Raw genomic sequence first — 72,089 nt, forward strand, 5'->3', positions numbered from 1 at the left:
CACTGCGTTTTGTTGGTTTAGTTTGAGTCTTCTTGGAAGTCGACTCTTGCTCCTATTAAACCAGTGCTCAAAGCATATATTCTTAACAGCGCAAGAAATGCATTTTGTGAGTGTGCAACTAAAAATATGCAGTGTTAAATAGTGGATATTGGAATCATCACACGTGACGCATCATAACTTAAATGTCTTGACATTCCCTTTCCACTACAACACTGAAACGGAACCCCCCCCCCCCCCAAAAAAAAAAAAACAAACAAACAAAAAATGACCTAAAGTATTACTAGGATACCGTCTTAGGGTATACGCTACATTCTCCCTTTTGACTTCTTCAGTCCTCTCCTCTATAGTCTTCTCACTGCATTACGATTACGAACGGAAGAGACTGGCACGTGACGAGTTAATAATAGTTGTTCCCGTGATTTTTGTCTTTATAACTTCTGGCTTCACGTAGTACGTTGCTCTTAGCAACAGAATTAACAATGTTACTATATCATTCGTTTTGTGAAACGTGTTAATCAGTAATAACGGTATCAGTCGTATAGAACTACGCAACCGTTGTTAGTAAATGGGAAATCAATTCGAAATGTATAATCACAAAATGATGCAGAATATGTCCTGCAAAAACGATTGATATCTACTTTCCAAACAAGAGTCTATACGCGTTTCCTTCGGAGATGAATTTGATTATTAAACCCATCTACCCATTTTAATTAGACAATATTATTAAATTTGGTTTTCTACCTAGTACGAAACTAAAAAGAAACTGAAATCTGTTTCATCTTATTGCAGACTATTTTTTAAATTTTATAGGCATAAATCATGTTACATTAATTGGAGACGCATGACACTTCTGCTATTTCAAACAGGACTAACAACGTGTTATTACAATAAACTATCCTTCATGTTACCCTAGACTTTTTCATATAAAATCGTATAAAACACTCCAAAACAACTTCTCTCCTTGGTATGTTCCAATCTGCGGCTTATTCCACTCCCTGAATATTAAACTGTGAACGGGAGTACATAAAATAACATGAAGAAATACACTGCCTTCAGCTGCCAATGTGAATCCGTGCATTTATTTTCTTAATCGAATAGGATATGATGTTTATTATTATTAGACACCTGTTGTACGGCCAATTTATGGCTCCAGTTGCCAGGAACAATTTCAAAGCTGTTTGTATGCTTTTGTTTCAGTTCTCGAGTTTGATTTCAATTAACTGGAATTCAGGTTCTCTCTTAAAATTAACTGTTGTTCGTTTTAAGCTTGTGATCGCTATCGGCTAAATCGTCTGGATGAAACCATTTGACAAACACATTACTAATGCTAATACTACTGTTAATAGTAACAATAGGTATACATTAGGCTATATTTAGCGGCATTTTACCCCTTCCTAAAATTTGCTGAAAGTTGTATTTTGGTGAATTAGCAGCGATTCAACTTTCAGTTATTTTGCTCCGGAGACTTTAGTGATTGAAATATTACATATTAAAATGTACTGTAAATTAATTAAAATGTTAATACCCATGTAGTCTCACGGAGTGCAATGTTTTTGACTTCTTCAGTTTCATATATAAACAAATATAAAGTAATAGGACAAATGAACAACATAAATATTAACAGACCTAACTAAAGACCAAATCCACCCAACCACTATCACCAGCATAGATAATTATGAATATATTTACCAGAATTTGAATTTTATCCGCTAATTACATTATTGCATCTTCTCCCAGGTCAGTTAATATGTGTATTTATATCAGTTCATCAGCTGTATTTTTTTCTTTACAAAAAAGCGTTTTAAGCAATCAGCAACATATATCCAATGGAACACGGCATTGCATATTAGCCAACTGACAATATAAGGTCATTTAGTCTTTTAAAATATATATATCCCTAATGTTTAAATGGATTACTGAAAGTCAGACATAACCCCATATTTATCTATGACAAATTTCCATGGGTTGTCATTGAATGAATTACGATAAACTGTTATTCTGCCTGTCGTTTAGGTAATCCAAAGAGAGAAAACAACTGTTAAACAGGGAAATATAATGTAACAATTTTTATTTGTAAACACTAAATATTTCTTTCAAAAAGAGATGTCTTTTTTTCTGAATCGGCACGGAATGCATCGCAGTTCCATAGAAAAGGCAGTGAATTGCATTACATATCGCACACGTCTGTTTGAAATTTAAAGACTGTTACATTTGAAGACTTCTGTCATTTGAAAAACGTCACTCAAATAAAAAATAATATTATAGGCCTAACTGCTCATTCTCCGTGAAGAAATTAAACGAAGACAGAGAGCCAGAAAATTCTGAAATAATTAAGAAGCTCTTAAGGTTATTTAAACTGCAGCATGCAAAATGTAGCGTTTGACAACAGAATAATAAATATAGAAACTTTTATATTCAACAACAACAGAACAAACAACACATACAAACAAGAAATGTTGGACATTTTTACAAACACCATGAGTCCCTTTTCGCCTATACAGAGATATTTTGTTCACATTTGTGCCATACGTAAAATTGTCCCAGCACTACGAATCCTTATAAAATCTATCAGACTACATAGTGTCCGGAATGTAATGTATAGGATAGACATCTCCATACTGCCTATAGACATCCTAGAACATGCGTTCCCTTTTTTCAAATGCGTTCATCCTTCTGTTACCCAGACAGAAACACACTGTCACAAAATATAAAAGCAACTTTGAATTTTGTCATTTACGAGCTTCATACACCTGTTATAAACGGACGCATAGGACGCATCACATAAATTTATTTTATATTAATATATAAATTGAATATATTACATTATAGAACGTGTTTTCCATACAACATATATTGACAGTAAGAAATACAATTGCGCAGAAATGTTTGAACTTGTCAGGTACAGTCCCAGTATATGCTGAGTAAAGCCGTGGCGACAACTTTCTCCCACAAAAGGATCGATCAATTTCTGAATAATATAACAAGAGATCTTGAAACAAGTTAACAGCATTCAGTTTTTTGTTCCTTATATAGTATCTGCTTCAACCATCTCTTATTTAATCTAGGATCAAAAGGACGGTTTAGAGGGACCGCGCTTGAAAGTATTTCAGAAATACTGTGAAATTGCGCCAAACTGAAAGAAAAAATCATGTCCCGGCTGAGTCAGGTAGCGTCTGTGGAAGTTGTTTGAGGTTGCGTGGATATAGGCTATCACACCGTCAACTATTTAAAAAGGCAGTGTGTCTAGAAACAGTTTATCAATTATTGCTGGTGGGGGAACCAAGTCTTCAAGCTTTAAGTAAAAGATGCGCTGTAGACCTTGCGTACACAGCGTGCGAAGTTCAGGGAGCTTCCCCAGAAGTTTTGATAAGTAGTTCGGGCGATTTAAGCCGCCGCCATTAAATGTCACGTGGTCTTTCAGACAATTTACAATCTTGTTTTGAAGATCTTCTACTCTCTTGGGTTCCTTTAGTCCATGTCTCTCTGTAATGAAAACATTAATTAAAGTGTTATTAGAATCACGTTGCCTAATATCAAGGAAGAGAAGGACTTACGGGCGTGAAGACAGGAAGGGGGCAAAGAAAAAAAGGTTTAAATAATATTCTTCTTACCTGTAACCATGGCAAGGGCAGCTATGCACGAGAACGCCGATACTTCTATGTTCATACTCTGTAGGTTGGAGGAGAACTCTACTATGGCGTCGATCCATTCCCCGAACCCGCGGACACACTGAAGCCTGTGAAGAACTACCCCGTTGCAGAAGATCAGTTTACCTTCTGCTGGGTTGGACCTGCAATTAGCAAGAAAGTTCAATTAATTACAGCAAGAGAAATACGTGAGAATTTAAAAGGCGGTCAAGGACTGAGGAGATTAACTGAGCTTAATTTGGGTGGAATTTTTTTTGCTGCAATCTAAGCAGGCCTATTTTGATGACCGCGCAGGCTACCTGTATGCCAGTCGTAGAACAAAAAGTTCCAGGAACGCTGATTCGAAGAGGAGATCTTGATCGTGCTTGGGAAGATCGGCAAAGCCCGGCATCTTTTCCGCCCAGCCTCGAATGATCTCCATGGAGCCAGTGAGGAGATCATAGAACTGCTGGATGTGTTGTGTGTCATCTCCAGTCATTTGGTAGTCAGGGTTGGCCTGGAACTGGAATTTAATTTAAAAAGTGCTTAATGAGGTCCTCTAAAATATATAACCCGTGAAATTGCAAAGCCCACTTCAAGAAGGGGAGTCGGCTTTTTATATCAATTAAACCCTTCTCTGGGCATTATTAGACTATCTGTTTCAAAGTAATTTACTCAAGTAAGGTATGTTAAATTAAACACGCTGAAATGCCTCCTTGGGAACAAAGGTAGGTCCAACATAAAAGTCTGCTTGGTGTATATCATTTGCCATGACGTTTAACTGTTGCACTTGCCTAACTACGGATACACGGACCACATACTGGACTCGTAGATCAGTTTTAATGATTGGACGTCGTCTGTGTTTGTATATTTTCCCCTCACGTTGATATACTTCATGAAGTAAAAGATTTCTACCACTGCCATTGGTTTCTGCGTTTATTTTTGTAATCAATTAGCATAAGCAGACCTGCTCACAGTTTTTCCTCAGCGCATAGTGTCCCACTCTGAAAAGCAAACAAAAAAAAAGATGACAATCTCACTCACTCGGGAGTAGTCCAGGCCGGACATGGAGGGGTTCGAATCCACGTGCGCCCTCACTAGTGCGCTGATGAGACTGACTGGCGGAGACGGTGGCTGCGTCTCTGGGGGACTTTTAGGTTTGGAGGGGAGGCGACCTCTTCGACCCTTTAAACTGGCGGTTCGAACGACTGAAATAATAGAAAAATTAGCTATGTCATTGAAATGTAGGCCGACATTTTGTTTCTATAATGTTTACTGACAAAAGAAGCGACCATTATTATTTTGAAATTACCAAGTAAGAACATGCATTTTACCAATACCAATACATATCATAAATATATGTTAGGATATACATCTTACATAAGATTTAAAAATATTCATGGCACGGCAATGCATTCAAACAAAACACTAACAGAATGTTTGTCTAGGAAATTAGGTTATGCAGATATTTATCGTTCAGGGAAAAATACAGAAATAATAATAAGAAACAAACCTTACCTTCCTTGACCATCCCAACAACAAGGCACTTTTGGAAACGGCAATATTGGCATCTATTTCTGCGCCGTTTATCAACGGGACAGTTTTTGTTCGCCAAACACACATATTTGGCATTTTTCTGAACAGTGCGCTGCAAACGAAACAAGACAAAATAATTTATAAAAGACACACAGGTGTAATATATGTCTACAAATATGATACAGAAGTGGCACGAAACGGGCAGACTGTTGCGGTTTTGGAGGGTGTTAACAGAAGAAAATTGATGGCGCTAGCCACGAAGCCCTGCAGTTTATAGGTGTGTTTTATATGCAAGGAGCAGGAGGAGAAGACGTTCAGTAAATACAAATCCGTGTGCGTTCATAATTTACGTTCCACCGAGACCATTTCTATTTAAACCGATTGGATTATTCAATCGGGAAGACGAAATAAAGTGACCGCTTAATTTTACCGCTGGGAATTCCGTTCCACTTGGTTAGCCCAGACACGGTTCTCCGTCCAAACCAATTTATTTCTGAGGGAAAGGACTGTGTCAAAATGCACACAAGAGCCCTGCAATTACAAGTTGGTCTCAATTTTATAAGGTGTCATGGAAGCTTTCGCCTAACCACAACAGCTCAGATAATTACACCAAGATAAGTGTGAAAATTAAAAGCGGCCTTGCAGTGCGCGTGTACATCGGTTTCAGTGTAACTGACAATGTTTTCACCTATGCGATTCTGTGTCCTCGTTCTGTGCACGTTTCTGTAACTAAGCAGATATTGGCAGCGGACTTAGAATTTACACCCACGCGCCTACCTTGAAGAATCCTTTGCAGCCCTCGCAGGTGCGCACTCCGTAATGCTGGCACGCGGCGTTGTCCCCGCAAACAGCGCACAGGCCCTCGTTGGACGGAGATCCCCTGGACTGGGGTGATGGCACTTGGCTGTCCATCAGCTGGTGTCCGTGGCCGAGCTGAAGCGAGTGAGGGAAGCCTATGCCCGCCTGTTTCCTCACAGCACCGGGCACGGCGAAGCTCTGGCTGTCTAGGCCGCGATGAGCACCGGGACTGTCCGGGTTCATGGACACGTGAAGAGGGCCGTCGAATCTCATCTGGCAGCTGGACACGGGGGTGCCAGGCGGGGACTGTTTGAAGGAGAAAAACGACAGCCTGGACACCGGGTTCTTGCGCTGATCGATCATGTGTGTGGTCGCCACATAGTTCTGATGGAAACTGTGGAGGGAGCCCGGTTCGTCCCACATGTGACTGGCCTGGACCTGGAAGTTTGGCGTTGTTGGAGTGTGGGGCGAGGAGGGCTTGTAGTACATTGGCCCAGAATGGGGTATCATCTCTTCAGACTGAGGCGGCAGGTGGTTCTGCTGGTGGTAGCCGTGCACGTGCATATCCTCCACCTTGATAGAAGAGTGCTCTCCGGAGTGGGGCATTTGGTAGAGGCAAGGAGGTTTGACGTCGTAACTGTTGCTGTAGTTGTCCATGAAGGTGTTAAAGCTGGGGAGAGAGGTCGTGGCTGCGATCTCCGTGTTGGTCAGGTCCATACTAAACTTGACAAACTCAGGTGTTAGGAAGTCACAGCTGTACTCTCCAGCGGTGTGGTAGCTGTAGCTCTGGGAAGCGGGACTGGCTCCTTGTGGTGATGACCCATACTGAGCCTGAACGCAGGGCATGGCTGAAAACGAAAGTAGCACGAAATGTTCACATGTTCATATTACACAGAGCGGTCACCGTACAAACCACCCCGAACAAGCATAAATTAAACACACCATCACAACTGAACGACTGGATTAATGATCGGAAATTAACTCCCCCAGAACAGACAACTGACAATCCACACTTCAGATGCACGTGGACAAGTGGTAGATACGTTAATGAAAACACAAGCAAGACCATTCAGCCAAGCCCCCTGTAAAAGGAAACGGCTTGCTCTCGTTTGCTCTTCTGAATGTGCAACCTTTCCGAAATTATAGGAAAATGATTCCACCTAAGCAACATTTAATGTAACTAGAGTGTGACTAAATATGAAGCGGATTTCCATACCTTGAGACAAGCGACTGTATTTTTTGATGAGACGGGAAAATAACAGTGTTATCGGGTGTTGTCTGGGGACAGATTTTAAAGAGAGCCGCTCTCCTCAGGAATCGTCACCTAGAAAATAAAGTGGAAAAACACAAATTAAGGCGCAACTTTACTTGGATATTCAAAAAAACAACATGCCCAGAAAAATGCCCAGAAGTGCTGGGATAAACAGTTAACATGTTCAAATATTTTTGGAAATTTGTGTAACATTTTCACATATCTTGCACGCTTACAGTGTGACGAAAATGGTCCAAGAATCACACAGGTATTTCGCACATGATTTTGATTTATATGATAATTCGATAGCAATACAAAAGAAAGCACAATTTCGTGGTTTATATGAAAGCATGTTTTCAAGCAGACAGGTGCGCTGATTACATCCGTGAAATAGGACAGTAAAACTTTAAAAGCTGGAGCTTCTGTGTCGGTGCCATTGTTTTGCCATATACAGCATCATCCGCAAGTCCATAGGTATACGAATATTGATAAAACTACAACGGTTAAAGAGCATCGAGTCACTCAACATGTCATCGGTGGCTTTCCCTGATATGTCAACTGTCATAATCGCACTTGCAGTAAATTTATCCTAAGTACAGTCACTGAAATGAGCTATGTTGCCGTTCGTCACTTTAGACTAATCGTGTACATCGTATAACATTTTTCCAGTACATTAAAATCAAAGCGACAGCCTACCTCTTCATGAGTGCAGAGAAAACTGAATCAAAGCAATATTTCAGGTACACCACAAGCAAAAACGCAACCAAGCACAGAACGCCCAGCGATGAACTCTGCGTAAGGATATCGGCGATGCCGCGCTGTTTTCCGCTGGATATGTATTCAGACCAAAACCATTAAGAAAAGTGAATGAAATCAATACCTTGCACTGCCATCAAAAGCGCGATTAACAATCCATGCAGATGAAGTGAACAGTACAGTCTTCGATTTTTGTGTAGAAAAAGCCGCAAACCATAAGCCAGGGTTCAGCGGTGAAGTGCAGAAGGAGCGCGCCTTTAGCACCACACTGCATGCGCTATCAGCACAGACTGGCATTGTTTCTAATGTGCCTTTGTTTATGTGAGCTCCGAATACCACAGCCCACGTGTCTGAAATTGATACGTCATCAGGATCGTCAATGACCGGCACCAATCCGTGTCACTGGGGGACTAGCCTTCTCTCTTCCGCCCGGCCAGCTCTTTGACATACCGTATACAGCAACATTGAAAGGTATTTGGCTGCCGTAGATTTCATCTTCCAAACAACAACAAAAAGCCTAATAAAAACAGTGTCACTGATGTTTGTGAACAGACGGGGGAAGACCTGCATCCTTAGGCTACGCGCAAGTTCTGATGCGCTCTGAATTGTCTCAACATTTTGGTTTGTAGGCTCGTTTTGTCCTCCTGCAGCCAGGTGTGAAGAAGAAATGAAGTAAGTTTTTGACAAACTTCATCCAGTTTGATTCAGCCCATCGCGCTAATACATGGTGAATTTTCTCTTGTGCGTTGACAGGTTTGGTATTTTTATATGAGAAAAGGACTGCATTCTGCTTCATCTGAAGTCCTAAGTGTATCTGAGCGTTTTAATGGAAATGTGATAAGCTTTCACCTATTGCCGACCATCTGTGAGTGTGATGTTTGGTATGGTTTAGATAACAAACACAGCTGTATTACATTTATTCTGTGAAAACACTGCGTTCTTATCTTTACGTAACTGTTTTACAATCATGCTGCTGTGTATATTTTTAGAGGTTCATGCTCAAAGAGTGGGTGTGTACCTTGTCTTATGTCATTTTCAACTGCGTTCAGGTTTAACTGGGGGGGGGGGGGGGGGCTGTCACTAAATGTACCAGCGTCGGCTTGGCGAGTGAACCAATTTATTCTAACGAAAGGGAAAAAGCGATATGAGACGGAAGAATAGTGCGTGACGCAAAGAACGGTGCTTTGACGCAACCGACAGCCTGTGCTTAAAATAGCCGCGTAGTCCTTTCTCCTTCAGCCGCTGCTTCCTATTATTATTGTTACAGTACAACTGTATTAGCGACCTTAAAATGGTATCGCTTTATACCGGCTATAGGAAACAACGAATAAAGAGATATTAGTGTGCTTGTTTACTAAGAATAGCTTCTATACTTCTTTTATTACTCCTAAATTATTTTAAGGTTACACCCAACTCGATTACAATAGAACTATTATCCATTATACCTGCGGGTCACTAAGATCCAAAACAAACTAAAGCCCAACCCAGGTAAAAGTGCTGAGGGCCGTATTCATGACAAGAAACAACGACTTAAAACTGATACCCCGTATTCTGATTTGTTTCCAAAAGTTGCGACAAACAACACCAACACTACGTGCAACTTTAAGACAATTATTCATGGCAGACGGTGGCGCCCAAATACAGGCGCGTGTTAGGTCCTCTTGTAATGCCGGTAACTTTCACTTTTAACCCTCCAGCGCAGGAAATATGCCCATAGATTGCAGAACCAGGATTGACGCAATTCAAATGTGTTTCATGGAAACGTTAGTGACAATAATTTTCAAAATGTGAGCAGAAGTAGCACTATCTGCTGCACGTCAACATCTTACACAAATACAGGGAGCTCTTTTCCAAAAAAAAAAGACCTCATGAAGCATAACTCACATAGCAGGCTAGAGTATATACAGAGCTTGGTGTCACTCTCCTCTAGGGGATGGTGTTGTACCTTACCCAGAAAATCTATCTTGAAACAATTTTGTGTCTCTTTTGATTGTTTTAGAGTGTTGAACAATACATCTCTGAGTACAAAGCAGTAAGATGTTATGACCAGGAAATAGACTTTTGTCCTGCTGGATCACTGATCATTTTAGACAGCGAAAATGAGAAAAATGTAATTATTACTTCATGAACAGTTTAGTCTTATGGACATTTTGATGGAGAGTACTGCAGGAGCATTGAGTTCTGGTCAAACTAACAATGCATTTCTTGGAAGCAGAAACGGGTGAAATGATGAAATAAGGACATGACTGTGGTAATGCAGACAAAACCACTGAGACATGCTGAGGTATGACGGAGACAGGGCTAAGCAGTGGTGTATGACAAAGACAGGACAATAATGAACTGGGTTGATCCTTATTGGAAGACTGAAATCTCACAACTTGTGGAGTAAAAAGAGGGCTGGGCCATTGTGACCTTTCCTTCTCTGGCCCCTCACTCCTGTCTAATCCATCATCTGGGAAAAAAAACACAAAAATGGGGAAATGTAGACAGTGTAAAGCCGTACACAAGAGCTCTTTGTTCTCTCTTACACTAAGAAATTCCCCATTGACAGCTAGCCCTGACCATAAAATGCCCTAGTGTCCTGTGGCTTGTGGTCAATATGAGATGACAGTTCATAGCTATTTTGTACCACGTCACTACGTAGTACAAACTACGTTATTTTGAGAAGACTACGAAACCCTCTCACTCATAGCACTCTAGTAACAGGTCTGCAGCTGCTGGAATGGCTAATACAAGTCCAAACGCAGTGCATATCACACACGCTGCTATTGTATGGTTATGTTGATATTTTAAGGGACATCTGTTGGGACTGTGCTGTTGCCAAAAATCAAGACAGCATTTCAGGTGGGTTAAGAGTGTGTCATTATAGTGCCATTATGTTTATAGTTCAAGGTATTTATTATAATTATATGCTTTTTCTGAACCTGATGGTTTCACTTCTTCATGCAAACCGAACAATTCAATTAATAATCACTGATCTGGCTATGCCATATAATTTAATGGTTTTTAGACTATTGCATAAACATGCATTACAAAGGAATTGTTTTTGTTACATTTTACACTGGCTTCCTCCGTGATCAGCCAGTATTAATTGATTTATTCTGAACGTGAGATTTATTAAGGTATTTATGTATAATATGTTTAATCTACTGTTATTCATTTACCAATTACAATTAAGAGTTTATGATATAATTAAGCAATTTAATTGCCATTGCACAGATGAATTACTAAGAAGCTAATTTAAATGCATATTTTAATTGCCAGCCATTAGAGGGGTGGGAGCTAATCAAAGGCAATCAGATCAGAGCAGAGTTCTTTCCTTGGAATGAAATGTTAAACTTCTGGAGCAATATGTGCTTCAAAGCCATCATATCAGACAGATTTATTTATTTTTTACTGAGGTTGTCTGGCCTAAATGAAATTTGAAAAACAATAAATTACACTTATGAATATGTGGTGCTCCCTTGTCACAGTATTTATGAAATTTGGTGTGCATGCTATATGTATTATGGTATGTGACTAGCAGGACACTGCATTGATCATGCAATATTAAATGTTGTAAAGCTATGTCTCCCTAAACTGTAGTTGTTACAAGGTTTGGCAGCCTCTGGAAGGAACCCTGAAAACTGTTCCATAAAACATGACATGATGTCAAATGTGAATTTGTGACACAGTACACAGCTGTGAGAATTATTTGACAAAGTGTTTGAGAGAAAAAAGAAAGTCCAGTTCTTTGGTTCTATTAGCAAAGAGGCTAGTGAACAATATTTGACAGTTACAAATAGGGGAGACCCTGTTGAAGTTAAAATATAGGCTTCAGTACACAATAACTGAAGAGGCATTCACCCTGATGTCTACAAGCAGAAAACTGCATCATGCAAATATGTCATTTAGCTGCTTTAAAGCATTTTAACCAAAGGTAACCTACAAGACAAAACAAAACAAAGAATGGAAAAATGACTGAAAACTGAAGAGGTAATACAATTAGCAGAATGGTGTGAAGTCGTGCAGCTAATGCTGAAACCCACAGACTGTTCTGTATATGCATGGACTTGAAAATCTAAACCAAGCAGAGAAAATAGACAAGTTTGTTCTTTCCACTATGGAGGAACTCTCTGGAGAGAAAACATTTTCATTGCCAGACAGATCTAGTGGTTCTACCAGATACCCTTTACATAAAGTGAGCAGTAAGTTAACATCTTTATCAGTCTGTTTGGGAGATACTGTTTCAAATGGATACCTTTCAGCGTCACCTGTGGCACAGGGAAATACTACGGCGTACTTTCAGATTCCAGATTCAAGATTCCACAAAATGCCAACCAACAACCAACCAAACAAGTTAATCAAGTTGTTAAAAAAAAAAAAAAAAACTGAAAGCAGTGTTTTCTTGCTTTGACATACTGCACAAGATTATCAGTGAGAACTAATTGCAATTCGCCTGCTCTGAAAGATGACTTCAGTAGATTGTATGTCTACTTGGGGGGGGGGGGGGGGGGGTCAATCAGAACAGCAGTCCTTACAGAGGTCTTGGCGGGGGGGAGTCTTGACCATTCCTTGAGGCAGAACTGCTTTAGATTTAGATTTTGTTTTATTTTGTGTACTACCTTCTTGGGTTGAAATCACAAATATTCAATATAGAGGGCACTATCTACACATACAATACTTGATCAATCAGTCAACCAGCCACCCTACCAATAATATGCTGGAATCCTCTGGCTGGGGGTATGATTGACAGATCTTATGTGCATATAAGAAGTGGTCAAATAAAAACTCAAAAATAAAAGGTTGTTTGAATTCGTAAACATTTACATTACATTTACATTTATTTATTTCACAGACGCTTTTATCCAAAGCCACTGAAATGTACTGAATTTGTGTTATCCAGTGACTGTTGTGTGATCTTCGGCCAGGTCAGATATCTTTTCATAATCACGTGATATTTGGTCATACAAGTCCTATAGCATTCCTCTCTTTTTCTGATTTGAATGAAATAATATTAAACAATTCCTCAAATGGATAATAATATATTGACAGACAAAGTCTAAAGAGTTTCAGAGGAGTGCTTTGCAACAGAATTTCTAAGGTCTTAATAGCTGTTTATTTGTCTGTAGGATCATAAGAGCACTTTGGCGTTCAGCGAGATATGACCCCAAGCATCTTGTTGCAGCGTCTTGGACTGTGAAGTAGTCACGCCCAAATTCCTAAAATGTAACACTTCTTGATTTTCATTGGATAAAATATACGAGCTTGTGACGCGATTCGTTTTCCCGGACGTCAATCAAAACGAGCTCGCTTCCTGGTTCTTCTTTTCAGGAAGTAGTGCTGTCAACGAGCTAGATGGTATGTTGCTGTTCCAAATTAACAGGCGTAGATTGTGCTGGCATCAGTGTTTTCGTGCTCGCGGGTGAAGTTATCTGAGGAACATCAGAGATACCTGTAAGTTAATGATTGCAAAGTGTATTTCAACGCTTGTGATGTATGATGGCTAGATAATCAATGGTCTAATCTAGCCTATCTAGCGAGGTAATCATTAAACCAATTTACCGGGAGCCAGCTAGCAGGCAACCTCAACTCACATTGCTGTGTTGTGTATGGTTATCAATATATCTAACACATTTTGATAATGAGCGACACTTGATTCGTGATGGGGCTTAGATGTGGAAGTGGACATCACGCTTGATGCACGTGAAATATTACGTCGATAACACATTTCCTGTCATTCAACGTTAGCTGCTTCCACGGTGCCGACACATGCTGGGAGTGTCATAATTTAGCTGGCTAACTTTCACAGCCAACGTAGCTAGAGCAGCAATCCAGAACTCCTGATGAATTTTATGGATAGTCTGCTTAATCCGCTGTTTGCTATTTACATTATGATAGTCATTATAATTATAAGACATATAGACTTGTGCTAGTTAGATAATGGATCATGGGTTAGCTAGCTGGGAGTTAGCAATTATTTAATTTAACGTTACACAAAGCAGTTCCTTTGAATCGAGCAAAATGGGCATGGTTTGTTAGTTGATGACGTATATCTTCATCAGTTTTGTATCACTATAGCTACCCTGCTTGTAAAATCAGGGAGATGAACTTTGTCCTTATCCAGTGAAGCCCTGGGGAGTGGTGGTGATGTTAACGATGATGTATCTGGCAAGTGTATTAATATCCGGAATGAACGAAAAAATAATCAAGGCAGAATCAAGCATCCAAATATACAGAAACCAATGGTTATTAATTGTGTAAGAACGATTTTCTATAATATAAATCTTACTTAAATAGGTTTATCCTAACATACAATACAGTCATTACAATATTTAACCTTAGACTGATCTTTGATTTTGGGTTAAGATTTTTAGGCTTTTTGTAAGCCAGAACGTTTTAAAGCCTATTTGGTTTTCTCTTCTCTCTTTTTCTTCCTGTAACTTCTTGCACAATTTTGCTCAAATAGGAACAGTTAGTGGTCTAGAGAGTGTAGTTGTCCAAGCGACCAAACCCCACACCTAATATGGCTGCTAAACACATTTTTACATGACAGTAAATTTTCACAATGGTATTAATCTCACAGGTTCTTTCTAAAACAAAACAAAATAAAGGTATGGAGTTCCCAGTTTAAGCCACCAAGGGGCTTTGGCGAATTGTCTCTCTGTGTGTATTGGTAGGGGGGAGAGGTTTTTGCTTTCTTTTAGCCTCACCAGTGAGACAGTACAACAGTCTAGTGAACTGACGGGAGTTAAAGCTTGTCATTCCCGTAATAATTTACACATTTACTGCAGTTATAGATTTTTCCAGTTTGTGGATGTGCACTGAACGCCAGTCAGGCCTGGATACCTGTGCCGTCATGGCAGCGGCATGCCTGCTTGGTATGTGACGAGAGGAGTGGTAGTCCTGGGATGATCATAAACAGTCCTTATACTGATCTGAAAAACCTCATGCTTCGTATCGATTTCCTGTGGTGTCTGTGTTTCTTCTTTTCCCCCGCACCGTTTCAGTTACCTTTGAAACTGCCATTTCCCACTCTGCCATGTGTGAAAAATTGTCTGAGTTTAGAGGCAGAAGGAAGAGGTGGAAAACTCCGGCTTCAGAGAGTAAAAGTCCTGCCATGTATTTGTTCCACCCATGCACTACACCAGCTGAATTTATTTAGCACAACTCTTCAGCCAAGTAGAGAAGCTAATTACTGAAATCACCTTGTTTAGTGAACGGCTAGAACAAATACATGGTAGGACTTTTACTCTCTGAAGCCAGGGTTTTCCACCTCTGATCAGTGGCAAGCCAACTACTGTGTAGCCACCCCAGATTATAGTGGGGAGCTACCAACGCTCACTGACTGTTTTCGGTAGTGCGAATCATTGCCGGAGTAATTAAGGTTTAGACACATGGCTAACTAACCAGCTTTTCAAAGAGTTTTCCATTAGTCTGAAAACTTGCATTTACGGCCTCAAAGTTTGAACTGACTCCACCTCTCAGCATGTGAGGAAGAGGAAGAAAAGAAGAGATCCCGTGAGGGGTAGTCTTTTTTTTTTTTTTACTTTCTTCTTTTTTTGTTTCTCTTGACAGCAAATTCCACACTCTTACTGGTCATAGCCTATAAATGTTCATAAAATAACTGTTATTGTACAAGCATGGATTTGTGTGTCATGTGTGTGAAAGGACTCAGTGTCCCTATCCACACCCGGCCAATCCCTATAACATCAACATGTGCATGACATGACCTGAATTGTCACGTGCATTGCTTTTAATGTCTAGGTATGGGATAATATTTGTTGCTCTAGGCCATAAGTCCCGCCCAAGATGGTGGCCAAAGACATTTTTCACAGAAGTGCATAACCTCCCACAACATTCACTCACTCATGTGCTCTCTCTTTTGGCACAGGTAAAAGGGATTACATCTGGATGTGTATAAACTGGTTTTCTCAGGTATTGGCCCCTGGCCATGCAGAGCATCTAACAGCATAATAAATATATACCACTTTTTGCTGAAAGTTTTCAACACAATTTTGTTCACCTCATATTAAGCATATTTAGCTTCTCAGGCACAGACTCAAGATGTCCATTAGTCACCAGTCATAGTGTTTTGAAGTATGGCAGTTGTGGGTAACCTCAGTTATTTAAAGATATGTGATTCCTTGTAATTGAAGGTTTCATTCAGTCACTTAAAACTTTAATACTGGGAATCTGTTTTGAAGCTTCTCAGAGTAATCCCAAGTGTAGTTATGTCATATCGTTGTTGAGAAGCAAACTTTTCATGGTCTACTCACTGAACGACAGCCCCATAACATGACATAAACCATCATCACTTTTTCAGAATGGCTCAAATGTCTTGCACAGTGCAGTTGATGGCATTGCTACCATGCCTTCATGGTTTTTAAGTTGTTAACCCATTAATGTATTTGTGAAAACAAATAGCTGTACTTGGATCTTGACCATAAGGATAATGATAAAATTAAAGAAAATTTTATAAGATGAATTTATCAGGAGACAAGGATAGCAGGGTTGTAGCAATGTGTCAAACAAGTAAATATGTCAAAATGTCCTCAGCTTACCTTCCTTTTTAATTTTTCATATTATAAAATCTTAAAAAGAAAGCTACATTATAGCACATAAAATTGGATCATTTATATTCTTATTTTGGGGTGCCCGTGATAGGTTAGTTTTTGTGCTGAGGACACTGATTTAGGGATACATTTAGTAGGTTTTGGGAAAACATCACATCGGCACATGTGTATATCCATAACTCTGCCCCACCCCTGCTCCTGCTGTTGAATCAGTTGACACATCTACTTTGATTTTATGTACCCTGAAGGCATTTCCTCATATTCTCTTTTCATTGCCATACTCCTTCCTTACATACTTAAATGTCTACTCAATATGGTTTAATGCCTGCTCTTTGGATTCAGGGTCACTTTAATACACCTTCACATAACACATTGTTAACTAGGTGTGGTATATTGTACGGCTTGTCTGGAGCTGAACAGTCCTTCCTCGGTTTGTTGGAGGTACCTGTTCACAGTTCACAGCGAGGCGTTAAAATTGGGGCGGCAGGTTTTTGCAAAACAGAGCTGGTGTATCAGACATGGATGAATATTCATGAGTCCCTGTGTCAAGACATGCTTTGTAATTGGCACCAATATTAGTAATGACTCCGTTGGCATCTCAGATTGCCTGCATATTCATGTTTGGGGGGAAATATTTCCAGGTCCTTTTCTCTGGAAATGTATTCTGAAGCAGCGGGTGGCCTAGGTGCCACATAGATGCAATCAGTTGCCCATTAGATTTTTGTGCTACAATTTGGAAATCAGGCAAACCAGCAAACTTTCCCTGCCCTCCTCTGGAAGGATTATGCTGTTGTTGTTGGAAAGGGATGGATAGGCTTGGAAGAAAAAACTTTTTTTTTTCTGTCAAGTTAGCCGTTCACCTGTGAATTACTTGCAGAATGACTGGTTTCAGTTTACTCAGCAGTGACCTAACTGGTATTTGAACTGTTTGTGACATACATGATACATTTAAAAGCCGACCGAATGATGACTGCATCACAGACCACATTATCGTGACCAGATATTGAATTACTTCTGTCCTCCGTGTAGGAGGTTTTCGGTTAGTACCAGGAGATGCTGACGCTGTCTGCCTCCTGTCCCAATGATGAGTGTTTCATTTTAGAATATACCTCTTCAGGAATGGTCATAATGAGCCAGAAAAATGGAATACTTGTATTTTCAACAGTGCCACAGGCAGAATCTTCTGTCTGGAACACACCAAGATGACCATCTAGTCCACATATAAAAAAACAGTGACTGCTGTGTGTTTCAGAGCAACTTAATAAACCCAGAGGGAAAGGTCAACATGAGACGGATGCAAGAGAATTTGCTTGCTGTTTGAACGTTCTATTTTTGACAGGTACAGCACATGGACCTACTTTCTTTAACATGTAGAGCCCAACCCACCTTTAACCTCATTGGTCCTGCAGTCCAGCATGAGTGGGTCAACAGAGCACTCACTATGAACCTCTGCAAATTACCAGTAGGACTGCAAAATTGCTCTATTATATGACTGTATCACAAAGAGCACTGTTGTGAGATTAAAGTTAAAGAGACTATGCAAATTCTTAATAAATGTTGCATCACCCTTCAACTTCATCTTTTGGATCTTTTAACATTCATACCGATGAGCAAGACCAATTATGCTTAGATAAACAACACCTGTTAAGATACCTGTTTTTTTTCTATTTGTACATCACATTTTTTCCTCTGATATTATATCCTGTAAGTTTAGGCACTATCTCCTGATTCATTATGGGCAAGATCAGCAGTGAGATGTTGAGTAAACATGTGCTCCTTATCTCTCATGTTGTGGAAAACATTCCTTAAGTCTATTTACGGAAATTCCTGTTGAGGCTTTGTAACAGCTGCTAGACACCCACAGAGTTCAGGGCTCCTTCCTTTAGGACCGAGATGGGACAATTTCTTCTCGAAATATGAAGTCTCTGAAAGCACTGCTTCAGAAGAACTGGTCCTCTGTTGTGTTATATTTTGACTTTTCATGATCTTGAGGGGAAAAAATTCCCATTGGTTTCTTGCAGATGACCTCTGTTATTAAAGCACCCCTTCCTCTGTAGACTTAAGTTTTGGTTTCACTACTCCAATGTGCAGCGGTGATCATGTTTTGCATTTCAGCAAGCCTAGCCTGTTTAACGTAGGTGCTGTATACTCAGTATGGCCTAGAGCATTTTGAATAATAACGACCCTCACTGTTCGACTGTGGTGTGGTTCTGTTGCAGGGGCCATGGCGTTCCGGAAGGCAGCAAAGCGGACAGCTCTCATCGGGGGAGGGGTGCTGGCCACATTCTACGGCCTTTCAGAGCTTTCAGCATACAGGAAAAAACAGGTAAGATTCTAAAATGATGGTGGTCCTCAACATTCCTGTAATTTCATGGTAAATACTGAAGGTCACATTGGTCAGTGCAGTAATACAGGTTCATGAAAAGAAAGGGAAGGTCTTGGTAATTTGTTGGCCCAGAATGTCGCTATACTGGCCTCCCTAGGGGCTGTTCCACTATTGGAACCTGAGACAGGACTCTAGAACTGAAAGCCATGAACCATTATTGTTTCAGTTGCATCATTTTTCACCCAACTGCTTCCGCCCACCACCAGGAGCCAGCCAATCATCTGAGAGTGAAGTATCAAATCTCTTGGACAAGATGGTGGACTCTCTCCCAGTACAGGCAGCAGAACTGTAAATGGTGTTCAAAAACTGCATAAGCTTGTGTTGGTAACAGAATGAAGCATTTGTTTTTGATTTGTCCTAAGATTAGCAAAGATGCAGTCACAGTTTACTTGAATTGCAAGAGAAATCTAGAAGCTGACAAGAAGTTCTTACTCTCCAAATTTAAACTCTGCCTGCTCAACCTCGGTGTTGAGATGACATTTTTCCCTTTTATGCAAACCTAATGGAGGGCTGAGACTCGATGAATGTAATCATACTTTATTTAACCTAAGTATGCATATTTCGCAAAAACAAGATGTTTATTCCTCCGATGTCTAATGGCAGATTAACCACTGTCTTTATAAAGAACTTTGGTAACATTTTCTTGATTGGCTGTGCCTGATGACAAGTCAGTCAGGTGAAAATTAACAAAAAAAAAGTATTTCACAAAGTCTACCCAGTTTGTATTTTTTGGTACCATCTTCGTTTAGGGGCTGAAATAAAGATGCTAATTTCATCTGACAAGCAAGACAAGTAAAGCAGCAGAACCAGGATTTAACAGTTTTATTTCAGGTTATGTTAATGGGAAAAGTCCTCTCCGGGAGGGGAGGTCATCCTAGGCATTGCCTCAGTGGCAGTAATGCAGTTTGACTGGTATTTGAAGTCTCACTGCTGTCGATAATTAACCTGTGGGACAGTCATGGTCCCTTACATTCACTGAAAGTATCCCTCACGTTCTTACCAAAACCCTTCCACATCACTCTGAGTTAGGAGGTACACAGTCTTGCAGCGTCACACAGACGAATTGGCGTTGGCCAGCCAGTTGCAATGTTTACATGGCAGTTCTGGCTTTCCTGAAAGCTTCACCCTATCTTAGCTCGTCTGGTCTTGCCTGTGGAATGTTGGATTAGTTTTGTGGGCTTTACCTTTGTCTGGAGTGCCATATTTACATTCTGGAAAACATGAGTTCGTGTTTCACTTTCATTGGTAAAAAACATTTCTGCACACAGTACGAACAAGATAAACGTCTTTTTGGAATAGATGCATACAAGAAACATTAAATTGTCACTGTGTCTCACTGTACACAATCAGATTCAATACTGGAGTCATTTTTTTCAACGTTATCTACTTAATATTCAGTAGTTGATAAATAGTAAAGTTCTATTTATGCATGTACGGTACTTGTTCCTCTCTACTGTCACACAAGCTGATTGTTATTGTAGACATGTTTTTGGTGTCTTACTTTTAATTAATGTGTCATTAGATAAAGATGTCACCTTTCACATAGCTGTGCACTGATGCAATGGCCACTATTTATGTTTACTGCTTATAAAGTCACCATCCCAGTGCTCATGTCGAGAAGTACTTCTAATCACTATATAATATAGTAATTTCATAAATTCAACATGTTATCACTAATTCATCACTGTACATTTGGTAAGAAGAAAAAAAGTTGTGTAGTTTGCTTGCACATTTTAAGGTGAACTTTAAAAAAAAAAAAAAAAAAAAAAAAAACTTTGATGCTCCAAATGTTTCATCAAACCGCAATACACACTCCGTAGTACAGGATAATTCCATTTTCAGCTGAAAAAGTGCTGAATGAGGTAAAAAGTACCTAGGCTTTTTGGAACTCTCTCACAAAGCAGTAGGATCCTCAGCTGTTACACCCCTCCCCTTGGGGCACGCCACTGCAGCACTTGACCAAATTTAGCAAAAGGTCACCGTGCAGCTAGTAAAGCCTCATAGTGTCGTCAAACATGTAACACCTGTTGCGGGGGTCACGCGTGTTACAGGTTTCCCATTTTGTGCTCGGTGGTCAGTTGGTCAAGTGATGCAGTGGTATTTCATGTTTATTTCCAAGTTTCTAAATATACTCGCATGACTGTCAAACGCCAATCGTTTACATACAGTTTACAGTGTCACTCCTCACACACACATGGAAGGGAATCCATTTCATGTTGCTAGTTGTTTAACAAATAAGAGATAAGACGCTAAATCAGCTAAGGTGACATAGACTGTGATACTGAATGGACTCCTTAGCCTAAATGTAAAACCGCAAACAGAGCAAAAGGATTTGTTTTCTCTGCCTTTCATTGAAATCCAGTGAAATCCATTTTATCCCTTATGATGCGTCTCCAATATCAGTGTTTCAAAGAAGTCCCAGGGAATGGATAGAGGGCCACATATGGGGATGCCATTGCCATGGAGATGAATTACCCGATCACTTATTAATTAGGCACAAAGACGAGCTTAAGAGCAGCACGCATTAGGATTACGAGCGACAAAAAAGATCCGAACTGTGTAAATACAGTCGCTGTTGTTCCGGCAGTCATTACACAAAGCGTGTAATGTCTGTGTGTTTTTGTTTCATGTTCATGCATATCTGCTTAACCAAAAGAGCCTCCCGTCAGCTGCATTGTGAATACATGTGAATGCTCTTTTGAGGGGTCTGAAAAGAGGACACCATGTTATATCAGTGTGCCAGGATGTTGTGTTTTAGAGAGCCAGAGGGGTGAAACTCCTTCAGGACACTGAATTAAGAGGGCCTGTCAGCATTGCCTGATTGTGGAGAGAGTTGGATTGTCAGCATGAAGTGACCTCTCTCTTTTTAGACTGTAAATGAATGCAATGCATATTCTTTAGGTGACCGTTTGGACAGAAGGAAATTTTTTTGTGCTAATGATGAATTCTTTTTTATTCTGTGTTTGGTGTGTTGTGCGTCTACTCAATGAAGCCTAAATGGGTAAGCAAACATGTCTCTGTCTCTAAAAATGTAAAAAAAAACTATAATCAAGCATGCAGTCCAGAAACTAATCTTTAAAAATGACAATACTAATTTGTCTACACACACTTGTTTGTGTCTCCTCTTTGACGACACCATGGTGGTACTCTGGGTGAAAACTTTCACGCTAGTCATTTGCATGATATTCAGTGACGCTCTGGTGTACTTTACATGATTGCAGGACAACCTGGTTCTTAAATGTCTGTGGTGTTAAGATATGCACGTTCTTAGAAATAGACACTAATTATTAGATCTTGTTTGCTGTTACAGTCTAAATTGCAAATGTCTAGCTTCATTCATAGATTTGCAAGTCTAATGGAGCGGTAGCTTGGAGAAGATTGATGTAATCATTTAGAATGAATGCTTAATACGAAATGGAAAAAAAAATGTTTCATTATTATTGAAATTCTTGACAGTATTTTTTCCCTCCATCTTATGCAAAAAAGGTTTTATTCTTTATTGGGGTTGATTTTTGGGCGCCCTTATTTCTTGGTAAAACAGACACATCAAGTCTGTGTTTATTTACTTAGTATGATTGGAGAGTGTGGCCTTACAGTTGCCTGACACAACCCTTACTTTTCTCACTGAGAGTCATAATTTATCAGGATTTTGTAGAACTGAAAAGACACCCTTATCCAAAGCTTTTAAGATTGCATTGTACACATTCTGTAAAGCCTTCCTGTGCTGTCTGTTAAGCGGTGCTTAACAGTGTAGCTGCAGCTTACTGCTTGGGTTCCAAGCCCACAGTGGTAAGCTCTGTGCATTGTTCTATGTTCCAATCATATGCTTTGCCTGCCACAGGTGTATTAAAATGTCGCATAGCTCAAGACCACTCTTCTGGGCGATGCGCTTGCTAATGGCACTGATATGAACTGGCTTCCAGTCTAAGGAGCATTTTTGAGCTTTGTGGCGTAGAAGTCAGGATAAGCACTGAACCTTTGTCTTAATACTTAATTCAACCTAAGGCTTAAACATGACTTCCATTGTAGTCATTTTTTAAGATAATTTGACAAGACAGGTCCACAAAGACAGTTCTACAGAAATGTTAAATGTCACTGTGAGGTCACAGTTTTTTTTTTTTTAAATTTACCAAATACCTTGGGTATCACAGATGTATTGTTCTGTTCATATGCTTGTATATGCTTATCCATGGTTATATTATTCACCGTTATTTGTCACTCACATTATGTTCCTGGATAATCTTTGCAAAAAATGCTACAACTTGATGCCCAGCATATCAGTGCCAGCCCAGTAATTACAGTGGTGCGTAACGTTGCACATGTCTTTAGCATTTACACATATGCATGTGTCTAGCATGTTTTTGATAGATGTGGGTAACCAATATGGGGTTAAAATAAATTTGCATGACATTTTTTTTCCTCAGAAAATGCATGATTTCTGTTTCCCTAAATCAATCATAAAAAAAGTATAAAGACATATGCATAATGATATGCTTGCACATTTATTAACATGTACCATCCCCTGGAGTCGTATGATAATACAGGGGATGACTGAGTCGGTATGCTCTGACGGTCTAGGCCCGACTGGCGCATGTGGAAGCAGTCGAACAGGTGAAAATGCCCTACCGGGACGAGCTGCCATCCAGACAGGCCCAGCTCTCCGCCCTGCAGAACACAGAGGAGTTTGACGTCCTGATCGTCGGAGGAGGAGCCACGGGCTCAGGGTGTGCCTTAGACGCAGTCACACGGAGTAAGTTTGCAGGGTGTGCCTTAGACGCAGTATCACGGAGTAAGTTTGCAGGGTGTGCCTTAGACGCAGTCACAAGGAGTAAGTGTGCCGTTTTCAGAACTTTATTCTAAACAGAACACGTTTTAATGCACTGACCTGTGCTTGTGGAGCCTTGCTTTGCTTAGCAAAACTGATAGATCTCCAGAGCATCTCCTGTGCTTATAATCAGCATGCTTCTTCCTCTCTGGTGGCGTACTCCATGGCTCTCTGTCGGGCCCTTGTTTTTTTTTTTAATTCCCTCACCACTCTCTCACTCTTTTTTACATCATCACTGCATTTCCGTTTCATTTACATGTAAATGATTCAGTTATATACAAAGAGCTTTCTTTTGTATTGGTTTGTTTACTCAACTTAAATAAACGATTGAAGGAAATCTGGAAATTCTCCACTTTCCTCACACTTTCTACCAGATCGCAAGTATGTACCAACACCTTTACCCTGTTGTGCACATCAACACTGATGACCTCACATATAAACGATATTTGCCAATGAGGGGAGACTGCACTTCAATCAGCTGCCTGTTAGGCAGGTATATGGAAGCCTAGTGCTTCATGTGTAAGGGCACTCTGAAAACTGCGGGGTTCACAGAGGGAATTACAGAGGGATTATATGTTCATAATATTTGCATATCAGGTTGTTTTGGGAAGAGTTCACCAGTCTTACTGACAGGGATGAATCCTATTTATTTTGCTGGCAGGGCAGCCCTGTGGCTAGCCTGGGGTTTCCAGCGGCACACTTTTGTCTTGGTCTCCTTTCACAGCTTCCCACAGACACTCTCCATCTTGAAGTTGCGTAACCTCATACCCATTGTGCTCAAGCTGTTTTCAAGCCCCTTCCCGCGGGTTCAGCCAGTAAGCAGTGGCAGAAGGGGATTCTGGGAAGGGGGTGGAAACAGAAGCGTTGAACTTGGAGGATTTGACTTACGGAAAGAACAACAGGGCAAAACCCACAGTCACCGGATCTGAAAGACGACACTCTCGGTCCCCAATGAGTCCCCTCCCGCTGCACCTATTACTTCCTAAATCAATTATCTACGGTGCTGGTTAGAGGTTTCTTTAATCTGTTTTTTTTTTCCTCTTTTTCTTTTGTCCAGTCCAACTGTCTAATGGTTGAACGGTGGGGACTTGGAAACCCCCTTGTTCCCCCATTCCTAATCCACATTTATTTATTTTTCTTTATTCATTTTCAAAAATTTGGGATTTGCGGCTTCCGTTCCACAGGGGAAGCAGTGCAGCTTCTAATGGAGGGAGGATAAATGAGAGCGAGGGGACCCGTCTCAATGTTAAAGAACGTTAGGGGAATCGCGACTTCTTCCTCACTGCAAATTTCGTCTCCTGACTGAAAAATTGGGATTTACAAACAAAGCATTTTATGTGGTGCAACATCTCAGTAAATGTACTTCCATTTTAGTTTTCTTTTGCCACAATTTTTAACAGACTTAGCTAAAAATTTGTCTTAGTTTTTCAATAATAGTTTCTGATATGTTTCTAATGTTGTGTAGAGTGTATTTTTACCATTGCATTTACAACCAAATGTAGTAAAAAAATTAGCTACTAACAAGTCATTTTTACTTTACAAATTTTTTTAACATCTTTGGGTGTGTCATTGCTTGTTGTACACAGAATCGTTATTTTCTTACAGCCAGTGAATATTAATTGAGAGCTTCATTAGCTGAATAGGTGTGACCATATATATTCTGGCATGCATATTATTGTAGGAAAAGGATAGGCCTGTGAAACGTAAATATGACTCAGACCCATAAGGGCCCAAATTTTCAGGCGGTTGTTGAAACTGTTGCTTTGGTTCTCTCCTCCTGTCAGATCTCAAAACTGCCCTTGTGGAGAGAGACGATTTCTCATCCGGGACCAGCAGCCGAAGCACCAAGCTCATTCATGGGGGAGTCAGATATCTGCAGAAAGCCATCATGAAATTAGATTACGAACAGGTAAATGCTCCATTTTTCAGTGCGGCTGACACTTATCAGTGGAATTTCTGGTCTGTACGGTCATATTGCTTTATTTTCCCCAGTGCGTTCATTTTTCATTCTAAGGAGGTCTTGACATCCCGGGCTGGATGGAGTGCCTGGGCTGGATGCTCCTTCTTTTTTTTAAGTGATTTAAAAAAATTCCCACAAGTTAGCGCGGGAGAAGATCGTCAGGGTCATCATCAAGATGGAAATTAATACCGAAAATTATGTCAAAGCAATGTCAGGAATAAAGCATTCGGGTCCTCTTTTTGCCTGTGTGTTTTCAAGAGGCGGCGCACAGGTTCAAATTAAAATGTCATAATTTTCCAGTGCATTGCAAGGTTCTGGAGGAATCTCATTATTTTAGGCCTTTGTTTTGTTCTCCAGTCTTATTTTCCTACCTGCATGAACATACCCAGGTCTTAAAGGTGAGATGTAGCGAGGACCAATTAATGTGTTCTCAGGCAGTATGACTGGAGTCAGCAGCAGTAAGCTAAAGAACTGGTTCTCTACAGGCCTAAGAGTAGATCAAGAGAAAACGATACAGGCACCGCAAGGCACATGGAAGGTTATTTTGTTTACATTGGGTTATTTTGTTTACATTGAAATGAATACTTGTGTCAAATAATTGGTTATTATTATAAACTGTCTAACTGTTTTACTGCTGTCTTTGCCAGGAATCCCTTGTAAAATAGATTCTAAATCTCAATGGGATCATGTCCTGGCAAAATAAAGGTTAAATAGAATAAAATAATACCAAGTGAGCCATATGGCACGAGAGTTACCTTCCAAAGAGACATGACTGTGATGCCATGACATACATTGGCGATACACTGTTTGTCAGAACACAGGAGGGGATGTCTGTGACAGCAGGCTGAGCTGCAGTGAAGTTCATACTGTATACGCTCCATTGTTACAAAAATGATTGTATCATTTGCATTTGAAAAGCTGATGGGAAACCGCTCCTGATGGTTCTGAAAAAAGGAACAATACAACATTAGTGTGAAAAACAAATCAGAAGCATTATCCCAGCAGACTATAAGGTTTTTTGTGTGTGTTTGTGTGTGTGTGTGTGTGTGTGTGTGTGTGTTTAAAAATGTCTTTATATTCCGTTTCCCTAGTACATGATGGTGAAAGAAGCACTCCATGAGCGTTCAAACCTGCTGGCTATCGCCCCCCACCTGTCTGCACCTCTGCCTATCATGCTTCCTGTATACAAGTAAGTAACACCCATCATTTTAACATCACCAGCGTCCGGTGAAACGTGGAAGTTGGGAAACCTTTATCTGAATTAAGATTTTGAACTGTGGGCTTAGCCATGACGTGCTTAAAACCTTTTGAGGAAAAAAAAAAAAGAGAAGTTCAGCTAAATCTCATTAAACCTTTTGAATATCATGCCAAGCTGTGAAGCCCAGTGAAGGTGAGGGTAAAGTGTGGCGTGGTCCAACTTTCCTCTCTGCCAAATCACACCCCCACCCCCCTGTACTCCCTAAACCCTGTGCAAACTGCAGGGCTTCATTTGCGTGATGCCACCTTTTATCATGAGCTTTAATTATGCATGACATTTACGATCCTTTCTGGTATTTAAAACAGTGTACAGGTGTGTCTCATTATTGATGGCTGCAGAAAACCTTGAGTGGCTTACGGGGCGCTGTAACGGGAGTCTTTCTAACCCATCAGCCCGTATGCCGGTCTTTCACAGACGCACACTCACATGTGCTCACAGCTGTTAGTGAGTGATACGCTTATGAGAGAAGACAGTCGCCTTAATCATTAGCCTCAACTTTAAAACAGTTTTTTTTAAACTACTTAAAAAACTAGTTTTCTGTAAGGGAGGAATGACGGTACAGTGGGATCAGCACAGATCTTATCCAGTCTTCCAGCTAGAGGAATTGAGTATGAAATGACACAGTCAGCCATAGCTCATGTTACACCAAAATCACTAACTATCTGAATCGAATCACTTTAGTGAATATTACATTCAGCAGAATCTGTGAATGTTCTACAGTGTGCAAGGGAAGCGTTGATCTTTTAGTGTAATAATCTGTTAGCTACAGTGTAGCTAAAGAACGAGCTGTCACAGTCATCATCACAAAACCTGACCATAGGCTTGCATTCAGGACAAACGCCTTAACTACTGAGCCGCTCGGAAGCCCAACTTTTCTCTCCATGGATCCTTTGATTTTATAACCCTGTGGTGCAGGCAGCTATAGACAAAACAAAACTGTGTCATATCACTGTGCATTTTCCATCAAGGCAAACAATAATTCATACCTTTTTTACTAATTTGTTAGGTGGTGGCAGCTTCCTTACTACTGGGTTGGTATAAAGATGTACGACTTGGTGGCTGGGGGCCAGTGCCTAAAGAGCAGCTATGTCCTCAGCAAGACAAAGGCCCTGGAGCTTTTCCCCATGCTGAAGAAAGACAAACTGGTTGGGGCTATTGTCTACTATGATGGTAAGTCTACGTGTAGACAGATACATTGTGGTTAATGTATCATAAATAAATGTGCAAAATAACAAAAAGTTCAGTTTTAATATCACCAAAATTGCACTAAGCATGTGTTTTATAAATACCAGCATGTACAAGCAAATGAGTTCAAATGTATTCACACCTACTAATTAACTAAAAATTAATTTCAATGAATGCATTTTAATGTCAAGTTACTACTTTCTGAATGTTAAAGAAGTTCCTGCAACTTTACAGAGCCGTCATTTACTTGTGTATGCCTGTGTAATACTCAACTCCCTATAAACGCAGTACATTAGTAGAATCCATCATGATTATAGTCTGAGCTGTTAACACATTTCAGGCAAAGGTCAGTGGCATCTAAAAGTCAGATGACTGCCATATCAACATGCCAGTTTTGGCATTCATTGTCAGGAAGTTCAGGACCATTGTGAGGGGTCGTTTCCGTGCCACTCTGAGAAAGGAGGGTCAGCATGACAACCAAAACCCAAGGGCAGCAACAGGAGATTGTCTTTTTGGGAAAGTCTGTCATTTTCTGGGTACAGAGTCACTACAAGGGGCAAGTACCTGGTGTTCAGTGCCATTTTCAAGGACAAAGCCTTTCCAGAGCCACAACACAAAAAGAAATGGTACAGATTTGTCAGATTAAGTCAATGAATGCACCAGCAAACAAATGCCAATGAAATCAGCACATACACTTGCAAATCAATGGATACACATATTAAACCAATATGCATTACAATTGATTCACAAATTAATTGATCAGTGAAAATTACAGACTATTTTTGCGTTTAAATTTTCACAAAGTGTTGAAGTATTACCTTATCAGACGAAATGAAAAAAATCTGAAAACCCAGAGCCGATTGGGGGAAAGCTGGAAGATTTGTATGACCCCAGGAAAAGATAGTCAACAAAGCAGACAACAGAGTGAACCGGTCAAAACAGTCTACATATAACCAATCTAACAATCTACATATAACCACATGAAAACCAATGTGTTCTCTTTATTCAGTACCTACTCCATACTTTTGCCAACAAGCCAATAAATTACATTTTCCGAAGATGCATTCCACAGCAAACATATGCAAAACAGAAAGTAGCCAGCGGATATTAAATCCCAGCTGGTCCCGTGGTCATCATTTCTGCAGGCTACGTGTGCTCGGTGTTGGCATCACGAAAACACAGCATATGTTGCTGGTTAGCCTGGGTGTACGTAGAATGTCCTGTTTACTAACGGTCTTCTCCGCAGCCACAAACTCCCAGAGTTTTTTTTTTTTTTTTTCTCAAGGCCATCTGTCAGACTTCATTTAGCATTCGTTGATATGTGGATTCCCTTGTATGGCAAAAAGGCAACATATTTTTCAAGGGAATGCGCCTGCTATCTGAGCAGCGATCTGTCAGCTTAAATCATTTAGCATAAGTAAGTGGGAAAGGGGCGTTACACCGATGCCGTTGCTGTTTTTTTCCTTCCTTTTTTTCTTTGATGCTGAAATGCATGGTTTAAATAGCACTTCCTCCCAGGTCTCAATACTTTTAAAAAATGAAAACTGTGGATTGTAGTTTAGTTAAATGTAGTCAAATATTTTTTTCTGAAGCAATCTTTGCTTTCCTCCAATTAGTCAGTGGCAATGCAGTGACATTTTGGGGTCTGACCTCTCTGGGTTAACTTCATTTATGTTTGGAGTCATGCCAAATATGTAACTTGGTCACATACACATATTATACGTTGATGAAACAAAACTGTTTTTGTACAAAAAGTGTACATATTACAAATAACCGATAATCTTATTCACACCTAATAAAGGAGGTTACATGCTGAATGAAATAACTGGCAGCATATAACACATAGAAATATGAAGTGTAACTGCCAGTTTCCAATGTAGCCTTCATGACCAAGAAATTACATTACAAGGAAGAACATTATTACATTATTATTAGCCTTCATAAGTGAGAAGTTACATTACAAGGAGGAAGGTGCATGACCACTGTATTTCAGTGTATTGTGCAAGATGTGGCTTCGGAAGGAAAACCAAATCCATGGGCCATGATTGGTGATTGTTATTCTTCACAGAATTCTGGTATGCTCTGGATACAATGTTCGACATTACATTAATCTGCCTATGGCTGAGTTGTGAGAACCCATTGCTGAAGCCACAAAGCAAGCAGAATATATCTGAAATGACCTGCATTAACATGTTCATGACACAAAGGGCCTTGCTTTGTGGTCAGCTGAAACAAAAATCGAGCTTTGCATGTTCGTCAGAAACATGTTTGCTCTCAGAAGGGCGACTTCTTGATCTCATGACCTTTAAAATACGGAGGTGGATCTGTTTTGCTTTGGGGTTGTTTCCTTTCTCCTGGTTTGGCTGCTTTTGTGATATGAAGGGAAAGATGGATGTTCTTACTAAACAAACTTATAAAACCTGGTTCTCTCAGCTGAGAGGCTCAAGCTAGGTAAAAAACGGACATTGTAGCATGATAATAACAAAGCACACATCCAAGTCTATAAGGAAATACCTAAGTGAAAACAAAACTAGTGCTCTGGACTGGCCATCACAATATGCAGACTGCAGTTCCATACTGTCATTGTATATTCATGGTTCAAATTCAAGGGACTAGTTGACGAAAAAAAATGGTGGTACAAAGCCGCTTCTGCTAAGAGTCAAGTTATTTTTGAGGTGTCTGAGCCTCATAACAAATTACGAGAATTTTCCTCCTAGTGGAATCTCTGCAAGAGGGGTTACACAGAGTACTCTGCAAATGTGTAAATAAATGTAATCAAAACAGGCAATTATCCGAAGTCATGTGCTTTTGTTCTGTGCAGGGTCCATGGCATCAACATTTGACACAATTTCATTTATTTGTGAGAAAAAAGATATTATGAGCGCACTTGCATTTATTTTATTATCTATTTGTTACTTTATTAAGGGTGTGAAAAATGTATAATATCCTTAAATAATGGAACAAATCCTATTCTTGTAGGAAACGGGACCCCCTTCGTTTTTTTTTTTTTTTTTTGTGTATGTGCGCGTTGCTCCTCCTTTAGCCAGGGGAGCTATTCCCAGAAGCGTCAGGGATAATGACCGCGTCTCCCGCTGTACCTGCAACGATTTAATTGGACAAGTCTGCCCAGCCAAGCATCTCCGGCGCGCGGCCGGGAGACATGAAATTCATTGTCATTACTGTCCCTGTCATTTTCCGGCGTTTTGTCCCGCCGCCGCCACGGAGCCCCTCTCACTCCACTGAGCTTCTCTACCTCCAGGAGGCGTGGGGTGGGAGTGGAGGTAGGGGAGGGGGGCGTCGCCAAACTGCACCCTCCTCCAGGGACTTCCGATATTAAATTGTTCACTGGAGCTGCTAATTCACATAATAATAATGATAGTAATAATAATAATAAATAATAATAATAATAATGTTAGTGATTCTTATCTTAATTATGCCTATTAAAATAATTATAACAACCACCACAATAATTATGGAATAAAATATTAAATTGCCATAGCTTGCTGAGGCTGGTAATAATAAAGTAATGATAAAAACAAGAATACTGATTATTGTAATAATGATTATTCAGTGTTATTTCTTTGATTGTTGTTTTTCTTGATTGTACATACAAGCTGAGGATGAGATTGAGTAATCCATACATACATCTGAAACACAATGTTGCAATCAATGTTCATTAAATAATTGATAGTTAACCTTTTAATGGCATTTCGGCTGGCCTGGGTTAAGCTAAGCACATATTACAGGAGTCGGCATGTGACTTTTGCGTTTCGAGGGTGTGCGTTTTCTCTTTGTTTGAGGAATCGTTGAATTGATGTCTTAGTTTGGGTTAAGAGCAGGCATGAAAGCACAGCTCTTATAAACCCTTCTGGGGGGGGGTAATATGTCAGGAGTCAGGGGAAGCCCCTTGGTGCCATGATCAGACAGGGTCTAATGTCCAGTATAAATCTCCACAGAATAACAGCCATCTGTTCCTTGGGAGACTTTGTCAGAATGTCTCCGCTTTAATGCAGTGAATCAGCAGAGCACGGGTCGGAGGTGTTGTGGGCAAGCACCCGTCACCAAACCCACCGTCACGACACAGACCCAGGGTGTCCTCTGACCTTACAAAAAGGAAAAAAAAAAAAAAAATCACGAACCTAATATTCAAAGAACAGGAATAAACTAAACTGAGATTATGTACTCTAACACAGCTCGGCACTGTTTGTGCCCCGGCACATAATTCATTCCTGAATGTGGCCTTTAAATCTTTTTTTCTTTTTCTGGGTTGCGTGTAGAATAGCTTCAAGCATGTCATAGCATTAACTAGACCGTGCCAGTTTGCTAGCCCCTGGTTTCAGTGCAAATTCAAGGCAGGCTGAGCATTTTTTTCCCGCAGTGCAGGGACGCTATGCAAGCCAAGAGCGGAGACTTGAATTTTCCCTGGTAATAATAAACAGAAAGTCTCATGTCGGCAGCATTAGCAATGATTAATCATCTCCTCCCTTTTCTTTTACCTGGGATTCTCCTGCAGTAAATCTTTAATAAGAATCACTTTCTAATGAAACTTTGCTTTGTTCATTTGTCACCTTTTAAAACCTTTAATTTAAATCACAAAATGTATTGCCTTGTGTCTCCGAATATAGATTTCTTGTATTTTAAGACAAAAGAATTAATGCTTAAACCGCCGTACAATATATTTCCCTTTCATTAAAACAATTCAGTATGAGTATGTTAAGCTGTAACACCTACACTCACTGACACATGGTTTGGGTAAACCCATTTTTCTTTTTTGCACATTTTTGGTTTCAAAATTAAGAATAATTAGAGAAGTCATCTGTCCTCTGGTTTGCTTTTATCTCCCTTTCTGGATGACAGAATTGAAATATTCCTAATTACCCTTGTCCTAAAGGCATTAAAATTTGGCTTGGTTTGTCTGTCAAATAGGTGCAGTAGCTACAATTTTTCAGTAGAATTAACGGTTGAGTTAAACCAGTGAGGGTCTGCAGTGGCATCACCTTCACCCCGAAGATACTGTATGTAGCTCAGTATTTATGTACATATATACATCTGTCTGTCTCCCTATTAAACTTGATTTTACCAGGCTATTTTATTTTAGGGGCTGGGGTTACATGAAAAGCGTGAGGGTCTACAATCACTGTGTCACACTCCTATTTTGAGCTCTGTGGTGAGAATCTTATCAGTAAGGGGTGAAACATAGTCCTGTCACTCTCAATACTTCACTGTGGAGGAAAGATTAAGTAACCTTTGTGTGTGTGTGTGTGCGTGTATGCATGTGCATGTGAGTAAGTGGCAGGGATACTGAAGAAGAGGTTAACTAAATTTTTACCCTCCGCTGTAATGAATATAGCACTTTGACCCCCCTCTCTTTGTACTACAGAGGGCCCCTCGGTCGGGAGCCCCCCCGGCTCGGACGAGGGGGGGGTCGCCCCGGCTCCCCCGTGTGTAGCCAGCGCGGCCGTACCCCGCTGATGCGAAGTGACAGGGACAGATGTGACATATCGGTTCCGACACACTTCCGTACCACCAGTCACTGGCTGGGGGTGACTCACGCCCTCTCCCCCGGTCCTGCCCCCCCCCCAACCCCCCCCCCCCCCCCCCAACCCCCCCTTCCCCGCTGCAGGACAGCACAACGACGCTCGAATGAACCTCGCCATCGCCCTCTCGGCTGCCAGGTACGGGGCTGCCATAGCCAATTACACTGAAGTGGTGCACCTCCTGAAGAGTACCGACCCCCAGACCGGGAAGGAAAGAGTCTGTGGAGCTCGCTGCAGGGATGTAATAACAGGTAATGGAACGAGAGAGGCTACCTCTTCAATTCTTTCCTCACTTTATCTCCCTCTCTCTATCTATCTCTGTCACTTCCTCTCTCTCTCTCCCTCAGTGGGGGGGCGTGCTTTTTTATAGTGCTCTGGTATTTCTGCTAATCAGCACCGCTCTCCACGCAGCTACAGACCATCCGGAGCTCCACTTTAATATTTTATAAGCCTTTTATGGTGTTTCAGAGTCTTTAAGATCTGGTGGCAATGTAATGCAGAATTAGTGGCCTTACTTACCTTTTTAAATGTCATGGGCAGGAACGGCTGTGGAGAAAGGGGAAAAAAAAAAGAATAGATACGGTTCTCAAACATTTCCTGAATAACCATGACTCCATGATCTCTGTACTTGACTGCCCCCTGATGTTTTTTAAGGACAGAACAGTGCCTTCTGAAGAGAGATTCTTTTTTTTACATCAATATCAATTATAAAGGTAGTCCGTGATCACAATAATCTCGGAAATTCTTGAAAGTGCTTGATTTCTATGCACATTAAGCTTTTTGTCATTACGATGTATATCGATTCAACCTGTTTTCAAAAATACAAAATATTCAGGCAGCGCAAAGTAAAGGACACTTAAGTGCAAAATGTGTACAAGTAAAAATACAATATATAATTTAAAAACTATATGAAATTACAAAATACAATCAGGCAAATAAATGTCTGAATAATCCACTGACTGGATGTCAGAAAGGTCTGGCCCAATCAAACGTTTTCATAAAAGACAGACATTTGCTACAGAAATCTAGAGGTATTCCCCTAAAATGATGGACAGGCATGAGTAAGCTGTCAGACTCAGAACATGGTGGCCAGCTTTGTGTGTCCCCAGTCACTCCCTATGGATTTTTATTTATTAAAATATCACAAGTTATTTCCATCCTGTGAATGTATGTAGTTAACCTGTATGTTTCAGTGTACCATTTTTTTGCAGTGTCATATAATAAAGCATAAACATTAATGTTTCTTTCACCCATTTGTAAATGAGGTGGCTTCAGCCTTATCTTTAAATGTAATGGCTGGCTAGCAAGGTACATTATGCAACTGTAATTCAAGAACATGACATCCTTTAAAAGGAAACTGGAGACAATCCCATTACTATCACATTTCAGCATGTAAAGGAGTATGTATGATATATAGGACACACGCAGAAATAAAATTTGCTTTAAGTGCCAAACCAAAGGAAGATGCCTGTTCTTATTGAGAGGTCACATGGACATCAGTTACCATTTAATGATGGCTCTTTGGCAGCACAGTGCCATAGATACATGGGTTTGGCCCCACACATTGCACCTGTCTTTACTCATGAATGCCCTAAAATTTAGCGGCCTACACCTGCCCTCTATTTATTCACTGCAAATGGAAGGACAGTGTTTGCATATTGTAAGTTATTTATCAAAGTACAAATATGTGTGTAAACATAGGGATCGTCATTGATCATAAGTACTAATGCCGGTATAGATAACACATGTGAACACCCAGAACATGTGGTTCCAGGTAACCATTGCTGAGTACCCTTTTAGATAGTTGTGACATCATCTTCCCTGAAAAGACACAGGAAGTGAATCTCAGGCAGCACGTTAACGGCAGCCGTTCCTCTTGCCATTAAAAACCATCAGCACATCAGTCCACATTCTGACACAGTGAGGAAAGTTAGGCGTGTTTCCTGTCGGTTACCACGCTGGGAGGTCTCCCGTGGGTTAGGGGAGAGTTGCTGACCAATAAACTGATAATACAGGCTGCCAGTGGGCACGAAACGGAGCAGACGGTCAGTGTGGCTCTCTTTCACAGGGAATGAATTTGACGTCAGAGCCAAATGTGTCATCAATGCCACGGGACCCTTCACCGACTCGCTGAGGAAGATGGACAGTGAGAAGAACCCCAACATCTGTCAGCCCAGTGCAGGGGTACACATCGTAATTCCGGGCTATTACAGGTAACAAAGCCCCCCCCCCCCTTTTCTGCTTTGTCTTGCCTCTGACATCATAAGTATAGCTTATAAATTCATTAATTGATTCATATGAATACATTGCAGTGTGTTTGGCTGAATTGGAACCTTAAAAAAAGGACACCTAAACAGCACTTTTGCTCAGATGGATGAAAAGAGCCACAGATGGAGGTTGAATCTGCTGAGGTTGAGTTGATCTGTGGGTCTCTGTTTTATCCATAGCCTCCAAAGAGCCAGGGATGGGTTAAATCAGTTCAATTAAGTAAGTCACAAAATCAGTGAGGTAATTAGGGCCTTGAGTGAAGGGCTGAAGAGCGGACAGCCTCGTGCACCGATTGGTCTGGATAAATTCTGATTGAGCTACTCAGTTGAATATTCCCTGCCTGCTAGTGTAAACGCCGTCCCCCAGTGCTGCTCCACACAGCCATCTTCTGTTACCTTTGTCCACATCTCGCTTTGATATATGTGTTCACACGTGCGGGGGGGGGGGGGGGGGTACCCATAGTCCGCCGCGGTCCCCTCTCTCAGTGTTAAACTGAGTCAGCGCCAGGTGCATGCGTTTGAGACCGGCGTGCGTCTGTTAGCAACACTGTGGGCTGCGGGGCTAACGCAGGAATCGAAATTAGCGGAATTAATCTCCCGGACGTGGCGCTGACAGGAGTCTGATTATGGGCAGCTGCTTGGTCACCCTGCTCAAGCCTTCTCTGAAGAGCGAAACGCTAACGCAGGAGCTCTGGGTAACACGCCCCTCTCGCCCCCCCCCTCACCCAGCCCTGATAACATGGGGCTCCTGGACCCGGCCACCAGTGACGGACGGGTCATCTTCTTCCTGCCCTGGGAGAAGATGACCATTGCCGGAACGACAGACACGCCCACCAATGTCACCGCCCACCCCATCCCCATGGAGGACGACATCAACTTCATCCTTACAGAGGTCCGCAACTATCTGAGCCCTGACGTGGAAGGTGAGTGCCTGACAGGAGTCTACTGTAGGAATGCCAATTCAGAGAAAAAAAGAATATACACTGGTGTGTGTGTGTGTGTGTGAGGGAGAGAGAGAGAGAAATGTATACATTTATTTGCTTGTTTGTGGCTAATATTGTATAAATGAGAGAGGCAGAGAATTTACCTTCAGACTAATAAAAAAAAAAAGTGCAGGGCTGTTAATTAATTAACAAGCTGGTGATCAGTTATGCAAAGGACCACCCAACAGCAGCCGATATCCACTTACTTAACTGTGTCTGATGTGGGTTTGTTTACAGCTCATAAAAACAGAGTTTAATTGAACCTGATTGAAGGAATACCTGCAATATCGGAGATGCAGTCAAATGAATATGTTCCACAGCGGACAAAATGAATGAACCCTGTCTGCTCGCAGCACTGAAGGCAGTGAGGTTGGAACCCCACCTAATTTATTATACCTATTTATAATAATAAATAACAGAAGCACAGTTGCACATTTTTCCCTCTCTGATGTACAAATAGCTGATAAGGCATGCAGCTGACACAAATAAATGAGCTAATCAGATTTTGGTGTAGGATTTACTCCAGATATTAATTCATCTGGAGACCAGGGAACAGAGACAGATACAAATTTCAGCTATAGTAACGTACGGGAGCTTGAGCAAGAAGGAGAACAGCATAACTTCCCGCCCAACAAAGCAACTTTATGAAGCCTTTTGAGTCAACAGCAGTGCTGCTTTTCTCCTTGGGTATTATTCAAAGCCTGTTGTTTCCTCCACATTTATTTAAAAATGGATTTTTTTTTTTGTCGAGGGTTTCCTTATGGGAATGTTTGTTAGTAAATAAGTAAAAAAGGTTGCGTCTCATGGTATTTTTTCGATCTGCGCAGTTTGTGATGCCTCCTTGGTGGCTGCATTTCTTTAATTTCAGCCGTGGGCTCAGATGTACTCACAGACAGAAGAGCAAACTTGTCAAAGCCGGGGAGACTTTATTAAAGGAAATGGGGGGGAGGGGGGGTGTCTACTCAGACTCAGAGTACAGTCCTCTGGATCTGAGATATGGGAGCAGCAATTTAACCGTTTTAGCATGTGGAGACACAAACTCGATTAGCTGATCGATTAGCTTGATATCTTTACACTTTCTCTTCCTCCCTGTTTTAATCCTTCCAAGCCTCAAGCTTTTATGAAAGAAATACATTGTGTAGAGATACAAAAGAGGTTTCCTCTCCTCATGATTCCCTGATCACTGTCGCTGGGTGACTATCATGCTCAAATGGTCATCTGGCTGTAGGCTGGTGTTTCTGGGTAGCTGTGGGCCGGGGGGTGTGTGTGTGTGTGAATTAGGGGTGGGGAAACTTTGCCCAGGGGTGTGCCAAAAGCAGAGACAGGGACTGGTGTGTGCACCGGAGTGAGGTTTGTTCTGGCTGATACGCCCTGCATTTACACCCAAAGGCACAGAGGCAGCACCGCACTACACGCTGCAGGAGGTGCGGGAAATCAGTAGCCATTGTTTGGAGGGAAAAAGAAGCATGTTTTGCCACCTCTGTGCTTCTCTCCCAGCTCAGATACTGCTGAGTAGAGCAAGCACCGGGGCCACTTCCTGCATGGAAGATGGCGGCAGTACAGTGTAGTGGTTTGGAGCAGAGCTTGCAGCTGCAATGGTTGCCGTTTCAGCTCCCCAGTGGGGCGTTGCCATTATACCCTTGGGCTAGATACTTAACCCAGATTGCCTCAGTAAATATCCAGCTGTATAAATGGATAACGTGTTTAAATGTAAGCTACAAAAATCACTCTAGATAAGAGCGTCTGTTGAGCAAATTTAATCGGCATGGTAAAATGGAACACAGACCAGAGCCACTCTGACCCTGTCAGAATACAGTAGGAGCCCTTCTCTTGGTGCTGCTTAGACAATCGGACATAAACACAGAGCGTACGTAAGCATACAGGAGTATTACATAGCCTCATGGACAGCTATGATCTACTTTTTATAGCTGACTCAAGGTGCGAGGAGCCCATGAATTGTGCTGTCAATTGGTCACTTGAATTACAAATGGAAATGCACTTCTGCCAGTCTCAGATCCTTTGCAATTTGCTGATGTTCTGTATATGTAATATGTAGGGAATTTACCCAGGTTGGTCAGGATGGCCAGGAAGCCATAGTCGTTTAACTGTTGCTTTGTGAGAAATGACAGAAGTGAGACAGGGATTTTTTTTTTTAGGAGCAACTCATAAGCCTCTTAAAGATAATGTAAAGAAACAATATTCACTTAATGTTAAAAGGCAACTGCATTTTCACAGATTAAATTATGTGCCATGATTTCTAGATTTTTTTAAGCATTAAAAATCTGTATAAAGTTTTAAATAAGCTATGTTTTCAGAAAATTAACCTCCAAGGTGAACCTAAGTAAGGCTTCCCTCTATTGTCGTGCAGTAATAATGACCTAACAGTTTAGTTGGCAGTTCTGCGCTGGTTGATGTGGATTTTGTGGGCTCGTGTACTGTGTACAATGCATACCCTCCCCTATTTCTGCCGCGAATGCATGCTGTCCTCTAACTGCACCTCTTCCCTGTGTGAGAAGAGAGTGCCTGAGCTGCTCACCTTTTCATAAATGTTTAAAAAATGCCCTTTGATAATGACTTTGTCATCGTTTTATTCAGAAATATCACCCAGCCCACTACACAGTGGTATGCATTTCTTTTTTTCCAATCAATGCACACCACTGTATTAATAATTAATACTTTATATGTCACCTCAATATAAAAAGAGTCACCAATCAAAGTGGTGGGGCAGCGCTGAAGGCTCATTTATTTTCGGGTAGTGGAGTGAGTGCTGTGAAAGGTTTGGCATGCGGGTTTGATGTGGAAGGGAGACAGCGGCCTGTCAGAGAGAGCGGCATCCGTTTGGAGAGGTTCCCATAGCTGTCCGTCACCTTTCCACACGGCCGTGATGACAGGAGATTGAGTCTGTGAACACAGCCGAGTAATGACACGAGCACATCTCTTCCCCCAACCCCCCCACCCCCCTCACCCTGGTGCTTTCAGTCAGGAGGGGGGACGTCCTGGCTGCCTGGAGTGGAATCCGCCCCCTGGTCACCGACCCAAACTCCAAGGACACCCAGTCCATCTGTCGAAATCACATCGTCAACATCAGCGACAGCGGACTGGTCACTATCGCCGGTAAGCGCTCTTTTGTTTTTTTTTAATTCTTTCCTGGGCAAATTAACCAAAATCTTAAGTGGTTTACTTTTTTTTTCTTTGTGTGTTAGAACAGCAGGTTTTCTTTCAAGTTTTCATTTTCTTTTTAAAGTTAAAATGTGATTTCAACACAATTCTGCTATCCAGGTCACCCATGTTTTACTTTACGTTTGTATGTATGAAAAGTGTTCTTGGTTTGACGGACACCGATAAGCCAGCATTAGGTGACAGCTTGAGTAATGAGTGGCTGTGATTTCAGGTGGGAAGTGGACAACCTACCGCTCCATGGCTGAGGAGACGCTAGATAAAGCGGTCCAGGTCCACAACCTGAAGGCGGGTCCCAGCAGGACCGTAGGGCTGATGCTGGAGGGGGCCAAAGACTGGACCCCCACCATGTATATCCGTCTGGTCCAGGACTACGGACTGGAGATTGAGGTGGGCTCAGCGTAGAGGCCACCAGAGAGGTTATGTGAAAAAAAACGAACCCCACAGACTGTTTCTGTTTGTACATTCCCAGAATGCACTTTGGTCTTGTAAGAGCTGTAGTGTTGCTTTGTTAAGGGTGCATCTATCCCCCACTGTCTGTGGGGTTTATTTTCAAATATTTTTTGAATATGTCAAAAAGAGAAAAAACTAAAAATCATGATGCTCTTCACAGATAAAAAATTGCAAGGTTAAACCACTGATAATATTTCATATATTCATATTGTGTTATGCACAATGACCTTATCACAATAAAATGTTAAAATGTTGAGGAGGTCTGTATTAAAATGTTAGCCCATCTACTAATCAGAAAATGCCATCCAAATCCATTAATACCAGCAATATGAACCTTAAATCAAGCATTTATTTAAGTTCAGACTATCAAACGTCCATTACAGTAGTCTATACGTTGCTTGATATCTTTCTCCAAACAAAAAACAGGATATAGGGGACAGAATGTCCAGATGTTGAAGTGCGCACTCTGTCCCTCATCCTCCCCTCAGCCTTATTTTTCAGAGAGGACACTCTGAGATGAGGGGGTGTTAGCAGAGCCTGTGTCCTCCTGCTGAAGACTACACTTCTGAAAACACGTTCCAATCGGCAGCACAGCCAGTGTGCCTCAAACGAATACAATACACAATAACAGAGTCTCGTCCCGCCCACAGCTTTTTGTGCACAAGACTTTAACCCATCCCTAGCAGGTGGGGCTGTGGGCCAGCGTGTGAAGAAAGCATAACCTACAAACCCAATGTTTTCAGAATGTTTAAAAAGGTCAATATGGAGATACTTTTGACAGAAGTTGACCTTTAGTGAAGAAAGTAATATAACCAGTCGGAAGTGAAATGACTTCCTCTTTGTTGAGTTTTTGGCTGGGAATGTGGTTGGCTCCCTTTCTCTCCAGGAGTGCCTGGACTATTAAAACATTCTTTCTGCCCCAGTATCAGAAAGTTCTGCTGTAATGCTGTGTGTTTTATAAAGCTGTCTGTCCCAGGACTGTGGTCTTCTGCCCACTAACCGGCTCTTTTAATCTCCAGGTTGCCCAGCACCTGGCTTCCACGTATGGAGGGCGGGCTTTCGAGGTGGCCAAGATGGCGCACGTTACCGGGAAGAGGTGGCCTATCGTTGGGAAACGGCTTGTATCCGAATTTCCCTACATTGAGAGTGAGGTATGTATGTTTTATTTATATGGCAGATGAAAGCATGTATATATTAGAAGTATTTCGGCAGATGTGGTTTTGTAAAGGCCAACGACACTAACATCCTTGACATGCGAGTGGTTTGCTACGGTTTGAGGCATTTTCTCTTTCTCCAATTCTTTTCTGCTTAAATCAGTTGGTCAAATTTCATTTGTTAAAGTGCATTTATTATAATCAAGATTCATAAAGCACTGTACATGTAGCATAGTGCATTTTCCAGAGGGAGTCAAAAACCCAGAAAACCCACTGGAAACTGACAAATTATTCCCTGACCCCAGGGAAAGGCGGTCGAGAGACTCCTGGAAAATAGTAATAGAAAAGATAACGTTGGCAAAATGCACAAGGCATGAGTTCATGCTTCAATGCAATGTTCTTGAGACCCATTTGCCTGGAAAGTGCCGCACGCTGTCACCTGTTGGCTCAGATTCTGTCATCGGGTATCACCCAGCTGGGGAGCGCACTGCAATTAGCCATATCTGCTTCCCCCAGCGCGGGAGGCTAGACCAGCGTCACATACCTGCAAACAAGGCAGTTTTCTAAGCTATGAAAGCGGCCCGTTTCTCATTCCCTGCGCCCGGTTTGCAGGTGCTGTACGCCATAAAGGAGTACGCGTGCACGGCCATCGACGTGATCGCCCGGCGAACGCGGCTGGGCTTCCTGAACGTGCAGGCGGCGGACGAGGCGCTGCCCAGGATCGTGGAGCTCATGGGGAGGCAGCTGGGCTGGAGCGAGCAAAAGCAGAAGGTAACGGCTCCCTCTACCCCGCCACCTCCATCCGCATCAGCAGGGCACTGGCAACGGTATTCATCTGCATATGGGGGGGGGCGTGTGGGTGCGTAGTCACGGTGACAGGAAATGGCCCATCCCACAGAGAACAGCAGCACAAGGGGAACCTCAGTCCTTCAGCCAAATATTCACGTTGGGCAGCATTCCCAGAGCATCGTGCCAACACCTGCGCCCCCTTACCTTTCAGTATGCACTTTGTTCACTGCCTTATTTCATTAAAAAACAAATTCTGTTTATTACATTATTAATTTACGTTAAATATTGTTTTGTGTGGATAAAATGCTCCTTTGCTATTATGTGTACAGCATAATGAGGATTATGAGGATACCAATCACAGTCATATGCAGGTTACAATAACAGTTAGGATTAGCCTTATGCACGTGAGCCTTAGAGCAAGGCACTCAGCCTGAATTGCTTAAGTATATCCTAAGCATAAATAAATAATGCTTATATTATCTACACGTTAGCTACACTGTATAAAACGTGAGTTTTAGTGAGTAAATAAGTGTAATGTGATGAAGGTGCAAGCCCTCAGACCCATTACAGAAACCCATTACAGCTGTTACAGTGTGCTGTCAGTCAGTGAAACCCATTACAGCTGTTACAGTGTGCTGTCAGTCAGTGAAACCCATTACAGCTGTTACAGTGTGCTGTCAGTAGTGACGTCATACATGCATCTGGTTGACCTCCAATTCACCAGCATAAGTGTGATGTTTAAGAGGCAGAAACATGTACTTCTATACTTCAGTTTACTGTAAAAGAAAAAAAATCCTATGCCATTGTTCATTACACACAAAATATAGACTGCACGTTTGATAAGTACGCTGGCAGTAACAAAAGACTTCATTGCTTAGATATCCACTTGATGGGGAGGGCGTTTTAGTCTTTCATTTTATATATAGTCCACGATTTCCTGTCTGATAAATATTCCTCTTTAAATAGCATAATAGCGCCCGGTGTGGCTTTGATTCTGCTCGGTTCTCATGAACTCCAGTCCTTTAAAGTGATTAGAATACAATACCGCTGCCCCCACCCTTCTCATATTTCTCCCCTGAGACTTCAGTCACTTTCACCCGCTCACGGATTACGAGTGTGGGCCGCCTATCCTGAGAGCACAGAGCCACGATATCAGCGCTCAGGCAGAATATCTGAGTATTACACTGCTGTATTGTGGTGTACCAGGGGGAGGCAGAAAGCCATCTAAATGGCCAACAGCTGTCTGTTCACAGGTTACTTGATTACAATCCTCAACTGGACAGGGAGAAAAATCACACTGAAGATGTGTATCAGCTGTTCATTTAAGGGGACATGATTCAACCTCTCCCATTTATGGTGTGACTGAATAACATCATTGATAAGAGAGCCCATCGTTATTACTGATGTGCCCAGTTAACAACTCTATCCAGGGCAACTTGTATAGGTTACATATAACATACTATTCGTGGGACATGGATTCAGACCGGCTCCCCTTTGACTGTGTCCAGTTCCCCACTAAGCCCCAACCTCGCCTTTCTTGCAGGAAGAACTGGACGGCGCTAAAAAGTTCCTGTATTATGAAATGGGCTACAAGTCGCGGTCCGAGCAGCTGACCCACACGTCAGAGATCACCCTGCCTCCCCCAGAGGTCGAGAGGTAAGGAGACTGAGCTCTGTCCTCATGGTCGTGCCAGAGGTCGAGAGGTAAGGAGACTCGGCTCTGTCCTCACGGTCGTGCCAGAGGTCGAGAGGTAAGGAGACTGAGCTCTGTCCTCACGGTCGTGGACTTCTTTGCATCATTGCACCCTTGTCTCAGCCTCATGGGGGTAGGTAAAGGTTAAAGTTAAAACAAAATGGCTTTACAACTTACAACAGTATACACTATGCAACAATATGCAACACTTACAACAATATATACTGTGCCTTTGTTCCTCGGCATGCTTTACTGAACTGGTCATTTAAAAGCCACTGCATAATGCATAAAATACACTTTTATAGAATTCATAATGTTATACAAGATGTGTAAAAGCTGTAGAAGATGTTTAAAATGGCCATGCTATTGTGTCATTTTATTAACCTTGTGCAATTTAAAGTATAAAGGGAAGCATTATTTCTGTTGCTACTGGTGTTATGCATCCACTGCTATACTGTAACATTACTGCTATATTGTAACATTACTGCTATACTGTAACTTTACTGCTATATTGTAACATTACTGCTATACTGTAACTTTACTGCTATACTGTAATGTTACTGCTATACTGTAACTTTACTGCTATATTGTAACTTTACTGCTATACTGTAACGTTACTGCTATACTGTAACGTTACTTGCATCATTGCCCCCTTATCCACACTCTCATGGGGGGCAGCACTGAGGCACTGACAGCACTTAATTCCTCCGTCAACAGGTACAAGAAGAGGTTCCACAAATTTGACAAAGAAAATAAGGGCTTTATCACCACTGTGGATGTTCAGCAGGTATTAGAGGTAAGGATTTCCCATCCCTGTTTTTCTTTGTTCTCCTCCCTGTAGAGCATGTCATTAGCTTGTGGGCGTTCTCCTACAGACCTGTGCAAGGCCCGGAGAGACTTTGAGTTCCTCTGTTGCTCCTTTAATATAAACGCGCTGTTCAGGGATCTTCTTTTAGCTCAGTAACCATGGCACTGAGTCTCAGATACCGGGAGCTCTTAATCATAAACACAAACTTATGAGTTTACACAGTGCTAAACCGCCACATCAGTCTGAATGTTGAGAAGCTCCGTCTCGGGTCCTCTGTGTCTCTGTATAAAGTGACAGAGATCTGCTGGCAGGGAATTCACGGCGTCATGTCGTATTATTGCGCCCTCGAGCTTAAGATGCTTAATTGTATTGAAAGAACATGGATTACCTGTACATTATGAGCCTGCCGTCTTTATTCCAGTGTAGAGGGGACCTCATCTGGGGCTAATTGCACTGAGGCATGGGGGACTGTGTGAGTGTGTTTACAAAATCTCAGCCAAACAACTGCCTCTAATGCACCATGGTACATGACTCAGACATGGTACATACAGACCTCCCTGATGTGAACTGTCTGTGGCAAATGCCTGTACAGAAATGCCTGTAGTGATAACTTTATTCTGTCCGTTACAGAGTATTGGTGTCCAGATTGATGAAAACACACTCCACGAAATTCTTAATGAAGTCGACCTGAACAAAAACGGACAGGTTGAACTCGACGAATTCTTGCAGGTAGGTTATTCCCGGCAGGGGAAAAACAGAGACCCAGCGAGCAGTTCTCTGTTGTCTGTGAGCTTTGGTTTTTTTTTCTCTCCCTTTTTTTTTTTTCTTATTGCTGTGTTACAAAAGTAAGCATGCCTGAGATGTTCTTTCGGGAGATTGCAGCGATTGTGACTGTAGTGTATTTAGTCTTCTTGCTTTTCAGTACGGATTTGGTGTATTTTCTGGTTAAAACAAGGGAATTTCAAGGAAAACCGCTGATGAATATTGAAAGTTACATGAAAGCAATGAGAGCTGAAAACACGAGACATTCATTTGGGGGAATTTGGACAATAGCCGAAACGATTTTGTGTCTTGTTAAACAACTTAAACCAACAAGATGAAGGCAAAGAAAAAGATGGTTGTGCCTATGAGAATTAGGTCCATATAACCTAAGGCTGCATGCCAATATTGTTTCCATGATCCCCATCACCATACTGACGTGCTTGGCTGATACAGTTCTTGTCCTGCATTCATTCTGACCGCAACCGCATCTTTGATTCTGTGGTTAAAAAAAGACAGTAACATCTTCAGAAACTCAAAACTGCAGATGATTTCTGATGGTGTTACTGTAGACCATCTCTGCCTATAAGAGGAGTGTATTATTCTCATGCTTTTCAAAAAAAATGAGACTAGAAGATCTAATTTTTCAGCAGATGTAAAAAGCATGAATTTTTCTCATTTTTCAGGGCCAGGATATATTTTTAAGTAACAAAATGGCAAGGCTGGGCAGATTCACCAGAGCTGTCATAAGTGTGAACCCTAATGGTGAGAGTGCACCATATCGCAAGATCAAATAAGACTCCTGCGCGACCTAATTAGAAACTAATTAGAGGTTTGAGAGAGAAATCTTCCCAATGAGTTTTGATTGTGGGTAAGAAAGTCGCCTAGGTTCCGAACAGTCTCTCCCTTGGCAAATTAGCAAGTGTCGTGCGGTGTGCTTGGAAAAAGACCTGGAGAACGGCATTCCAAGAAACCCTCTCCCTCCAGATACAGCGGGGATTAAAGTATCGGTAACCTGCGGTGGGCCGAAGTGGCTCATTTCTTAATAATCTTTATTAGTGTACGCTTTAAGACGACGGCTAATTAATTCCGGCTTGGGTGTAGGACCTCCGTTGGAGCGGCTGGATCATGTGATAGTATTATGGGCTAGCGTGGTCGTCTTCACTGAGGGTATGAGCTGAACCAGAGCGGCAAGGAATCCAGGCATGCTCTGGCATGATAATCATCCTTCCCTCAGTTACTCGTTCAGTCACACATAGACTGACACACACGTACACGCGCACACGCACACACACACACACACACACTCACACACACACACACGCACACACACGCGCACATGCACACACACGCACACACGTGCGCACACGCACACGCACACAAATACACACAAGCACACACGCACACGCACGCACACACACACACGTGCGCACACACACGTGCGCACACACACGCGCACATGCACACACACGCACACACGTGCGCACACACACATGCACGCACGCACACACACACGCACACATGCACACACACACACACGTGCGCACACACACATACACACGCACACACATGCGCACATGCACACACGCAGGCACACACACACACTGAAGCTTGTGGGAGAAAACAAAAGGCAAAAACAAAGGAAACTGAAACCAACTGGGAACAATCTTGGACTCGTGATAAGCATGTGCTCAGAACAGACATGGAAAGAGCTGTAGAAGAGGTTTAAGGGATGCTAATGCATGACGGACACAGCCTTACTGGCAAACTGCTCATGTCTCGCTCTGAATTATTTGTCAGTATTGCTGTACATAAATGCAGTAAATATAGAGCAGCCTATTGACTGTTTATCCTAGTTCTGCGAGAGGGAGGATCGTGCGGTTTTCCGACCTTCGCTGCCGTTTGATTTGGGTCGCTGCTCGCTGTGGTTTTGCAGCTCATGAGCGCCGTGAGGAAGGGCCACGTGTCGGACAGCAGGCTGGCCATGCTGATGAAGACGGTGGAGGAGAGCCTGGAGCAGAGGGAGCCGGTGTCTGTGGACCGCAGCGGCGGTGGAGTGTGAGCCGTGCCTTTGCCGAAGCCTGCCCTACCTGCCGCTGTTCTACAAAGGAGAGACGCACCAAACTGATCTGTCCTGCCATACCTACCGCTGTTCTACATAGGAGACATGCACCACACTCGATCTGTCCTGCCATAATCCCTGCTGCACAAAATTCCGATCTGTTCTGCCCCCACCCCCACCAAACTCCGATATGTCTGACTACAATGTTCCTGTTCCTTCTCTAAACGCACACATCTTGACTCTCCCTCCCCTGATACGCACAATTTTACACTGCGCAGTGGCTGCCCTGAGACAGAGCCCTCAGTTTGTTTTTCAGTTATCCTGTCACTCCCTTTATTTGGCACATTTTTCTTAATTATTTTCTTAAGTTAATCTTAAAGCCATTTAGTAAATGTCATATATTTCTATATTTTAAATATTTAAGATGTTTTACATATTTATCCAGTATGCACGTTATATATATATTGTGTTATATGTATGGGTGGTTGTTCTTGGGGACTTTTAAGCAAATGCATTTGAATGTCATGTATGCAATGCACATTACAACAAAAAACTTAACAACTTTATGTCTTTCTTCCTCAACTTGCTTTACTGAACTGGCTGTTTAAAAGCCACTGTGTACCGTACTACTGTGCCATTTTTTACATCTTGTGATATTTAAAGGGAAGCAATCTTACTGTCGCTACTGTTTTTATACATGCGTGTACCTGGAAGCACTTTCAGGAGGTGGCTCTTACATGCTGTAACGTTACTGCTCTGATTCAGTGTGAGGCTTAGTTGAACAATCGTTCCAGTTTTCATTATTTACATGTATTTGCTTGTATTTGACCGTTTTTGAACGTCAAGGCACCATTTTTAAATGCAGAGTATTTTTTTATGAATAGACCAAGTCAGTTATTAATCAAGCATAAGTGAGCTGAAATACGCAGAAAGCTTAGACAGTGACTGCATGTGATTGATTGATTGTTATTTAATTGTGCTAAATCGAGTACATCATTGTATTTGATGCCGGCTTTTCATTTCTCTGTCTGCAAACTTGGTGTTTTTATTATTATTTATGTCTTTGTGTGCTGGGTGAGTCGGGTGTGTTTACTGTATGGAGCAGTGAGGAACTGTATGTGCCTTGCTTTAAATCCTTTATGAACTGAAAGCATGAATCTACATGACTGATTAAACTACACACTCAGTGGCTTTGAAGCATGCTGAATTATATAACGTCTGTATGTAAAACCAGCGTTGTCTCATGCCGACTCTAAGCAAAGATTTCATATGTTCACTTCTGGATGACAGATAGGCAGCTTTGTATTTTCTATTTTTTCAAAATGTAATGTCTTGTGGGTTGAATACATTTTCGTTCAGATGCAGTTCACTTAACAACGTACATCTACATAATGCAAAGATATACTAATATGCATATTTTTTGCAGCTTTGATTGTCAGTACCTACACACTACTAACACATTGGTCCAACTTCCAAAGCAGGTTGTGCTCATGAAAAGCATGTTATAAGTGGGTTCAGTATCAGAACGATTTACCATCTATGAACTGAAGTAGGTGTTGAGCTGTTGTGCTTTCAGAAAATGTAAAGCTTTAAATAAAGGCTAACACTGAACTACCAGCTACCAGCAGTTTGCCTTTTCATGGAATAGCCCCTCAAAAAAGGGAATATAGACTAGCAACTAGCACAGTTACACTGGTCTCTGGGGTCACTAGGCATGAAAGGAGTGGGAATTTCTGCTTATTGCTGTTGAGCCTTCAAAATCATCGGAACTGTACTAAGCTTCAGATCGATATTTCGACAAAAATATGGAAAGAGATTACACAAAATGTTACGGAGACATCTGTTCAGGTCTGTCTTACCAGGTGAGTTACTGCAGTGAAGAAATGGAAAGTGTCACAGTCAGACTGATAAAGAACAGGGGTGGAAGGGATCTTTTCCACCAAGACATCCCAAATGACAGGAGAGCAACTTCAGGACAGTTTAAAACAGGACTTTTCTTCAGCTGTGAGAGCTGACTGACAGGTCAGTGCCACATCTCTCTCAGAAACAGCTTAACCCGTACGGAAAACAGGGAACCACCAAGGAGCCCCTTTCACTTCATTGTGACACAAACTTGGAAGATAAGAAATGGAATTACCCAAAACGCATTTGCTGCAAGTGATGAAAATACTGCAACCTCTGTTACTTCAAACTTTGAATGATCACCATTATCAGGTTCCATCACACCCCATATTTTTAGGCTACTGCCATTATTTGTTGAAGAAAGGTATAACGGTAACAAGAAGGATGCTAAGGGGGACATAAGAACAGTTACAAACATTACCGTCTATATTTATGCCATCATATTCCTGCAGTGTGGCAGGAAACGTTGACTCGTTATGGTTTTTTTGCTTGTGTTGTACTCTGCCTCACTTGTAAATTGCTTTGGATAAACGATTCTGCCAAACGAATAAACATAAATGTAATGTAAATAGGAACGCAGCACAAACGCTGATCACTGTGGCTACGGCTCTTCATTCAGCATCAGCAGTAACTTTCAGCACAGTAGTTTTCAGTAGTATTGGGTTAATGCAGGTGACGTGATTAGAGAAATCACTATTTTATTATACCTGAGACAGACTAAATATGGAGGATTGCAGTAGCCCACGGCCAGAGTTTCCTACTGGGCCATTCTGTTGATTGCTCATACTGTACAAACATTGTGCATGATCCCACCAATCATCCTGTAGTATCTAAATGTGTCATAATGATGAGCCAATAGGATTTTACACACGGATGAGTGCTCGCTACTTCATATTTTTGCCTCTCTTAACAACTGGGCTCAAGTGAAAATTAACCTGGACTGGATTGTAAGACCCCAACATAAAAGTTGATGTTGCCGCTTGGGAAAACGAGGCCTTGCGAAGCCCACTGTAATGACCGCGGCTGCACTGCTACGCTCCGTTAGCGCTTAACGACTCATCTTCTCCAAGGCGATCGTTTCCTAATGGTGCTTTCCAGGCTAATCAATGCTTTAAGCTGCAGCGAACCATTAAATAAAGAATTTGGAACAAGGAGCTCCTGATTGGGGTTAATTGGCTGTAATTGGGCTTTATTCTTTACAGTGAAAGACATTAAGAACACATTGAAATCTAAGTGTAGCTTGGTTGAAGTCATTTAACCATATAACCATTGCGTAATATGCATAATTTGTCAGAATAAATGAAAATACTGATTACAACTCAAAGAAACAAGCGGACCAGCTGCTAATAAAGCTGACTAAATTCAATTAACGTGAATATTAATCTGGTGAATATGAAATATGTCATATTACTGTATAGACTCTAAGCGGGTTGTCTTATATTTCCTGTACTTGTACTGATATAACAGGTTTGAGGTTTTATTTTTAATTGCTCCAGTGACATAGAATTAATGATTTAATGGGCAAGGAAAGTGTTTGGGGGAGGGAGGATGCCGGGTGGCTCCTGAGTGGCTCAGACAGTCAAGGCGTTTGTTTCAAAATGCAGGCTGTTTAAACAAGCAAACGATGAGGGGCCAACAGCGGTGGCACAAATCGACTTTGGCCTACCCGGAGTGAGTGTGGGTAGGCTGATCTCCTCCTCTATATAGCAAACTAGTTGTGCTTCTTTCTGTGTTTTTCCATTTGATGTTCCTTATGTCATTCTGTTCCTTTCATCTGTAAAGCTCCATCTGAACACTGAAGACATGGTATCAGTCATTCAACTCGGACACAATGCACACTGTACTTCCACAAACTGGAATGGCCTGGTAAATGTTGTCTAGGTGTGCCTGTTCTCATCCTCTTGGTGTGCCACTTCTTAAAAACGGCTCTGTGAGATACCATGTGGGAAAACACATTCACTTTCCATTTATTGTGTTCATCATACATATTTACTTACAATATCTATGTAGTGGCATTTTATAATATATAGTAAAATAAAAATGGCCAAAAATGTGCAATGTAGAATGCACTGCGATTTACAATATACACCATATATGCATAACAGTAGCAACTGATATATTTTACACATATCACATGGTCATATCATATACACATTTCACTCAATTTTGTATAGTTGAGCATCTATCAATATATACTGTGCCTAATTTTTTGCATCTCAGGGGGTCATTTAAAATACTTCCAACACCTGTATGAGTGAGAACAGACCCCTTCCCTAACCATTAAACCAAACACTATATAAATCATTCATCCCAAGACAGAGCATTCTCTGGAGATTTACATTTACATTTACATTTATTCATTTAGCAGACGCTTTTATCCAAAGCGACTTACATAGGTTACAGTTCTTTACAATGTTATCCATTTATACAGCTGGATATTTACTGAGGCAATTGTGGGTTAAGTACCTTGCCCAAGGGTACAGCAGCAGTGTCCCAGCGGGGATCGAACCGGCAACCTTTCGGTTACGAGTCCTGCTCCTTAACCACTATGCTACACTGCGGTCCAGGCACGACCGCTGCCTTTACCAGCGGGTGTTACACTGTCTGTTTTAACTGCATTGATAATATTCACCCATTGTTAGCAAAGTAGCAACAAAGTAGTAACAATAACAGAGTAGCAGTAGCTTGAATTTTACAAATTACGGAAAAAACAAGTGAATTTTTCTCCGTAACATAGTGAGGTGAGGTACACCTGATGTGATAGTCTTCTATGGTTTTGACTAACCCAGCAGTCATCAGCATGTTAGCGAGTGACAAATGAAAAAATAAATGAATCAGTTAATATATAAAATATATGAAACATATATTATTCCATCTTTGCATTATTTATTCCTTTATTTTTGTATTTACTTTGTTTATTCATCCAGATTCGGGCCTCCAAATGTTTTGTAACACTAGCGCCCTCTAAGGGACAATACTCTGACACTAGGCCAGTAAGTCGGCTTTGCGAGTTCAACTGGGGCAAAACATGTGCTTCAGCACAGAAATCCAAGCACTGAAAAGCAGGAAAAAGCAGTAAGTTTTGACTCAGCTGTGCATTCAAGCTGCATGTGCGTGATAAATAGTGATATCATATAACAGAGACCAGCTGAGTGTAGGAGAGCACCGCAAAGACGGGAAAAGAGGGTTTCTGGGTGAGGACAGAGAGAAGAGTGAGGAGACAGAGGAATGTGCCGTTTGAATGGAGGGCATTTTATCAATCCCTGGCACCGTTTAGCTGACAAAATTTAGCAGCGGCGTTGGGGGAATAAGGCCTTGGCATGGGGCGCTCGCTAAATCCTTGCAAGAAGAATATCAGTATTTCTCAGATCCCTCTTCCTGTCACCCACTGCTGTAGCTGAAAACTCTCTCTATTGTCCAGTGTGATTGCCTGAATCAAACTGATTTACTGCAAATCCATCTGAGCTTTGATAAATCTATTACAGTTTCATTTCGCTGATTTCATTAACGCGAATAAAACCGGCCATGCTTTCTGCATAACTGCCTTTTAATGGCTTGGCCCTGTCACCTGTCTCTGCATTAATCCCTCTGACTTATTGCTCCACAGAGGGAATGAGTAATGGGTATTTGAATGTGATCAGCGCAGTACAATGCAATTAAGGAACCAGTACTGTTCTGTGCCTTTAATCCTGAACTAATTTGAATTGCGGTTTGATAGCACTGTGAATCCTGCATAATTATGTAGGGAACATATTAAACTCAGTGACATACAGGAGAGGCCTTTAACTGTGGCCTGCAATTGAGAGTGAGCCTGGAGACCAGGAAGAGACCAGGAGTCAGGTAGCCCAGACTGCAGGATGCTAGAAGACTCAATTACCCATAGCCGTGCTGACGGGCGCGAGCTAGGAAAATGCCTCCGCTCTAAAATGGTTGAAACGAATGTCTCTTTTCTGCATCCCCTCTCCTTCAAATGTTGTGTACGTGTCACTTTGTCCTCAAACTACAGATGTATGCATAACGGGAGCCTTGGTATTGTGGAGCATTGGGGGTGTTGTTTTACATATATTTCTCTTAAGTTGCACATTTTGCATGCCACCATCCTAATTAAAAGTCACAAAAAATGACTTTAGATTTAATCTCCATAGTTTAACTTCAGTGATTCTTCCCTGACAATGCTGTCTCTCATCTTGCTGGAAATGACACGGTGCATCTGCTGTTCAGTTAGAGTAGTTAAGGATGTTCTTTGGTTCTGTGTTAATCTATTATAGTACATTGTTTTCCTTTCCTGGCAGACTACTTAGCAAGCAATTAAGAGCCTGTGATGATACCAATTACTTCAAGTGTAGGAGGGTTTTAAGTTAAGCAAGTCACCCCTAAAGCAATAGGATATTCATCAACTTTAAATCAGTTCTTTATACAGATAAAACAGACAAAAGACAGCATCATTTGCCACAAGTTTGAGAAATCATATTGCTGAGTGATTTGTTTGGACTCTGTATAGTTCAACAGTTCAATGGGTCTGGATATATATATGCATTACTTCACAAAAATCCTCTATTTTGGCTGTGGGGTACACAGAAAAACATTGCACAAGAGAATAAAAATGTAATTAATACTTGAGATCACAATGAAGCCTGGCAAACAGGATAGTATATGTGAAGTACTCACATTTGATCTCACAAAGAAGAAATGGATTCGTGTTTTTGTCCTACATGTAGACATGTAGTATTTTCTGTAATGTGTGAATGGATCTCAACCACAAGAGACAGTGATACTTGAGTATTCCAAACAAATGTTGTCCGAAGCTAAGATACAGAATAAACCCATAACGACAACTGTAGCTCCCCTCTGAGTTTTGAAGCATGAAGGTAAGGTGGGCGAAAAAGGAACTCCTCAAACCCGTGTCTTCCTGACAATCCAGCAAGGGCAAGGCTCCCACTGACAGGGTGAGAGAGGAAGCTGCTGGTTAAATTAAGCCATTGTGACTCAAAATCCTCATTTAACAATGTTCACGCTGTCTACAACTTCATCATTTTTCCGCCGAATAATAATTACTTTATTCAATCGTGTTCGGAGGTTTTAGCGAAAGCTAGCACTGATTGATTAACTTCAATTACCGCGCCTACATTTGCATAGATAAAAACTGCTTTTCAATTTGTGAGTGGCACGCGGGTGGAAACCCTGCCTTGAATATTTGCATTTCAATGTGAACGGCGGAGAATGAAAGGTGGATGAGAGGTCTGATCAGCGCTAAGCCCTTTCGCTCGGCTGCTTTAGAATTTTCCTCTCTTCCCCCGGTAAACACTTTTTTGTTGTGGCGCTGGTCTTCTCCCGCCGCTGCAGAGGAAGCCGACAGCGAGCGCTGTTTACAGGTTGACTCTGCGCCGTCGGGGGCGGGGGGATCAGGAGGGTTTGCGGTGCAAAGCCGCCGAGCGCAAACGTGTTTATCGTCCGTGCGGAGACACTCCGCCTGCTGCGTGCTCCTTTTCTTCTGGGGCCAGAACTCGCTGTGACGACCGACGGCCGTGCTCACCACCCACAGAAGCTTGCCCCCCTCCCCCCTTTTTTTTTTGAAAAAAGAAAAAAAAAAAAAAAAACATGCAAAAGGAATTTGTATTGTCATGATTATTTATCTGAATATCTAATGAATTTCTACCTTAGAAAATTTGGAGCATATTACCACCAATTAAAACTAAAATTCCAACATTTTATACACATCTATTTGGGATTTATTGTTATCTGGGGAGGCTGGAGACTACTGCCTTACAATGTTTAGCTTGTTACAACTTCTACACAATATACACATTTCTGTTTTTTAAGGACACCATGTATGTCTTCTGTTGCTTCATATATTTATATAATATATAGAATATTTATATACTCCATTCAACTTGTATGCATAGAACTGTATGTCTCTGTCAACAGGCTATAAACTTCTCCCTGCAACCCTAAAGCCTGCTAGATTTTCAGCTCAGATGCGCTTCAAAATTTCAGTGTTTCAGATAACCATGCCACCACATGGGTTAAGAAAGACCATTTTAACCATGTTTTTTGTGTCTTTTACAGTTAAAATTTGAAAAACAAACTCAATTGCATTAGGTACTTGTCTCAGTTCCATTCTGTAGAACTGTAGGTTGTCTATTACAAGGTAATATGCTGCTTATGAAAGTTTTTTTTTTAATATTCATAGAGGGGGCTGGACCACAATGTCATCATCAATTAACAACATACAGCATAGCAGTATACATCAGCCACTATATAGCATTTCTGGAAATTACACAAATTGGATGAACTTGTCTCAGTGCTGCAAGTTAGAGGATCAAATCATCAGACTGCATGTACAATGCTGCTGTATGACCATAGCAAGTTTACTAAGAAACAGACCACTGCCCTTGAAAGCAGCACAATTTGGCTGTCCTGTTTGTAGTGTAAGGCAAAATAACAATTCTAACATGCCAAATAATTACCTTTTTTGTAGCTGGTTCAAACATTTGAATGTTTTAAAGATGACTGACACATATTTATAGGCACACAAATATGCATCCAAATATGCTCTTCCATTTTGCTGAGCAGAATTTGGGATGCTGCAGCTTTTAATATCAGATGGGAACTAAATCAGTTTCCACATTGACTCCCAAGTCCTGACCCTTGGACCACTGAAACCATAGCGAGACATAACCAGACATGCAGTTAGTAGAAGAGTACTACCCTTAGCAAACTAGTACCATTACCATATATTTCTCTTAAGCACTCAACAACTGTTCCTACTTGGGATTTATTGACAATCCAACCAAGAGTATGGCACACACACAAACTTATGATCATGGGTTCATTAATCACTGTAGTACCCTGCCTCCATTTCATTGATATTTTGTGGTAATAAAAATAAATAAATAAAACTACTTTTCAGATTAAGTGCTTTTAAATGAACACAATCCAAAATAGTTTATTGAAACTGTTTTCAGTTTGACTTTTTGAGGTATCTGCAGGATGCAGTACACATAGGATAGATGCATCCCCACTAACATCCCTGAAGGACAGGTGCCTCACTGGGGCACAAGCCACTCGGGTTGCCACAGTGGAGTAATGAGGGACCAGTGGCGGTACCTACCCCTGTGCCCCAGTGGAACAAAGCCAACCTGTTCCACTGATATGGGCTCCCTGTCACAGTCAGCCAACGACACGGCCAGTTTTGAACCCAGGCCATTGGGCTCAGCCTGAGCTTGAAACAAGTGCCCTGGCTGTCCAAGCCACTCGGGAGCCGCAGTTTGACTCTTTAAATATGTTTTAGTCATATGTACTAATGATGCAGTGCCTTGCAACCGCAGCTGTGCCATTTAGGGAAGAGTTTTGGGATGATTGTCAACTTTGTCTGCATATTTTGCCTTGATTAGTGTCAACTAAACTCTGTGTCTTTCAATAGAGAACCCAGTTCATTTGCATGATTTTATACTTAGTGCAACGTTTTTTTTTTGGTTGGATAAATTAGCCAGGCTTCCTTCTTTGTTGGTGTTGCTACGAATGAATTACTCTGGAGGAACAAGTGTCAGTGTGCAAAAAAAGCCTGCAGAATTACACCTGTGAAATATGCAAATATATTACAAACGGTAATGATCTTATTTATTTATTTTAATTTACAAAGTTGGAATTTGCATTAGGGAGACTAAATGAACTGGAAGTTAATAATCAGTCTGGAAAGCTTAACAAGCTTACCCTTTCATTTGTTAGGCTGAAAGGTTCCTTTAACTTGGTGAGCTGTATCATCAAATGCGTCCTTTAAAACACCTAATGACATAATCACATACTGCTGCCTTGGAGGGGAATTCCCAGATGGTGCAGTATGATTAGGTAGTTCACTTTGCTATTTAGAGATGAGCATCTGGAAACACAGGTTCCATTAATACCACCCAGTCTCTGCATTTCTTATAAATTAATATCACCCAGTTAATTTAATTATTAGTGGGTGCAAAAACTGACCGGTTTACAGATGGTCCCTATTATTGTGTAACCACCCTACTGTTATGAAAGCTTACATATCATTTCTGATCCTGGATTTTAATGTCGTTTAATGGGTTTACTGTGTGATTTGGCTATATTTGTTCAATTACCAATGCCTTATTAACTTCAGATTCTATTCTAGTGTATTTATATGTATCTTAAAACTCATAGTTGATCATTTGTAATGAATGAAGTGGCTTGTGCTGGCCTTTCTCCTGTGCAGGAACATTCATAATTGTCCAGAACTCATTCTCTTGCATCCTTTTCGCAGTCCAGTCAAACGAATCCACACCTTTACTTACTGTACATCTTACAATTATCATCAACTTTATTTCAATTTATTTCACTTTCATTTCCATTGGCAGAGAATTTCTGTAGTATTGAATTCTCATTTGCAAATTAAACCTGCTCCATCTGACTTATTGAATATTGAAAACGACAGGAAGATAGTAAATGGAAAAGGTAAATGCAGACCAGTCAATTCACAGAACGGCTGAACTGAGAACGGACACATTCCTCAAAGTCCCCCGTGGCTGCTTCTGCTACATTTGATGCAAACAAAAAAAGCAGGCTCATCTCCTACATTCGGAAAACTGTGTTTTTATCTCCATCACTGCACACACTGTCTGAGATCATGGACAAGCTGAGATGCTGGTGTCACACACTCATCACAGATGTCTTTTCATTTGTCTAATTTGACTGGGGGAGCCGTGAGGAGACCTGAAGGGGCCCGCTTCTCTCCGCTCGTCTCCTGCGTCTCCCACTGTCCGGACGGATCATGTCTCCACACCGGATTGCCCCTGCTGGGCCCTGTAGATGATGGAAGTGTGGACCACTTCACTCCTCCACTCCCCCTCTCACTCAGCTCCTCTTTTCAAACTTCCCTTCATCCATCCATAATCCATTTGTACATGTAACACCAAGCACCTCCTTTATGCATGTGAACTAATTTTTAAAATGACTGAATATTGAGTCTATTTCAGCATGGACTATGAATGTTATTGAAAATTTTTTTTTTATTTTATGCCCGTGATTGTGTCCAATAACTGATAACAGCATGACCAAGGGAGGTTACGTGACCACCCTAACCGTTTTTCCCTTGTTCTTTCTCACAAGAATTCATGTACAAACCGGAGCATGCATTTTGCCTTTTCTGCCATGCTTTTCCAATGCACCTCACATATGATTGGCTCTTCTTATCCCAAAGTGCCCCTTGGCTCCAGCACTTCAGCTGCGATATAACATCAACAGCATGTGAACCTCAGTCAGAGAGCAGTGATAACAATCCCCTTTCAGAGAGAATAGACTGAGGCTGTCAAACAAAGTAAATAGATGCATGAAGAAAAGAATCAGGCAGCAGAACGTTAAGCCTTCAGTTTTGGTCCTTCTCTTAGAAATAAATAGAATTTAGCCTTAATTTATTCCTCTATGAAAAACGCATTCATTGTGCTATTGTGCCAGCCTGTTTACCTTGCAAATCTACATATGGCTATCTGATACCTCTGAGCCATTGAGCAGATATGAGCCGTAGGTCCCTGGAGTTTCGGGGCTGGGATTATGCATGACGGGGGTTGAACTATTGCCCCCTCTGTAATTGAAAGACCTGCACCAGCTTAGGCCTAGCTCATTATAATTTTCCAACACTTGGTTCTGTGTGACTTCAGAGGACTGTCATTGGCTAGCCAGCTCACCGCTGGCTCTCCGAATCTTGCCTCACTCTGGACACAGCTTTGTCCACAGGCCGGAGCAACAGAGCTCAGCTCACGGAAGATCATTTAGCACGATTGATCCACATCTGCTCAGATCAATATAAATCTCATAATTATTAAAAAGGGGAACAAACAAAGCGCCCCTTTAGCAGAATGTGCGCCTGTGCGTTGATTTGAGGGTTTAGGGGCCCAGATTCAAGCATGCCAGAATTCTGGTCAGCTTCAGTCATAAAATCTAAAATAAAATCATCAAGTATCCTATGATTTTGGCCATATCCATTTACGTCCCAGCTCTGATCTTTTAGCTACTATAAGTTAACAACATCTGTACTGAAGCCCCAGAATGGCCGAATGTGTAATTTTACTCTTCCTGGTGAGGAATTGACCTTTAGGAATTTAACCATTTAAATGCAAGTCAAACAAGGACCCAAGGGGCCTCATAAGCATGTATTAATGTTTAAGAGATCATTAACAAAAAAAAAGCTATCTGTATACCAAATTACTGTTTCAGTGAAGCAGAGGACAGCATCATAATGTCTAACAAAGCAACCGTAAGCTTGCTAATAGCCATACTCTGCACAGAGCAACAGCAAATAATTATTAAGTACCAATAACAGTAAGCACATTTGTTATATTGACATTTTCTATCTATTCCGATTTTGGAGGAATTGATGACACAATTTATTCCTCCAGTGAAACGTTCCCACAAATTTTCAGTGTTGAAGTTGTACATTTTATATGGTGTTAACTCTGAATAAACAAATTGTGTGTTTTAATATGCTCACCCATGCCTCATGACTAAGCATTACTTTGCAGTTTTATGACTGACAGAAAATTTGCCGCAGTTCAAGGCCCACCCAGAGGAGGAATGACATTTCAGTTCATTTTTTGACCACACAGGATGATTTTGTAGAGTATTCACATGTACACATGTAGTGCACATAAACCTTTTCTCTGAGACCCTAGAGAAATCCCCAAAAGGCTTCATCCTTCTCTTTTATTTGCTTAATGGTATTCCATCATGCAGGTCACACCTTCTGACCAAAAACATGAAATGACACCAAAAATATGCAGTTTTTGGAAACATCCTGACCATATACTCCATAAAACATCTGCCTGACATCAAGAGCAGATATTTAGTGATTCCCCGGTCTTATCCTACATCTGGGTTCCCATGTCCCACTCCTGGAGGGCCCATTGTACAGGAAGGTTTTTTCCCTCCTTAGAACTTAATCACATGATTCAACTGATAACTGTCTTCACTCAAATAGCATTACCAGTTTGCTCATTTGTAGTCATTAGTCATTTGTGGACACACAGATAACCTTCTGGGCTCATTACAGCCTGGGATTGGACATTCCTGACCTCTGCAGCTGCCAGACAGAAGTAAATGGCTCACTGTAAACTGTAAATATGATAATGAACGCCATGTTTTGGTGTTTATTCGGTAGGAAATGACAGAATACATGTAATAATGCATGTCTTAATATAGGAGGTAAAACTTCAGCAGGTTCACTCAAATCAACAATTCAACCTCCACTTTGAACAACTGGAGAGAAAAAAGTAGATTCATATGCAAATGTTTCTCTTGCCATTCCAAATAACTCTTGCATCTACTTAGGTATGCATGCCTAATATTACATGTGCATCACACAATTATACAGTACATGCTATGCGTATGCACTTGGAAATGACACGTGTACAAGCAGCATCAAACAGGGATGTAACAATGGAAATTCTGCTTTTTGTTCCAAGGTTCAGATGCAGGTTAGCAAGCCCTGCCCCCACACCAATGGAACACACACAGCGGGGCGACTTTCAGGAGATATGGTGCGAAAACAAAAGAACAATATATTGTAGGAAGTGGAAGAATGCTGAGGCCTTTCACTCTGTTTATTTTTTTCCCCTGCAGCTTTAAATATCATTGTGTCCCTCCAATGTAAATCTAAGTCTCAGAGGCCATAAAAGCAGCGAAATGAAGGATAGCATTAACATGCATCCCACTTGCAATTAATGGGACAGACCGACATTGTAGCCTACTTCCCGGCCACACTGCGGTCTTTGTGGTGCCGGGCGTCAGGACGGGGAGAAAATAGAAAGGAATGCCTTTTCAGCTGAGTCAGACGGTGCAGGCGTTGTCTTCTGGTCGTCTTTTGCGCGTGCAAGAGGACGCGAACCGAAGAAGTGACCGGGTGCCGGAAAATTCTGGTTGGCCGTTTTGCGAGATGGTAAACAAACAACTAAAAAAAAAAAATGATATTACACCAGCTCCTTCGTCGCCTCCTTGTTTACGACACCACAGTATACTTTATGTAATTCTGCTTATCACGCTATTCGGCAGCTGTAACTGTAATCGTGTATTTCGTCCTGTTGAGAATATGGACATTTTAAACTTCTCAGTGCAGATACGATGCAAGGCAGACGGGGGTGCACAGCTGGGAGCCTGAGCCAGAAATCTCATTAAATGCGAAGAGCGTACTGGGTTTGCATTTACAGCCATTGTTCATGGCTTCACTTCATGCGCGCAGTCCTTCCACAGCAGTGTTTTCAACCACAGAACCTCCTTCAAAGGCTTGCTTAAAGCTCAGGCTCTAGATCTTTCACAAAGCTGCTGTCAAAAGCCACACAAACAAAACTTCCTGTCAGATTTATCGCGCTGACCAAGACCCTGTGTTGCCACGCACCGCGCATTACTTGTGTTTGATGGTGACATGGCATAGCTGCAGCTCTGCTTGTCTAGGATAACTGATGCAGGGGCTGTTATTTGGATGCATTGGGTGCCCTGTGAATATGCACTCTGCTTAGCCTTGATTTGCACTGCTACAGATGTGAGTAGTAGTGGTAGCATGGGGCTAGGTGCTCCTGGGAATCAGCAGTGACAAGCTAATTCCTGTAACAGTTGGGCTGCTGTAGGATATTAGTATTAGTCACACCTGTCCCAGCTCTCCTGTACAAGCTGATTGCTTAGCTGCCCCTTGCTTTTCTGAGCAGCTGGAGAGGAAAACGGGGTTCCTTCAAGGATGAATGAAACACACAGCATGGCGTATCCTACCTGTCTGTGAGGTACAGAGAACAGGCATGACGTCAGACAGCTCCGCATGGAGGAACTGATGCTCTATGATGGGGGCACCGGAGCATGGTGATGCTGAGAATCTAGAATCATTGGTCATCACTAGTCATGCTCCGTGATTGGTCATCTGTCACAGATGCCAGTGGACACCCAATGGATGTTGGTCGGTGGGGAGATGTAGCCCACGGGGGGCATCACGGTTACATTATTACATTATTGTCATTTAGCAGACATTCTTATCAACCTAGCAGACCTGGATATTTACTGAGGGAGTTGTTAGTTAAGTATCTTGCCCAAGTGGGCAACAACAGTGCCCCAGCAGGGAATCGAACCAGCAACTTTTCAGTTACAAGCCCTGCTCCTCACCACTGCAACACAATGCAGCCCACCCAGCCCAATATTGACACCTTTACCTGCATTTTTGCTGGGTGAGTGAGGGTTTAATGTTCTGGGTTTGTTTGGGTCTTGCACATGTGTACCATGTGCAAGGTTACCCTGAATGTATGGTTCAGTGTGAGAATATTACTGAATGATTGGATTTGTAACAGTGCATAATATATGATGGTGCTTGCCTTTCTCCACCACAGCTTACACCTGTAGATGGAGTCCCTGGGGGAGGTATGTGTGAAATTTGTCTTTGTGTTCTTACTTAATACAGAACTAAAACCATTTTCTAGTTGAACCCACCTTGGCATTGTGCTGTGAAACCGTGGAATTGAACATACCTCTGTGCATGCTGCTGGCACGGCAGGAACTTCAGGGCGCGGCCTCTCCGGGAAATCACAACCTCTGGATTCCACCTGGGAAGACACAAACGGGAGGGGTTTCAGAATGTGATGTAAATGTCAATCACACTGACAGACAGACAACAACAAAGGTGGAAGTCCTAAAGGTGAAACTGAACTACTAAAGAGGGTATGATCATGGAAAAAAGGGGTACAAAAGCCTCCACATAAAAGGAAAAAACACAAAAACACCGAATGAGGGCAAAAAAAAAAAAAAAAAACCAGGACAACAAAGGCAGTTTCCCCGTTTATTTATCTGTATCATTTATACCCTGGAGCAGAACAAGAGACATGGCCGCCCAGAGGTGATTCAGTACGGGCTTCAAACCGCTTTGACAGCGCTGAAGGTCAACTGTCAGCCACCCCAACTGCCACACATGCCTGAGAATGGCACTGAACATGCATCTCCAACCTGCCTCTCCGACAGGAGGGATTAACACTGAGCCAACACAAAAAGCTGAATAAAAACCCAAGAGACCTAACAACATGAAAAGATATGAAACATTTTTTTTTATGGAATTATCAATTCTATATGGTAAGAGAACCTAAAAATGCACATAAAAATGACAGGAAATATATCAGGCAGAGGGATCTCTCAGCAAACACATCCTCTCTCCTGTAAGCAGAGGGTGTGAGGAGAGAGTGTGAGCAGCATGTTTTGGCGAGAGAATATCATTAATCATTGGTATAATAAGATGACAGGGGGTCATGGCCTGCAAAGTGTTTTCCTCATTATGTTAATATGCTGGAGAGGGACATGTTTCCGCACTCCCCTCCTTTGAAACCCTCTTTCATGACGAGACTGCCATCAGGTAAAAAAAAAAAAAGCAATTTTTAGGCTTAGTTGCCTAGGTATATGACCACACCCCAAAATACCTGGCGCCCATGACAATGTTAGTGGCTTTCATTCTGACTGTTCAAGGCATGACAGTTCCAATGTCAGTTTTTAATATGACCTCACTGGTCCAAATATGCCTTTAAAAATGCACCTTTCTGTTTTCACAGACAAGTCAAAATTGCCAGCAAAAAATGTTACCGGGCAAGGTAATCCCATTGGCCAAAGCCACACCAGTGAATAGGAAATGCACTGAGCAGTTGTGGTACTCTCACTGCGACGAAAGCAGAGGCCTGTCTGCAGTTTCTACTTTGAAAACAAAGTGGACCAAAAGCCAGGCCCCAGGCTGGGAAGTTATGCCAGTTTTAAGCTCATGGTGGTTAATGATGCAAAAACTTGAACTATTTGCTATAAATGCAGTATACAAAAATAATGTGTGCAAATGGATTGTCTGTGTGATATTTTGGATATGATATTTGATTAAATACATATGCTCTACTAGATTAACAGTAAAAGTAACTGGATTCTATGGTGAATGAGAGTTTGTTTTTACCCATTAATTGCTTAAGTTGTATTTTTAAATTTTATAAAGTGCATGTTTAACATTTTATATCTTTATCTTCTTTGAAAGGGGGCATTAACTTTATCCTCAGGACTGCCTTATATTTGGACCAGTTCAATACAAGAGTATATGAATGAATTGTGAAATTCATGCTGCTCTAAATTTAAATTATTAATCAAGGTCATACTTTATCCTTGTGAAATCATTTACTCGTCCTAGTCAAATTGGGTAGTCAGTTTGAATATCTGTAGGCCCACCTCATATATTACAAAGGGCTGGGAGTGTTTCTCTGGTGACATAAAGTTTAAAGCTATTTACTGTCTCCTTGATGTATGACGTTTCTGGTTTTGACTGTGTGTGATTACGCTTAGAGGGTGTGACCTTTCATGGCTATTGTACTGGAGAGTAACGAGGAAATGTCTGCTGACAGGAGCAGCTGAAGAACTGGAGACAACCATCTACATTATCAGGATCAATACAGTGCCTTGTGCACCGGAGAACACCTGAAACATTTCACAGCCCCTTCTCATGCGACCCCCACTGCCCCTACATAAAGGGATCAAATCACCTAGGACTCACAGCTTTACATTAACTTAAGCAAAGGTAGAAGCATTTGAAAATGTACAGTTAAATCCTCATTGCTCATTTTGCAGAATGGAAAGATAGTTTCCCTTTGCACCGAAAGGACTTTAACTGGCATACGCCAGACAGAAAACACCTAAAACATAATTAGCATAAATATGAATTTACTTGTGTGACAACTGGCTTTTCTGAATTCTGAAGTCGATAAACACTGTAATTGGCCATTAAGGCATCACAACGACTTTACAACATAACATAATGTCATGACATGGCTGTTCCTTGAGTGAAAAACGGGTGTGTAAAACATCGTTCTCTCTGCTCACTCCACTGAATGTATCCCGAGGCTGTGCTGGGGTTCTGTTCGGTGTGTCTGTTTGGTTTCTAATAAAACCCTTACATCTCCATGTGTGAGCAGTACTTGAGTCATTTCAGACGCCCATAAGCACACTGGAGTAAGGAAGAAACATTCATCACCAAAATATTAAGGCTTATATATTATGACAGCGCATTAATCCAAGAGGCAAGGGGGGTCCCCTGGGACCAAATATTCCTGCTGAATTTTCAAGAGTTTGATAATCCTTATTTGAATATTTCCAGAAGAAAATGAATGGAAGATATACTGGAGCTTTTCTGTCTGTACACAGAGCGGGAATAACCATAGAAATTGAGCTTCTCTCCGCACCTACCAAAAATGCTATATCAGACTGTTGCTTCTCCTTTTTTTCTGATGAATATTGAATAAAAACTCAGTTTTATAGATGTTCTATGAATTGTATTTATGAGATTTACAAAGGAATATTATGCCGCAGAAATTATAATCGTTCAGTTTCTATCCCTGCTGGTGTAATGCACTTCAACATGCAGCTAAATACCATCTTAAGGTACTGGCGAGACCCTTCCTTGTCTGCTCTGTTGAGATGACTGACTAGGCCAACAGTCTACCTGTGGAAGGGGGGCCATGGGTGGGGGGGGGGGGGTGCTGCAGGGAAAATGACAGAACACCAATTAGAAAGCTTTTCCCTGCTGCACCTTCAGAAAAGCCAGGCTCCAGTAAAGGTCAGCGTGAAATTTGAATGACAGGGCTTGCGTCTTTTACTCATAATTTTTGTGTTTGCAGTAGAATCCTGAGCAATTCACAGCCTTAAAGGCCTTACGCGAGAACAGCAATTAATTGTAATGAATAATCTGACAAATCTGGTTGACATATGGCTGCTAATACTCCCTCTTTCTAGTGGGAGCAGAGGGGGGATTAGATTAGCTCAAATGAAATCTGGGAGCACCATGCCATCTGCATGTACAGCGAGAGCTGGGACACGTTGAACAGGGAGAGGGGTAGACTTCCGTCACGTCACCCTCTCTCCCTCCTCAGCTTCAGCCGCTGATTTGGGAATAGTGTTTTTTCTCTTAATATCGAGCCAGCTGCCCATCAGGAGGAAAAGCAATATAGTGAGGCAGGCGGTCCAGCCAAACCGCAGCCAGAATCGAAGACAGAACAAACACCAGAGAAGTAAAGTGTTGTACAGACAAGTCAACAAAGATTACCTCGTCTCACCGTTCAAAAAAAAAAAAAATGCTTAAGTGACTGGCTTCCTTCATCATTATTAGTTCTAAATGCATCTTTAGAGTTGATTAACAAGGGACTTTGCATGCACTACTTCCTACACAACCAGGGCTTTCCAAAGTCTAACATCTCCTTATGAAGTCCATGTTTTGCCTTAACTCTTTTCAACAGGGGTGTTCCCATTTAGTACCTGTATATCATTAAAGCATGCTTGTCCTGAAGAGAAATATATGCTCCTATGGCTGTATGGCACAGACAAAACGTATGGGTTAAGGCAATATTACTCATAGAATTTACTGTAAAATTGCCCTGTACAAAAGTTTTTTTTTTTTGTCTCACAAGCATAAACCTGACCGCCAATAGGTCTATTAATATCCAGCTGGCATAATCTTTCACTGGCATTTGTGTTACCCTTTGATGGCTCACACAAGTCTTATTCAGCCCAACCTTTAGGCAAACAGTAGTTGCACCACCCAGAAACAATGCAATCTAAGGGAGTCTGCTTTATCCAAAGTCACTGAGAACTAATGGCTTCCTGAAATCTTGATAAGGAGCTGATCATGGCGCAGAGCTGGTACCAAGGTACGCAAAACACGGGAGCGGAGAGAGACTAAAGCTACACAGTTACAACACATTTTAATATACTGAATGTGCCAGAAATTATTTATTTTTTTTTTTGCAAATGTTCACCGCAAAATAGCAATGTACACTGGTTTAAATTAATATTACAAAAAGACAAAGAAAGCTCCATTTTTATTCATTTATTTCAATCAATATATTTCATATAATTTATTTCACTGACAGCTTTTCCAGAACAACTTCACAGGGTTACGACTTTGCTTAGATGCATTTTACTGCCAAAATCAGCTTAGAAAAAAAAAAATCAGCAAAATGATGTCAAAGAAGGTCGTTCAATCCATCTGCTTTGCGGTTTGTCCTTAACTTCAATCGAAGATTTCCAGGAAGCACCCCAATTCCTTTTTGTCTTTTTCATGTACTATGAGTCTGTTGGCCGCTAAAATTAAAGGAAACCGTTGCCCACATTCACAAGTCACAGTAAGGATAAAAAGTAAAAGCAGGAGGACTGAGGAGCTCCCAGAAGTGCCGGAGACAAAGCACACAAAGGAAGGGGTGTGATGTGGAGGGGGATCCGCGGGGCCGCGGCCAGGACTCATCTGCCTGACACGTCTTTATGGCGCGAGAACCTTAATAAAACACGAGTAAATTAGTTCCACCAAAGAGAGCAGGTGTCGGGCAAGCACATCGGTCACAGCAAAACGCCGCTTTACCCGAGGCCGAGGTCCGTCCTGTGAAGCCAAGGCAACGCAAATGCTGAGATCGCGGCTACAGCGCCGTTTACCACGCCCACCCAGCCAAAACGTGGAAAATCGAGTTACCGCTAATCCCGCTTCTCTTTTTAGAGATGCGTTTTGAATAGACAGTTCATGAGTGGATCTCCTATTTAATTGCAGGAATTGAATAAAGACAAGGTTTTCCACAAGGTGCTGGTGTCAGGCGGGCCTAATTGCCAACGAACAGGTCTTAATTTAAACCAGGGGGGTAATTACTATGCAAAGCATGCCTGCCCAGAATGTTTGCATAGCTATCACAAGCGTTTTCATAAATGATGCTTTAATTAGTCTTAATTAGAATTTGTTTAAGTCAGCCGGGAATGCAGGCCCCCGTGAAATGATGTATGTAATAAGCATCGGGGCTCACTCTCGTTTTTTTTTTCTTTTTTTCTTACTTGGGGAATAGAGCTGACAAAATCACATCACATTAAATTGATTCAGTCAGAATTAAAATTCTTATGGTATTAATTAAATGGGGGAAGATCTCATTAGCAGGCGGCGCAGAGAGAGGAGAGAGTGTCTCTCTGCCACCCGAGATGTCAGGCCTGCCGCTGCAGTGTAGGGTGGCTATAAGGGTCGGCACAGAGATAGAGACAGAGAGAGAGAGGAGGAGAGAAAGAAAGAGAGAGAAAGGGGAGAGGGGGAGAGAGAGCTGTCTGCAACTGTGACTCTGGGACTAGGACAAAAACGAGGGGGTACAATATTAATATTAAAGAACCCCAGATATGTATAACCTTATTTAGGTTCATCTGACCTATCTGGCTGGTGGAATTCAGTAATCAAAGAGCTAATGACCTGACCAGAAACCCATGTTTTCCCCTGAGACCAGCTCTCGCTGGACCAGGCTCCAGTATTATAGAATGTACCAGAAGATTCTGAGTAAGACTCATGGGACTGTAGGGTTGGGGTTACCCGCATTGGGTGGAAACAAAACAGAGATTAATTTTAACATTTAACGGGGTGAGGGGGATTATTCATAATCTGAGGAATAAACTACAGACTTATTTGCAGATTGCATAGTTGCCATGATTCCAAAGGTAAACGTCCTCATAGTTGTAAGGTTGTGAAGCAACCGAGATAACAGTGTGTAAATCCACCCTTTGTCTCAACCACCTCGTCAACCATTTGTTTAACACGTAATCAAGGAAACACTGAATTATTGAGATCTGATGACAGGCTGGGGGTCTTCCAGCCATTCTCCTTTTGAAATTATAAAGTGGCTGGGAGACGGTAATTAACTTAGAGTGGCGACCAGGAGACCACAAACAAATCAAATGGGCTAAGGTGTGTGGGCCGGGAGTGAGCTATTTCATCAGTTTCCTCTTCCATTTGCATTCAAAGCAACAATCCGACAACACTTACTGTATAAAATGAGTCTTAATCAACAACTCTCGGTTCATATTGACTCCGCTGTACCCAGAGTGCATTTGACGTTTTACTGACAACTGCTGTTCTTTAAATAAAATCATCTTTTCCACGAAGACTGGAATTTCACCTTTTTTTTCCTTACATAGTACAGGAAAAAACCCTCTCCCACTTGTGTTCATAGTGATCTATACAATCACAATGTCACACAAGTTCAGTTGTATTTTCAGGCCCATTTCATTCACTCTTGTGTAAAAGCACTACACAGACCAATATACCAAGCAAAATCAAATAATAAAAGACGCACTCTCTCTCACTAAGGTGCTGTCCTTGTGAATCAAACACATCAATTAACACATTTGCTAATGTAATACGAGACTCAGGATAGAAAACACGCTGTAGTGCTGGGCTGGGAAATGACATCCTAGTATGAAAGCCAATGAAAATGATAATGTTTGAAACAATGGCCCTCCAGCAATACTGCTGCAGCCAATCCTTGGCAAAGTTACAAGGCTATTTTTCTGCCTTTTATTAGCCTCAAACATGGCTGTTTGGTGGGACCCGAATAAATATTTAGGGTGAGCACACGGTATATCATTTTTCTTCACACGTGGATGGTGTTATGATTTCCATGCAGACCCAGGTGAGATGGGGTCTGGTGACACAATTAAACCTCGCTTGGAGGCAGCTGCAGAGGGGGGCTCTTTAAACACGCCTGGCTGGTTTAGCCATCAGAAGCTCTCTGTATATGAGCCATAAAAAAAAAACACCGGGCATGTGCTTAGAGTGGTATTAAAACACTGCTGACCCTTAAAATTAGAAAGGAAAATGCGGAACTGGGGTAAAAAGACACGACATGCGGCTGAGTCCTGCAAAATTTATTGGTGCACAGACAGGAGAGGCCGGCTCTTTGCTGAGGGTCAAAAGCAAAGACATCACCCTCCAATGGTTTCTCGGAGGTGAGGGTGGTGTGAGGAGCATGTCTTTGTGCATTTGTGTGGGTTACAACACTTGTCATTCTCTACATCAATGGAAAAAATATTCCCAGTATCAAATGCTGATTTAAAAAAACTGAATTTAACTATCAAGAGTCAACACAAAGTATACGTGATGTAATATGGACTTCAACAGAAAACAAACAATATGAATGGTCATTCAAAGCAGTATACATCAATATAGAACACATTTCCTCTTTATTTTGAATCTTACTTTAAATTACAATATTATTGTCATTTAAGAGATGTGCTTATCCAAGGCATCTTATGCGGGTTATAATTTATAAATGGATTCTGAGTTTGGTACTTTTCCCAAGGGAACAGGAGCAGTGCCATAGCAAGGAAATGAATCAGCGGTTACGGGCCCTGATCCTTACTACTATTCTACACTGCCGCCCTTAACTGCACCTCTTGATTTTCCACACAATACACCCCTCCGTCTCCAACCCCAGCCTCACCACGCTGGCCTCCAGGAACACTGCTCTGCGAGTTGCTGGTGAGCTCGTGCAAACGCGCAAAATTCCCCCGAGCGCGGTTTGCGCCACACTGAGGAGAACTCTCAGGAGTGCCGGTGCTGACATTTACATTTTGTCATTTCGCAGACTCTCCTGTCCACAGCACCCTGCAGAGCAAGCTTTCAAAACTGCCTCTGATGAAGCCACACTCAGAGGCATCACTCTTCAAAGTCTGCGTCTTTGTCATTTTATTTGTTCACTTCCTAAATTTTGTTCACTTACATTATTGTCATTTGGCAGAAGCCCTTTTCCAGAGCAACTTACATACATGTAGGTTACAGTTTTATCCATTCATACAGCTGGATATGTACTGAGCCAATTGTTGGTTAAATACCTTGCCCAAGGGTACAACAGCAGTGCCCCATCAGGGAATCGAACCAGCAACCTTTCGGCCCTGCTCCTTACCAAGGTGCCACACTGCTGCCCTGTGAATCAATTACAGTGGATTAACAGGTACACCTGTTCTCAGTGGATGTATCTTTCCCTCAGACTGTTACACTCTCCGGGTAAATCAGGTGAATATTCTTGTAGAGAAGTCCTCCATTATCTACCATTTCTATCACAAGACAGATCCCAGGGCATTAAAGAAGATGGACACCCATAGAGATTTTCATCAAAGCCAGTAAAAATATCTCTCTCATAGTGAAGTGGCACACTGTGTTCCTCTCAATGGGCCACACTCAATGTCATTACTGGTAGCTGTACTCCACAGAAACTCACCGAATTCACATTGAAAATACAAATTTGTCTTTGATCTGGCTTCACATGAAAACGTGCATGTTTAATTGATACTTTCCTCAGCCTTTTAATTGCCTGGAGTTTATAAGTAGCCCCAATTTTCTGTGTAAATCAGTTGGTGTGTACTCTCGCTCTTGACCACTATTTTGAGCTCGGTCCATTAAAGTGTAACTGAGCCGGTGGCTGTTTTGCATATTATACAGAATCACTTTGATGCATTCATGCAATCCCATGATAACACCTGAACCAAGCTCATGCAAGGTAGTTAGCTGGGTAGCTATCTAGACATTAAACCAAGTTAG

General features: G+C 41.6%; 2 protein-coding genes across 2 annotated transcripts; one reads left to right on the forward strand and one right to left on the reverse strand.

The window, feature by feature from the left end:
- Nucleotides 1–2,881: 2,881 nt before the first annotated feature.
- Nucleotides 2,882–8,241, reverse strand: LOC118788829 (nuclear receptor subfamily 4 group A member 2-like). Its single transcript, XM_036544941.1, has 8 exons — nucleotides 8,093–8,241; nucleotides 7,177–7,284; nucleotides 5,940–6,808; nucleotides 5,145–5,274; nucleotides 4,671–4,834; nucleotides 3,947–4,149; nucleotides 3,612–3,790; nucleotides 2,882–3,483 (listed from the first exon to the last, which is right to left on the reverse strand). Exons 3-8 carry the CDS (start codon nucleotides 6,804–6,806, stop codon nucleotides 3,227–3,229), a joined length of 1,800 nt encoding a protein of 599 aa, XP_036400834.1. The 5' UTR covers nucleotides 6,807–6,808; nucleotides 7,177–7,284; nucleotides 8,093–8,241; the 3' UTR covers nucleotides 2,882–3,226.
- Nucleotides 8,242–13,279: 5,038 nt separating this feature from the next.
- gpd2 (glycerol-3-phosphate dehydrogenase 2 (mitochondrial)) lies at nucleotides 13,280–49,429 on the forward strand. The gene is made up of 18 exons (XM_036544940.1): nucleotides 13,280–13,404; nucleotides 18,743–18,849; nucleotides 21,902–21,910; nucleotides 23,488–23,659; nucleotides 25,519–25,643; nucleotides 26,786–26,883; nucleotides 27,959–28,122; nucleotides 33,761–33,925; nucleotides 35,743–35,887; nucleotides 36,671–36,864; nucleotides 39,904–40,038; nucleotides 40,316–40,491; nucleotides 41,574–41,705; nucleotides 42,321–42,479; nucleotides 44,041–44,153; nucleotides 44,907–44,985; nucleotides 45,628–45,726; nucleotides 47,693–49,429. The coding sequence occupies exons 2-18, from the start codon at nucleotides 18,748–18,750 to the stop codon at nucleotides 47,816–47,818; spliced, it is 2,193 nt and encodes a 730-aa protein (XP_036400833.1). The 5' UTR covers nucleotides 13,280–13,404; nucleotides 18,743–18,747; the 3' UTR covers nucleotides 47,819–49,429.
- Nucleotides 49,430–72,089: the final 22,660 nt, after the last annotated feature.

Source organism: Megalops cyprinoides, chromosome 14 (assembly GCF_013368585.1).
Source record: "Megalops cyprinoides isolate fMegCyp1 chromosome 14, fMegCyp1.pri, whole genome shotgun sequence".
NCBI lineage: Eukaryota > Metazoa > Chordata > Actinopteri > Elopiformes > Megalopidae > Megalops > Megalops cyprinoides.

What these genes read in the sequence shown, in the direction of transcription:
- gpd2 (XM_036544940.1), top strand. Translation starts at nt 18,748, where the DNA reads ATGGCGTTCCGGAAGGCAGCAAAGCGGACAGCTCTCATCGGGGGAGGG. An exon ending in GGAGCGAGCAAAAGCAGAAG is followed by an intron (nt 42,480 to 44,040) that starts GTAACGGCTCCC and finishes CCTTTCTTGCAG; the next exon opens with GAAGAACTGGACGGCGCTAA. An exon ending in CCTCCCCCAGAGGTCGAGAG is followed by an intron (nt 44,154 to 44,906) that starts GTAAGGAGACTG and finishes CTCCGTCAACAG; the next exon opens with GTACAAGAAGAGGTTCCACA.
- LOC118788829 (XM_036544941.1), bottom strand. Translation starts at nt 6,806, where the DNA reads ATGCCCTGCGTTCAGGCTCAGTATGGGTCATCACCACAAGGAGCCAGT. An exon ending in TGTTGGGATGGTCAAGGAAG is followed by an intron (nt 4,835 to 5,144) that starts GTAAGGTTTGTT and finishes CTATTATTTCAG; the next exon opens with TCGTTCGAACCGCCAGTTTA. An exon ending in CCGGCCTGGACTACTCCCGA is followed by an intron (nt 4,150 to 4,670) that starts GTGAGTGAGATT and finishes ATTAAATTCCAG; the next exon opens with TTCCAGGCCAACCCTGACTA.